We start from the raw sequence: 72,089 nt of genomic DNA on the forward strand, positions 1-72,089 counted from the left end.
CTGTCTGTAATTTATTGTAGCTTTGTTTACAGTGCAGTACAGTACGGCATAGGCACCTATCACGTGGGCGCTCGAGACACGAGATATTCTCCATTTATAAAACTTTATTTGATGTGGTTTGTATATGACGTTTTATTTTATTGACAATTATCAAGAGCGCGTTATGTCAGAACGCATTTAATCCGCTTCACTCAGATGTCAGGTGGATTCCCTTCACTGAGAGTGAACTTTCCGTTTTTATTTGACTACAACTGGATGCTCTCCCCATGATAAAATCATGGTACTTTTTTGTAAGCGCTAAATTATAAATGATGCTCATTTACAAATCAGAAGTAATGTTAGTGCATCTTGCGGTCAAGTGCACGTTATGAAACGGAGCCCGCGCGACCGTCGACTTCAAAGGATTAAGCTAATGCATTATTTCATTATTTGCACATCCACCCTGACCAGTTTACCTTAGCGGGTCAGACATCTTGACTCTCCGTTGAAAAAGATGGTCAGAAACTGCGGGTGGAGGAAGGAGATCACGCTGGATTTTGTGATTCCATCGATAGCAGACTCTTGTTACTGATTGGCCATACGACTTGTCAATCATCCCCACTTTCTATGTGGTGGATGAGCTCAGTGCTATGATTGGACATATTTTTCTTTTTTCTGTTGCTTCTTTTGAGTACTTCGCGCGGCAAAGGGCGTCATCAGGTTTTTGCATAGTTTAGAGTGACAAATCGTACCACCGTACTTTGAGGTCAAAATGAGTACCTGCTACGCAAAATGCGTACAGGTTGGCAGGTCTGCCTTTGTATCCTCAGGTCTTATGGACGTCCAGGAGAGCACTTTATCCATATATGCTGAAGATATTTTGACTTTGTTTCCAAAATGTTCCTTAAGCAGGGCTTTAGCCTTCAAGTAACCCTGTGCAGAAACCATATGTTGGCAACTTCTTACCAATTCTCTTGGTTGACCTCGGGTGTACTGCTCGAGAAAATAAAAACAGTCACCATAATCATTTAACCTTTTTTCCACAATCTCCTCGAATGATCGTATGAAGCATTGGTACTGCAAAGGATCTCCATCAAAAGATATAATATCTCTGTGAGGAAGTAATGAAATATTGCATTGCTGAACCAACATGGCAGTTATTTCATTCTGTTTCTCCATTAGACGTAGTATATTCCCTTGTTCTCCATCGGCTAATAGTGGTCTTGAAACAGATGGTGCCTGTACTTCACTGATACAATTGACTGTACTGGTGTTATAGACCTTGGTTGTAGTACAGAGTGAGGCTGAGAATTACTTTCATAATTTCTTACACCTCTTGTCAAATTGTTAACCGGCAGAGACTGTGATTCCACCTGTGTATGAACTTGAGCTAATGCAGCAACCGTCAAACTTGAGGAGATCATTTCATCAGGTTTCTTTCTGTTTTTTCTTGCTTCCAAATGTTTACTTTGCTCTGATGTTGCAGACCTGTACACATTAACTTTAGCCATAGACACAGATATTTTAGTTTGAAGTTCAATTTCCTTAAACGTTCCTCTTCTTCCTCTCCACAGCATGCTTCTGTTGCAGCATTTGCTGACTGGCTAATAAAGCCGCCATTTCAGCTTCAGCTTGAAGACGTGCAGATGATGTAGAAGATCTACTAGATTGCGAACCAGAAGAGGAGCTCTTTTTGCTTGATTTTTTGCTGTATACATTTGAGATGCTATCCGTTGGTTTGATCTCATCCATGAAATCCTCACAAGTTAATGCATCACATTCCTCACATTGATTCATAGTTTTAGAATTCACATTTGCATCAGAGGTTGCAACAGGTAATGGATCATTTAAAGGAGCTGGCGTTTGAACATCCATAGCCATTGACTGCACTCCATCCGTTGCAGAATGAGATAACAGAGGACATTCATTGCTCTGTTTAAGCACTGTGGTTGTAGTTTGAGTCAGTGAAGTTCCTTTATGTTTAAGATCACACAGCCATTGCTCCACATCTTCTATAAACCCCTTGTTGAGCCGTAAAATTGAACCATACCATTCATTTTGCTTCTGTTCTTCAACAGGAAGTAAAGGGATCACATTTCATGCAGTAAATTGACCTCATCTCTCAAAAGCTTCAGTGTTTCCAGTAAAGAACAAACCTTAGATGAATTTTCATAATTCTTCATAAGCACCTTCATTGAAGCAATCACATTTTTATTTTGTTCACTTTAGATTTACGGTCCTTTTGCAGAGATTCAACTTTAAACTCCCAAGCCTTTGCGGTGAGCGTACGCTCCCTTTTGCCCTCTGTAGACACATCAACCTCTTCTTCATCCATTTTCCTTCATCAAAACAAACTCGTAAACATATACAACTTTCAAAGCAGTCTGTTTAAACACACGCGCAAATCTCAGGGCATCATGTAACACGTATGACGAACAACACACCTTTCTGTCCACCGTTGTTTATCCAAACAAACAGATCCGTGCTCCACATCAAGCACAAGCACAACCAGCAATAACGTCTTGCATCGACCAGCAGCAAAACAGCGTAATAATAAACGTATTTACATACCGGTTCAAGTGCCGTGCGTCTCGTGTCCTGTTTGTGCTTGCAATCCACGTCGTTGCGTTCCAATGCAGCGCATGAATAAAACATCCAAGACGAAGCGCCGTTTTCTGCTGACTAATGTATGCGGCATCCAATAGCCACATAGAGGCTTTGTAGTGGGCTCGTGACTCGTTCGCTGTCGGTCATCCTGACTTCAATGAAGCACTGACAATTTAAATGCTTTTAGTTTTTATTAAAGCACAAACAACATGATAAGACCGGCATTGATACGGTCAACAGAAAGTTGGTTCCAGCTACTCAACCTCTCCAACCAATGCACAACAAAGACCCGACAAAGAGATAATAAAGAAAACGGAAGTGATCACCTGTGCCCACGTGACCGTGTATAACCAATAAGAAAAACAAAGAATTAACGCACTTACAAGCAGCATAATTTTCAGGAAGCATTGATGGATCACATGGAAACCAATGTCTTGTTCAAGACCATAGCATGAAGTTAGATCCCCTGTTCAGTTCAGGGCCAGCTGGGCTGACTTTGTAAATGACTGCTGTTCAGTTCAGTGCTGATTAAATTGGCCTTGTCACTCCTCTTAAAAAGTATTCTATATATCTGTGCTTCTATATATCTGTGCAGTTGCTGTGGTCTCCTAAAGCATTGGTAGAATTCTCTCAATAGCACTGAGACCACAAAAACAGCATAGTCTGGATTAACATATTCCTAACTGAACCAATGACCAGCCTGCTTGTATTGAACATAACCAAGATGGCAGTTTTACACAAGGACCTTTAACAACCTTGTTACTGAACAAGGTAACAAGCAGCTACATCCTTGGTCCAATTCTCAGCTAGTGCAATGTTTCAGTAAATCACAGATTTTTGAATGGCTGTTGAAACTGTCTGTGTGTTAAACCAAATGTGGGCAGATTCTACAGGCATCAACTTTATGTTTGTGCCTTGCCAGCAGCAAGTCCTCTGTGGCGGAGTGGTTAATGCCATTGTCTTCCATGCGGAAGACTCTAGGTTCCAATCCTAGTACTGCCAGTGGGGTTGAGTGACCATGTAAGTGGTCATATCTACGGTGGCCTCGAGGTGCAAAAATAAATTACAATGGAAAATTACTTATTTACAAGATTTTTAACAAATTTACAAGATTTTTTAACAAATTTACAAGATTTTTTAACAAATCTACAAGTGTTTAAACAAATCTACAACTGTTTAAACAAATCTACAACTGTTTAAACAAATCTACAACTGTTTAAACAAGTTTACAATGAGTGAACAAATTTACAAGTTTTAAATGAAATTTACAAGTTTTGTAAAAAATGTACAATTTTTTTTACAAATTTACAAAGTGTTTAAACAAATTTACAAGTTTTAAAACAAATTTAAGTTTTTTACGGAAAGGGTAGGTACAATAGCCGGAAGTAGTGGCTACAGGAAAGGCGCGTGTTTGTTAAACACACTCCTAACCGGTAGGTGGCGGTAATGCACCTTAAAGCTGTTTGCCATCCGCCCAACAAAAAACCAGAAGAAGAAGATTGTTGTCAAACACATCACACTTCTAGCCTTCCAGGTAACGTTAGAAGTTGTTAAAATGTATGACGAAGCTACAATTCGGCAGTTAATTTACTACTTCAATCGAGGCCATTCTTATAATGTCATAGTTGACATGATGGCCACATTACACGGGGTAAGGATTAGTCTGCGCGGTTTAAAATACAAGCTAAAAGAGGCTGGGATGTCTCGTCGTAAAGGGTATTCCCCAAGGAATATAGTGAGGAGTGCGATCAGACTGGAACTTCGTGGGCCTGGGCAACTTTTTGGCTATAGAACAATGTGGCAAGCGCTAAAGCAGAAGTACCAGCTGACTGTAAAACGGGGTGATGTGATGGTTCTCCTCCGTGAGCTCAATCCTGTCGGGTGCGAAAGGAGATCGCGAAGGAGGTTTGTACGACGAACATACCACTCAATGGGCCCTAATTATCTGTGGCATGCAGATGGTTATGACAAGTTGAAACCGTTTGGCTTGGCCATCTCAGGATGCATAGACGGGTTCTCCCGGAAGGTGCTGTGGCTGGTCTGTGGCCCAACAAACAACAACCCATCTGTCATCGCCGCTAATTACTTGTCATGTGTACGATCTCTTGGGCTGGTCCCAATGAGACTGCGGACGGACTGCGGAACGGAGAACGGCACCATGGCCGCAATTCAGTGCACCCTGCGTCACCAGCACACTGACCACTTCTCCGGTGCGTCCAGCCATATGTATGGCACATCCACTAGCAATCAGCGAATCGAGTCATGGTGGTCCATATTAAGAAAGTCAAGGTATGTGATATTAAATACAATCCCACTTTACTCATTGTTTATCCTTACACAAATACTATCCTATTTATTGCATGAAATAGGCATTTTACTTTTAAAAATGTGACACTACACCAATGGAAATTTACATCCCAAATTAACATACTTTTCAAGTGTATGTAAATAAATGTAAATGTATGACAATTATGTGCATTTTCCTCTGCAGGCCTATGTACATTCAGTAAAATTGCTGACCAGTTGAATGTATTCCTTTACAGATCTCAATTTTGGATGGAGTTGTTTGCAGACCTGAGAGACTTGGGACACTTCAGTGGTAGTCACGAAGACCAATGTGTCCTCAGGTATTGCTTTAATGAGGTTATTCAGAGGGATCTGGACGAATGTTTGGAACTATGGAACACTCACAGGATTCGCCCCTCTCGAATGGCTTCTTGTCCTGGAGGAGTGCCCAATGAGCTGTTTCATCTACCACACAGGTAATGTGGATGGCTTACTTCCCTATAACTCAACATTTAATTACTATGTCAAATGTACATGGATTTTAAAGATACACTTCATTTAGATTTGGCTCCAGAGACTGCGGCTTTGGGGTTGGCCCGGAAGAACTGGATGCATTCCCAGAAGCAAATCCATCTCTGACTCCATGTGGTGATGCAAACATTCAGGAGTACTTGGACTATGTAATGGAGCACTTCCAATTACAGCAGCCAGGAAACTGGGAGTCTGCATCAGAACTTTATCTACGGCTCAAAGAAATTGGACAGCTGTAATTGCACTATTTATAGTGTACAATTAAACAGATGTTTATAAAACTATTTCTTTTATTATGTTCTATGTTCTTAGAAATACATGTCATTTAAAGACATCCACATAAGATTACACTCCATTTTAACATTACAGTAAAAAGACTGCTCCTGAACAAAAATGTGTAATACAACAATGGTTGACAGACAGTGCACAGAGAACTGACAAATGCAAGTCAATGGCAGAAAACTCTAGTCAATAAAAAGCAAAATAGCCATTGATTCTAGCAGTCTAGTCAAACAGTAGACACAGTAAATGTAGACAGTAAAAGAACATGGTTTACCGTTCCTGGACAAAAATGTGTCATACAACAATGGTTGACAGACAGTGCACAGAGAACTGACAAATACAAGTCAATGGCAGAAAACTCTAGTCAATAAAAAGCAAAATAGCCATTGATTCTAGCAGTCTAGTCAAACAGTAGACACAGTAAATGTAGAGAGTAAAAGAACATGGTTTACTGTTCCTGAACGAATCATTTGGTGTAGGTAATGGTGGTGTACAGCTAATACAACCCTGATTGCTTTTAGAAGCAGCCAAAACCAGGAGAGTTCTGAATGCCAAAGTCCATATTGGACTTGAAGAGTTCAAAATTACTTAACACTGGCAATTTCAATGTGTTAGCACACGTATTTGCCATTGGATATGGTGAATCTTCAATGAATTCCAGTTTTGGCTGCGGGTTCAGTCCAGATGGGGGGAGAGAATTCAGTCCAGTGGCAAACATGAGCACCTCCTCCACTGATACAGCAGTCTGGCCTTCTATAAATGAATATAATTGTTCACAAACATCCTGGTGTTAAAAAGTTGAATTCCTTATAAAGTACTTTACTACAGTTTTTTTTCTGAATGCTTAAATGCTAACCGTGATTCTTATAGCACAATTTCTAAAACTATTACTTTGTATAGCAAAACCACTCACTGAGTTTGCAAAACTAAAAGCACAAACACAGCTTCGCACTCAGTTTGCAATTTTGTTACACAACAAAACTGTAGGAACAATCCACTGCACATCACTCTTTTTGCAGAACTGTAAACATAACTTACTGCTTTACACTCAATACAAAAACACAATTTTTACAAAGGTTTCACACCGCAAGCGCGAGCAGCGCGTGAGGAGAGCGTTTGCTGCGCGTGGCCATTGTGCTTTCACACCGGCTGCGTTTGCAGTGCATAGTGTCCAGTTTAATAACAGTATAAAAATCTCAAGTACACATTACTTTATTTTACATGCATTTATGAGCAAAACCTCTTCAAGACGCTTTTTGATGGTCAGTGTAATTTATATAACTGATTTGTTTAACTCACATTTTTTTCATGCTGTTCTGGTCCGTGTAATGATAGATGTAGACACAAAACACAATTATAGACATAAAAAGCCCATGGCACATTATTAAATCTGTTTCTCTGAAGTTTTACGATAAAATAAAACATTCACTCAGTGATTAACAGCATGAAGCAGTCGATCGTGTTTCCCTTCAACAGTTTAAGCATAAGATTTAAATTTATAGATGTATCTATTTCTCTGAAGATTATTAGGATAGATGAGGACTCATTTGCTGGACAGAGAATGACAGCGCAGTCTCCTGCGCTTCAGCAACGCCCCTGCCATGCGAGCACGCGCTGCTTATGCGTGCGGTGTGCATGCTTTAACTTGTTAACATGGGCGCCGAAAAAAACATGTGCCGCTTGCGCGCTGCTCACGCTTGCGGTGTGAAACCAGCGTTAGGCAAGGTGTGTTAACTTTTGCAAGAGAACTACAATGTCTGATTTGGGGAAATGTTTTCCTTTTTGTTTTAGTTTTGCAAAAATAGCCAATAGTTAAAAAATGTGCTAAAGCAATCATAAAAAAACTAACTTAAAATAGTGGATTTTGCACTTTTTGCAAACCTTGACAATCAAGGAGGTAGTCATTCCAAAATCCCAGGGTCTTTCCCTCTCTGACCCTCCTATTGCTCCCCAATGGACTCAAGTCTGGCCTGAAGAGATCCTCCAGCAACTCAGCAGTGAGCTGCTTTTCTACATGGCACAGGACAGGGGACAGCAGTGCTGGGTACAGCTGCAGTGCGTTGTACAATCCAAGAGCTGAGAGTCCTTCTTTAAACCTGGAGAAAACATGTAACAGACAGATTATTTCCTAATTTACGTGTCACTAATCTACAAGCAAAAAACATGTCCATTGGCTGCCAAAGACTTTTATATGTTTAATTTCATACAAGATAGATTAATACCTGTCAATCACACACATGTTACGATCAATGACAAACCATCTCAGGAAGTCGGATACAATGGTCATCTTGTCCTCAAGGGACTTCACACATCTGAAGCACCCTGCAGTCTGCAACATCGTGGTGTGCTTAAGAGTACAGTCTTGCAGATCTTCCAAGGAAGCAGCACTCTCAATCTAGAAGACAGAAAAGACCAAGAAACATTCAGTATACACACCATTTCTACAGTATCTCTTCAATCTCTTTTGATCCCATTTTTGGTTAAATCACATGATGAAGATACAGCACATGTGCTCATAAATAAATCATCCCCTACATATAGCTTTCAGTGTCTTGCAAGTTTGGAACACCTCAGTGTGAAGCGCCAAACGCTAACTGTGCACATTAACTGTGAGTGTTGAGCATCCGAAACTTTACATTTTAATGCCTTGGTTGATCACACTGAGGATACCAGACCTTGCCAGAGCCTTAACTCTTTTCCTACCTCTCTCAAAGCTTGCCCTATCTCTTCGTCGGTTATTAAATTAACTGTTGCTTTGAAAGAGGGCTGGCCTGCAAGGAAATGCACAAAATCTTCTGACAGGAAATGAGGGCCTGGACCGCCATGTACTACTGAAACTGCGATCATCTTTCCTGCCAAGAAGTACTCGTCCTCCCTGACAGCTGCGAATGAAAATCATTAATACAAATCATTCATTTTCAAAACTAAAACACAGCACCTTACATTCAAAAAAGAATGGTGGTCATTTTAAAGGGACTGTAAGTAGTATTTACTCCCATCTAGTGGTAAAATTGTATTTTGCATTCAAACGAACAGTGCTCTCTAGTGCCTCGCCTTTCCAAATGCGTGTTGCAACTACAGTAGCCGTTATGTAATCACTGATCTCCTTGTCCGTGTCAGCTGGTTCACGTGTTCTGAATGGAAACGCGTTGTGGAAACGCGTTGGTAGGCTAGTGCTTTTTGTCCCTCTCTGCTATTACAGTTTATCAATACGGCGGAACGACATGGAAGCCTCCTTGGACTTACCCGTTCAATGTTAGTAAAGAGAAGAAATTCTAAGCTTACAAAGAAAAGTCAGATCACTGGCAGAGGTCATTTGACACCAACGAGGACATATTTATGAATAAAGACATTGATTTTGATTAATAAAACACTTAAAACCCTACTTACAGTCCCTATAAGGAATACTTCACCAATTCAGAAAAGAAATACAGAAATTTCACTCCCAGGGGGAAAATCCAGGTAGATACCACAGCCAAACAAAATTATTACTAGGTTTCTAATTATTCAAAGCTTAATTCAAATCGATGAAGTATCCCTTTAAAAGAACAAATACGGTGCAAAATGACCCATAACCCTGTTGTTCAAGGTCATCACATGCAGCCCATAGGAAAAAGAATGAGAAAATTTTGGACAACAGGCCAAGTAATGGACAGGCAGCTTAAAGCAGACCCAATAGGGGATAGAAAACTGAAAGTAAGGAGCTATGGGTCATTTTGCGCCAGATTTGTCCTTTAAGACAACCAAGCATAATTCAACTGGTTGATGACCGGAGCCATTTAAAAGTAAAAGGACATATCAATTATATAAATGTGTAGTGCAAGTACAAAACCATGCATACCCTTCGCATTATAGGTAATGTAACGATGCCCTTCTGGTCCACTGAAAATCGGGCGATTTTTCAGATGACTCATTAGGAGAGTTAGAAATTCTCTTTTTGGCCCACCTGTATCCACAGAATCTTCAAACACCCCAGCATCATCAGTAAATCTGACCAACAGGTCGTATTTTTCTGAAAATGTGCTTCGCTTGAAACCTCGTAGAGCTCCATCCCACACATCTGACCGGCAAACATTAAACCTGCTGACCCTTCCATGATCAATACTTTGAGAAAGATCATAGATGATATCCGGTAATGTAATGTCGGAGTCCATCCTACAGTTACACAAAAGGGTCTTGCATTGGTAAAAACAGCAAGCAACATAATCTGATTGTGATGTGCAGTGAAAGGCTACTTTGACATGTAGTAATTCCATCTTTGTCCACTCATCAATATACAGACATGCTAGACTGCCTGTAAACCAACACTGCTGACTTCTTATAGAAGTGGGCTTAATTGACTAAGAACTTGTTAGAATGACAGTTGATAAAGGATCTTGACTTGCGCCAGAGTGATTGCTAACGTACTACATTCTATGTCTAGTATTACATACTTCATTATCTATTGTGTCACCATAAAAAACGCATCAAAATGCATTGTGTGTTTACTCTACAGAACATGTGTATACATGCGTCTCAAACCACCTCCACTTAGGGTATTTAGAACGAGCCACTTGTGATTGGATAGCCCTAGACACATTCTAGTGACACATGTAAACAGGTCTAAGTGAATGGCAGACATGTAGCTTGATTTATAATGTAGCTGAAACATAAGCTGGGTTGAGTAGGACGTGGCTATCAAATGTCTGTCTAATAATGATCATGTTGCAAATTCAATCTAAAAAATCATTACCATAAAAGTTCTATTTCTTTGCAGTTACCAACTTACATTGTCTTGCCCCCTACATCCATAGGAACAGGAGCAGGCATGTCATCCTCCTCCTCCTCCTCGGTTTGTGGTGCATACACACATGTGTATGTGCTGTAAAGGTTGAGCCAGACAAGAAGCTTTCTAACCTTAGCCAACACTGTACATAGTCAAAACCGTACTATACAGTAGTAGTAAAAGTATATTGATCATTTGGTAATATAGTTCTACATTAATATGCATACCTGTAGTACTTTAACATGGCTGGTTTAGGTGGATCCGGACAATCCTCAGAATCAGATATGACAATCTGAAAAGGAAATTGACAGAATATTTTTTGATTGTCAAACACCACAAGCAGGGTTTGAAATTCCTATACAGTTCCCATTTCAAGTTTCCATAATTTCACAACATTCAAATTTAGAAAACCTACTGGTCACCGGCATACACTTTTGTAATCAATGTAACCACTTAACACCACAACAAGTAAAACAAGCATTTGCCAAGCTATCCAAAAAAACCGGCCTTCCTAACTGATATTCTCACGTCTATCAAAAGGTTTGGGGTCGCCTCCGTGGCGGCTGGTGACTTCTTTTTTTGAGGGCGCACGATGCAAAGTTCGTCACAACATGTATGTAGCCAGTCAAGTGTGTGGTTCGTAATTTCAAAATATGTGTTCTGCGCTTTGAGAGATCCTATGTGCATCACGTGTCTTGTCAAAATAAGTGCCTGCTGCAGACGCGTCTAAAGGGTTAATGGTAAAAGAGACGCTCGCGTTTGCCAGATACTCACATAATCTCATGCGTAATCAGAGTTTACTGTTAAGTGATTGTCTTGCGTGTATTTTCATCATAAACGTTTTAACGCGTGTTGAGCAGGCACTTATTTTGACAAAACACTTGATGCACACAGGATCTCTCCACACGCAGGACACATATTTTGGAAAAGGGAACCACACACATGATACTCCGAACACTTATTTTGAATTAGCGCCCCTCGGATGAGGAGTCACAAGCCGCCACTGGGTCGCCTACTCATTTCACCACGGGCCTTCATTACATCTGACTTCATGAAATAGCAGCCTGCAATGCTTAAAAATCAAATCACATTTTTAATAATTCTCCAAACTGAATAGGAACCCAGAACAATGGACTTAAAAAGAAATGTACTTCAATACCTGCTCAGTTTTCTGTGTTTCCATTCTGAAATGAAATTCAGAGGAAGAGAAGAGTACACAAGTTATGGTAATCTATAATAACCTTTATAATATTTGCTCGATTTTTATGGTCAGACAATCATGGCTAAAATTGTTGGCACACCTCCCTCATGACTGGTTAGTTTGAAACAAAACTCACACACTTTTGAAGGTTTTTTGACGAAATAACCAAACCAGGATATTTTCAATAGCTCAACACAACAATTAATTTTCCTTTTACCACCGCAAAAGACACTTGTTGTGAAGGGTGCCAATACTTTTGACCGTGCAGTATTGACTTCCTGCGACATTTTAGTGGCATTTTGTGTTGAATTTGGGGAAATCAATTGTTGTTTTGCTGCAATGAGCTATTGAAAACATCCTGGTATGGTTATTTCATCAAAAAAACTTCAAAAAGTGTGTGAGTTTTGTTCCAAAACCAACCAATCCTGAGGGGTGCCAAGACTTTCAGCCATGACTGTAAATTTCCTGGGGCTATTACAATTATGACATCTGATAAATAACTGAAATTGAGAAATTAGAACTTACACTTCTTGCTTGATTTGGTGTTTGGGTGTACTCTCATTCAGAGGTTCACAAAGCTGAAGTGGAAGAAATACAATTGAATCCAACAAACAACAAAATTTGTCATAATATTGTAGTACAAACACTTCTGATCATGTAAAGCACAAGTATATAATCTTAACTACAGCGCCTGTTTCATATCATCTCACCACGGTGTCAGCCTCACTGAATTCCAAAGACCTCCGGGTTCTCACAATGACTTCGGAATCGGAATCTGAATCAGGATCAGCATATGCTACATTCAAGAATGTTCAAAACACATTATTATGATAATGACTAACATTATGATTATACAAATCACAGCAATGACAATTTGAAAAACATGTAAATTATGTTATATTATATTATATTACAACAATGAAGAATACATAAATATTACCAGATCCACTAACCTTCTTGGAAATGTTCATCCGGACATACAAAAAGTGTAATGCGGCAATATGGCTTGCCAATTTCTTTTTTATATTCAGCTAAAAGGAATGGCTTTTCGGTCCCAGGGACAACAACCACCTCGGAGCCATCGGGAAACAGAAGACGGTAGGGTCCATCATCCATGTCTTTGTTGAATGTTTTCAATTTCTGGACAGCCTGTTTTAGAAGGTCAGCTGCTGCTACCTCTGGCATGGTCCATAATGGGAGCATTTTCCCTCTCACAGGTTTGAGGTCGACTCCATTGCGCATCATCAATCCAACGTTTATCTAAGACAATGTAAAAATACTAATATTAATAGGCCTGCACAAGACTTTCTTCAAGCATCTTGTGTACGTAAATGTCATTATTATTTAAAATATACTGTAAGTTGAACTATTGACATGACATAGTGCTAGTAGATATAGACCATCATTTCTATAATGACATGTTTAACAATGTTATCTTTGTTGTTGTTTTTTATGTTCATATTTCATGCATTAAGGTCAACATAACTTTACCTGAACTTTTTTCTTTGTTTGTGGCAAGGCTGTTTTTTTGTGTCTCTTCTTTCAGTTCTTTCTTGTGACTTGATAGCCTTGTAGCTCATGAACTGCTTGTATGTTGCACACCTTGTGCTAGCTGTAATAAGAACATGGTCAGAGATAAACATAGATTCTTAATAGGTAACGTTACTTGTAAGTGTTATCAACAGAATATAGTGGCATTAACAATTGTTTTAGAGCTACTACTTCTAGCATAAAGGTGTTTTTTAACATACTTTGTTTCTCGCTATCTGCTATTTTCACTCATACTGATGCGAGTCTGCTGTAATTCTTTAAAAGTTACGTCAAGCTATGCGACTCAACTGTTTCCATCAACTTTATTCGCATTAACTTATGGTTTTATCGTGATAAAAGTGTAGTAACCCTGGCTTTTTTGTGTAAAAAACCATGGTTTTACTACACTAACATGGTTTAACTACGGTTTTTGAAAACCATGGTTGTCAAAATCATGCTTATTTTGTGGTTTCCATGGTTTTACTACAGTAACCATGTTTTTTTTTTTTGTTTTAACAGTAGTAAACCATGGTTAATTTTCGTAAGGGTCTAGCGAATCAAATATCTATGTGCATCAGAAATTTTATGCGCATTTCACGTGTTCCCAACCGGGATGTTTTTAATCGAATAACGTTAGTTAAAATGCGCATTAAAAAGTTGGATGGAAACACAACTTCAGTCACCTGGACTGGCTAGCAAGCCAGTTGCTATTTGTTGTTGCTAGCTAGTTTAAGAAAGTACTTACTAGTTGCTGAAGTAGTTGCTATTTCGCCATCTTCTGCGGCTGAACTTGAGGCCATTTTACCGCCGTCAGGCAAAAATGTTAAGCATTTTCCACATTTGTGACAGAAACGGCTACGGTTGATGGGGGTCCCGGTGCCGCAGTAGGGGCAGAACATGGTACAACAATGAACGCTGCTGTTAGAAAAAGAAAAAAACCGGGCATTTCCTGTAGCCACTACTTCCGGCTTCTTCTTCTTCTGAAATTTTATGGCGGTTGGCAAACCAGCTTATGGTGCACTACCGCCACCTACTAAACTGGAGTGTAGAGCACTTCCGGCTATTGTACCTACCCTTTCCGTAAAAAACGTAAATTTGTTTTAAAACTTGTAAATTTGTTCACTCATTGTATTTTTTTTTAAATTGTATATTTGTTTTAAAACTTGTAAATTTGTTCACTCATTGTAATTTTTTTTAATTGTATATTTGTTTTATAACTTGTAAATTTGTTCACTCATTGCAAATTTGTTAAAAAAACTTGTAAATTTATTCACTTATTGTAAATTTGTTTAAAACTTGTAAATGTGTTCACTTATTGTAAATTTGTTGAAAAACTTGTACATTTAAAAAAAATTGTAAATTTGTTTAAAAAATTGTAAATTTGTTAAAAAAAACTTGTAAATTTGTTTTTAATCTTGTAAATAAAATTGCACCCCGAGGCCACCGTACATATCTGCCTTTCCATTCTTCTCCAGTTCTTTTATGGTAGGCTTCTTGCATGCAATGTCTCTTTTATCTAAACAAAACAAGTAGCTTGATCCTTCCTGGAAATGTTAAAGTTTTCTTTGCAGTTGTTTTGGTCTCCTAGAACTGTGTGGTCAGCTGCTTTGCTTTTTATGCAATACCTGTGTCTTAATTCAATTGAAATCATCTACATTTTAACAACTGTTATGTTTTGTCTTTATGTAAAAGCACGTTTGGTAAGTGTTCTCCTATTGTTTTCAACAACTTATTCCTTTGACAAGTTCAGTGGAAGCTTCTAGCAGCATAATTTTTAGGAAGCATTGATGTTCACATGGAAACCAATGTCTTGTTCAAGACCATAGCATGAAGTTAGATCCCCTGTTCAGTTCAGGGCCAGCTGGGCTGACTTTGTAAATAACTGCTGTTCAGTTCTGTGCTGATTAAGTTGGCGTTGTAAATCACTTCTCTTAAAAAGTATTTAATTGTTTTTTTAAATGATGGGGGCTTATAAAGTAGTATATTAACATGCCCTTCTCTACAGGCTCTTTGCTATTAATAAGCCATAATCTAACTAATGCTCTTACAAATGTCTAGTTTGATTCCCTGTTGAGCTTCTATATATCTGTGCAGTTGCTGTGGTCTCCTAAAGCATTGGTAGAATTCTCTCAATAGCACTGAGACCACAAAAACAGCATAGTCTGGATTAACATATTCCTAACTGAACCAATGACCAGGCTGCTTGTATTGAACATAACCAATATGGCAGTTTTACACAAGGACCTTTAACAACCTTGTTACTGAACAAAGTAACAACCAGCTACATCCTTGGTCCAATTCTCAGCTAGTGCAATGTTTCAGTAAATCACAGATTTTAGAATGGCTCTTGAAACTGTCTGTGTGTTAAACAAAATTTGGGCAGATTCTACAGGCATCAACTTTATGTTTGTGCCTTGCCTAGCAGCAAGTCCTCTATGGCGCAGTGGGTAATGCCATTGTCTTCCGAGCGGAAGACTCTAGGTTCCAATCCTAGTACTGCCAGTGGGGTTGAGTGACCATGTAAGTGGTCATATCTGCCTTTCCATTCTTCTCCAGTTCTTTTATGGTAGGCTTCTTGCATGCAATTTCTCTTTTATCTAAACAAAACAAGTAGCTTGATCCTTCCTGGAAATGTTAAAGTTTTCTTTGCAGTTGTTTTGGTCTCCTAGAACTGTGTGGTCAGCTGCTTTGCTTTTTATGCAATACCTGTGTCTTAATTCAATTGAAATCATCTACATTTTAACAACTGTTTTGTTTTGTCTTCATGTAAAAGCACGTTTGGTAAGTGTTCTCCTATTGCTTTCAACAACTTATTCCTTTGACAAGTTCAGTGGAAGCTTCTAGCAGCATAATTTTCTGGAAGCATTTGATGGATCACATGGAAACCAATGTCTTGTTCAAGACCATAGCATGAAGTTAGATCCCCTGTTCAGTTCAGGGCCAGCTGGGCTGACTTTGTAAATAACTGCTGTTCAGTTCAGTGCTGATTAAATTGGCCTTGTAAATCACTCCTCTTAAAAAGTATTTAATTGATTTTTAAAATGATGGGGGCTTATAAAGTAGTATATTAACATGCCCTTCTCTACAGGCTCCTTGCTATTAAAAAGCCATAATCTAACTAATGCTCTTACAAACATCTAGTTTGATTCCCTGTTGAGCTTCTATATATCTGTGCAGTTGCTGTGGTCTCCTAAAGCATTGGTAGAATTCTCTCAATAGCACTGAGACCACAAAAACAGCATAGTCTGGATTAACATATTCCTAACTAAACCAATGACCAGCCTGCTTGTATTGAACATAACCAAGATGGCAGTTTTACACAAGGACCTTTAACAACCTTGTTACTGAACAAAGTAACAACCAGCTACATCCTTGGTCCAATTCTCAGCTAGTGCAATGTTTCAGTAAATCACAGATTTTAGAATGGCTCTTGAAACTGTCTGTGTGTTAAACCAGGGTACCCCCAGGATTGTCAAACCTAAATTCAAGGCTTTTTAAGACCTTTTTAATACCACTTCAAATGAAATTTAATACCTACATCGCACATCGGTAGAATAAATCATTTTAAATAACGTAATATACCTCAAATAATTACTATTTATAAGTGTTTGAACATTCATGACAATATGCCTCTGAAAGGCTGAGTCCAAGGCCCAAACGGCCTAACCCTTATCTTTACCCAACAATCAAAACCAACAATCAAATAGATTTAATAGATTTAAATGTCTATTTATTGTAAATTTGAAAATCCCTAAATCAGGGATGGGCAACTGGAGGGCCAGGGGCCACATGTGGCCCTCCTCTTTATCTTGTGCAGCCCGCCATGTTTAAATATGACCATTATGTCGGATAAGGTAATTTATGTTAAAACAATAGCCTTGTTTGATCCATGAAATAAGCTGCAAACCAAACAATAACACCAATTTTAAGGTATTCATTTTTATGCTGTTTAATATAGTTAAGATAATAAGAACATCTTATAACACTCATCAGTAATAATCTGAACCAGAACAATACTGACAAACAAAAAATTAACCATATTATGGCAAACACAACATCAAATTAAAATGTAATGCTATTTTGACCCTAAAAAGACAAGAGATCTGTTCACTGCACCAAACAAAAAACTGGACACAAGCTCATATATTTCTGTCAATCTTTATACAGGACCATACTAAAGTTTTCAAATGCTAACTTAGTGTGACAATGTAAATATGTAGCCTATAGCATATATTGCAAGTTGATATTATCTAATTAAACAGTAAACAAAATATATAATAGCTTTCAAATTTGCGTTATTGTTGCAGCTTATTATTGCATGAATCACACAAGACTATTGTTTAACATATAAATGACCTTCTCCGACATAATGATCATATCAAAACTATAGATTTACTAGTGACGGATTGTGGAACAGAATCCGTTCACAGGTGCGAGGACACCCGTCATTGTCCCGCCCCACATTCCCAAAGTCAACTTGATCGAGCAAGTGCGTGTTGTGCAGCTGCGAGCGCATAGAGAGAGTCGAGCGAGCGCTCATCCCAGCCTTTACTTTATCATCCCACCCTTTACTTTATCATCCCAGCCTTTTTACTTAACATTTTACTTTGCTCGCGTGACTGCATTTGTGCACTTTGAACAGAGAATGCTTTCCCGCGTGTGGATGTTCTGCGCGCTCGCTAAGATGCTTTTCCAAACATGGATAATGTTCTGTGCTCGTATCTGTGGCTCGCGCGTGGTTTTCGTGCACGCGAGTTTTGTGTCTGAATTAACAGCATATTAAATTTGAAAAATTAAGACCTCCGTGAAAAATTCAAGACTTTGAGGTGAAATTCAATACCTTTTAAGGCCTTAATATGGGAAAATGAAATTCAATGCTTTTTCAAGACTTTTAAGACTCCGCGGGTACCCTGTAAACCAAATTTGGGCAGATTCTACAGGCATCCAGTTTATATTTGTGCCTTGCCCAGCAGCAAGTCCTCTGTGGCGCAGTGGGTAATACCATTGTCTTCCGGGCGGAAGACTCTAGGTTCCAATCCTGGTAGTGCCAGTGGGGTTGAGTGACCATGTAAGTGGTCATATCTGCCTTTCCATTCTTCTCCAGTTCTTTTATGGTAGGCTTCTTGCATGCAATTTCTCTTTTATCTAAACAAAACAAGTAGCTTGATCCTTCCTGGAAATGTTAAAGTTTTCTTTGCAGTTGTTTTGGTCTCCTAGAACTGTGTGGTCAGCTGCTCTGCTTTTTATGCAATACCTGTGTCTTAATTCAATTGAAATCATCTACATTTTAACAACTGTTTTGTTTTGTCTTCATGTAAAAGCACGTTTGGTAAGTGTTCTCCTATTGTTTTCAACAACTTATTCCTTTGACAAGTTCAGTGGAAGCTTCTAGCAGCATAATTTTCAGGAAGCATTGATGGATCACATGGAAACCAATGTCTTGTTCAAGACCATAGCATGAAGTTAGATCCCCTGTTCAGTTCAGGGCCAGCTGGGCTGACTTTGTAAATAACTGCTGTTCAGTTCAGTGCTGATTAAATTGGCCTTGTAAATCACTCCTCTTAAAAAGTATTTAATTGATTTTTAAAATGATGGGGGCTTATAAAGTAGTATATTAACATGCCCTTCTCTACAGGCTCCTTGCTATTAAAAAGCCATAATCTAACTAATGCTCTTACAAACATCTAGTTTGATTCCCTGTTGAGCTTCTATATATCTGTGCAGTTGCTGTGGTCTCCTAAAGCATTGGTAGAATTCTATTAATAGCACTGAGACCACAAAAACAGCATAGTCTGGATTAACATATTCCTAACTGAACCAATGACCAGCCTGCTTGTATTGAACATAACCAAGATGGCAGTTTTACACAAGGACCTTTAACAACCTTGTTACTGAACAAAGTAACAACCAGCTACATCCTTGGTCCAATTCTCAGCTAGTGCAATGTTTCAGTAAATCACATATTTTAGAATGGCTCTTGAAACTGTCTGTGTGTTTAACCAAATTTGGGCAGATTCTACAGGCATCAACTTTATGTTTGTGCCTTGCCCAGCAGCAAGTCCTCTGTGGCGCAGTGGGTAATGCCATTGTCTTCCAAGCGGAAGACTCTAGGTTCCAATCCTAGTAGTGCCAGTGGGGTTGAGTGACCATGTAAGTGGTCATATCTGCCTTTCCATTCTTCTCCAGTTCTTTTATGGTAGGCTTCTTGCATGCAATTTCTCTTTTATCTAAACAAAACAAGTAGCTTGATCCTTCCTGGAAATGTTAAAGTTTTCTTTGCAGTTGTTTTGGTCTCCTAGAACTGTGTGGTCAGCTGCTTTGCTTTTTATGCAATACCTGTGTCTTAATTCAATTGAAATCATCCACATTTTAACAACTGTTTTGTTTTGTCTTCATGTAAAAGCACCTTTGGTAAGTGTTCTTCTATTGTTTTCAACAACTTATTCGTTTGACAAGTTCAGTGGAAGCTTCTAGTAGCATAATTTTCAGGAAGCATTGATGGATCACATGGAAGCCAATGTCTTGTTCAAGACCATAGCATGAAGTTAGATCCCCTGTTCAGTTCAGGGCCAGCTGGGCTGACTTTGTAAATAACTGCTGTTCAGTTCAGTGCTGATTAAGTTGGCCTTGTAAATCACTCCTCTTAAAAAGTATTTAATTGTTTTTTAAAATGATGGGGGCTTATAAAGAAGAATATTAACATGCCCTTCTCTACAGGCTCCTTGCTATTAATAAGCCATAATCTTACTAATGCTCTTACAAACATCTAGTTTGATTCCCTGTTGAGCTTCTATATATCTGTGCAGTTGCTGTGGTCTCCTAAAGCATTGGTAGAATTCTCTCAATAGCACTGAGACCACAAAAACAGCATAGTCTGGATTAACATATTCCTAACTGAACCATGGCCAGCCTGCTTGTATTGAACATAACCAAGATGGCAGTTTTACACAAGGACCTTTAACAACCTTGTTACTGAACAAAGTATCAACCAGCTACATCCTTGGTCCAATTCTCAGCTAGTGCAATGTTTCAGTAAATCACAGATTTTAGAATGGCTGTTGAAGCTGCTATTAGCCACAACCAGTGATGAAAATACTTAGATATGAAATTTTACTCTATTCTTCTATATTTCTCTCTCTCTCTCTCTCTCTCTCTCTCTCTCTCTCTCTCTCTCTCTCTCTCTCTCTCTCTCTCTCTCTCTCTCTCTCTCTCTCTCTCTCTCTCTCTCTCTCTCTCTCTCTCTCTGTCTCTCAGGGTAAAATAACGTCAAAAAGATTTGCATGCGCTGGATCATATTTGTGAGAGTGTACGTGACATTGTAAGCATAAAATAAATTTGCGTGCGCAAAACCAATTTTGTGTAGGTGTAAATCAAGTTGCAAGCGTAATAAAACAAGTTTTGCATCATTGTACTGTTAATCCTAAGTGTAATTCATGTCTTGTAAAACTGAAACTTCACATTTACACTAAATAAGTATGAACTGTATGCATCTGACCTCAGTTTTTCCGCGCTTACACTTTTGCCACGGTTTTTGCGCTGAAATACTGCCAAAAGCATTGCAAGTCTGCAAACAGTGGTGTGCAATGAAAAACACACGTTCATGAACGGCAAATATGAATTAATTGCGCAGAATCTGTCTCTGTTTGTAAAATAAACCAGGTGTAAATGACTTGTTGCATATGGAGGAAACCTATTTCCTGAAATAACCCTAATAACCCTGAAATAACCATAATCTATTGGTCCCTCTGCGTTTGCAGTTTTGTCACGATTCTCTCACTGATTTGAGTTTGCAAGCGCGGGTGGGAAGGCGGGTCTATGAAAGGAGGCTTCTGATGACTTATTGTTTTCTCTATTCTGATTGGTTCAATAAAACGCCAGGAGTTTTCTCAGTATCGTCCATGAGGCTGCAGGAATACTGCTACAATGACTTAAACCAGGGGTTCTCAAAGTTTACATTCAAAGGTCCAAATCTGAATTCTCATCATTTTCATAGGTCCGGAAAAACTTTATGTAAATCATTTGTTTATATAACAAATCAACACAAATAGTTTGGGAAAAACATAAGTGTATTTTGCATTTAAAGTAAAAAAAAATTTAAAACATAAACACAAGGAATATGCCAAAAGTAACGAGGTGCAAAATACAGAGCAACCTAATTAGAGAAATGGCACAGTTTGTTCTCCATCAGATGCATAAACCATGGAAAAAAAAGTGTGGTTGGTAGGCAGAGACACTGACCTAAATTAGGGGTGCGCCTGTAAATTGGTTTATTCTTGCTATGCTTCTCAATGAATTACGGTGAAATGCCACTACATCCAAAAGCCAGGGGGCGCTCTCGGGCAGAAACTTAATATGCGCTGCAGACAAAGAACCAGACACATGCAGCTCCAGGAAATGTCTTAAGGATATATTTTTATTGCTGTTCTTCAAACCTTTTCAGGTATTTTCATGATAATAAAGAATATGTATAAAGAATATGTTTGACGAGTGTTGCTTTTTCAAATGCATGTTTTAAACGACTCAAACCAACAGTGATTTCAGATTGATAAGGACTTACTGATCAAAAGCCGTAGTACATGAAGTAGCTGTGCTATCTGGGTGTGATGGCTACAGCGTCACACAAAATTTTTTAAAATAATTTGTTTTATTTTCGGACCAGGAATACTCTTAAATCTAAATAGAAAAAAAACTAAACGGATGGTTTACAAGTTTAATATGCATTTGTAACGTAGCAAATGCACACATTTAATCAATCACATAGAAATTAATGCACTTGTAATATGAAGTGGACGCGGGTCCGGATCAAGTTCCCGTCGGGTCCGGACCGGAGTCCGGACTTTGAGAACCCCTGACTTAAACTGTCATGCTTTGTTGTTCTTTCCTTTTTATTCTATTTAATTAAAGCTGCTTTGGTATGATGAACAATGGTTAAAAACGCTACATAACTAAAATTCACTTTTATATATTTTATATATATTCTTATATTTATATATATTACATTATTATATATTATATATTACAAAACACCTGCTTAAAATTCTGAATCAACACATGTCAGCCAGCTTAAAGGTTTATGTATTATAGACTAGTATGGAGTATTTGGTGCTACACTGAGTCGTTTCTTATTAATTTATGTTATAAATAGTAGGCTACTCCATTCCATGCCATATTATTATGGTCTAGGATGAAGTACATGGATGTATTCATCAGTGGCGGAGCCAGAGGGCTATTTGCGGTGGCAATTGCCACCCCAGACGAAGTCCTTGCCACCTCTGTTGCCACCCCGCTGAAAACATTACTTTGTTTGATTTTTACGAACATTTCTCAAATCTCCCAGCGGACGTGAATGCATCCTACGCAGCACGCACAAGCGTGGTGTTGCTGCTATCTTTTCATTACGCTTGTTCGACTTCATGCGGCGCCGCAAGAACCGACTGCCGGATGATGTCAAAGTTCCGCGAGAGCGATTTAAAAGCAAACTCCTCCGTATGATTTCGCGAATCACTCTCGCGGTACTTTCACGTAATGCAGCTGTCTATTCTCGCGGCGCCGCATGACGTCGAACAAGCCTATTGGTTAAGCTGACACGCAGCTCCTTTGTACTCCAAAACATAACGCGCCAACACGCACATGATCGATGAAGAGCGTTTTGCTGGTATGTACGGCTTTTATTGGTATTAAATTAAACGAAGTACTGTTTTAACGGGAAGTAAGGAAGACATTGCACTGTAGTGCTTAGCATTAATACTTCAATGAGCATTACTAGTCTTGTGAAACTGACTAATACTGTCACGCCTGCGTGAAGATGCTTAAAACAATTAAAAAACTTGTCGTTAGCAAATGTTCAGCAACAATCGGGTAGGCTTATTCATATTGTCACGTGTAATGCAGCATATTGAACTTAATAAAACGACCGTGGATATAGAACAGGGTTGTAAACAGCACGCTTTTCGGCGCCTCACGCTTTTTAAACGTCAGTTTGGGTGACTTGGGTCTGAGAGGGTTGAATTATAATTTCACAAAGTCATCTGAAGCCATTCCATAGCTTAATGTGAGGGACAGAAGTTTATTTACATAAGTACATTAAAGTTAACGGAAACTAGTTCCCTCCTCCCTTAACATAACATGTCTAGATAAGCAATTTTCCTTGTGTTGTCAAATAGGCTAGACCTCAATATACTCAGATTTTGTCGTAGTGTATTATTTTAATATTTGTATTATTAGTAACGGTGTACTTATGGTAAATAATAACAAGCAAATTGTTCAAAATTTTGGTTTCTTCATGAGGTGTGTAACTATAGGGACGATATTACCAACTTCTTTCTAAAGAAGCAAAAGTCAGGTGCAGATCAGGTCCAAACAGATCCCAGTTGTTCTATTTTTGCTGTATACTTAATATATATATAATTGTGTACATTTTGGAAAATAAACAACTTTAATTTAATCTATATACAGTGTACTTGAACACTTTGTATATTGACCCCCAAAAATAATACCTCGCCACCCCTTTGCCACCCCTGTTTTAAAAGTCTAGCTCCGCCACTGGTATTCATTAATTTTAGTTATGTAGCGTTTTTTAACAATTATTCATCATACCAAAGCTGCTTCAAATAGAATAGAAACAAAGAAAACAGAGAAAGAACGCTTAGGTTACTCACGTAACCCCGGTTCCCTGAAATAACGGGAACGAAGCATTGCGTCAGTTAGCTGACGCTATGGGGGAAACTCCTGTTTACTCCGTGACTGAAGCCTATTGGTTAACGTCTGTACAAAGTACAGACCAATGACGTTTGAACCCGCGCGCGGGAGGAACGCGTCCCTATATAAGCGCGGTTCAATCGTCAGGAGCTCATTATATTCGACTGAAGCGCGCAGCCGAATAACACTCGCTGCGTAGACGTTTGTAGCACGGCAAGAGACGCAATGCTTCGTTCCCGTTATTTCAGGGAACCGGGGTTACGTGAGTAACCTAAGCGTTCCCTTTCAATACGGTTCACTTCGCATTGCGTCAGTTAGCTGACGCTATGGGGGAACGTAATCCCATCACGCCGTGCATACACAACGTACTGAAGTGCCTTACCGGAGAGACACTGCGTGTGGCCCTATACCCGGCATATTCACAGCTTTAAAAGCAAATGTGTAAGCACCATATAAATTGTTGACGCGCACACGGTGGGGTTTTAAACGCACCGGGGGCACATAACATAGCACAAGACGGCGAGGTACCGAGCGCGCCGCGGCTGTGCGAGATAAGTAAATTCAGAGTCACGTTGGTGAGCTCGCTGAGCGCACCGTGGTGTACACATAAAACGCATGAGCGTGCATGATTGAGCCGAGAGAACCTGCGCTCGTAGGGCAGGGACGTCTAAGCTGTACAATCTGACAACGTAGACGGCGAAGACCAGCCGGCCGCGTAGCAGATATCAAATATAGATATAGATACCCCTGTAGACCAAGTTCATGAAGAAGCCAAACTCGCACCGAGTGGGCTCTATATAGGACATAGCTCATAGAGGGGCGTGAGCCGGTGCGATGGTTTCAACGATCCATCTAAATAACCACTGTTAGCAACAGACATACGTAGTGAGTGATCTGCGCAGCTCACGAACGGCCGATCTGACTATAATATGCGGCAGAACGGTTCGTAGCGTGGGATTATACAGATACCACAATAGTGTGAACCCAGGTGCACCCTCAAGCGCATCGGGATGCATATAGGTAGTATTATAGTGCACAGATCGGTGAGCTTTCCAAGCGCGCCGTAAATGTGTATTGACTATAAATTGCACGGGCACAGGTGAACACTTGAATACATCGTGAATGCATATAGATGAATCAGAGTGTTATAATGCACAGGCCGGCAAGATTCTCGAGCGCGCCGTCATGTGTTCTGATAATAAATTGTGCGCACACGGGTGAACTCTTCAGTGCACCGTGAATGCGTATAGATAAATCAGTGCACAGAACGCGCCGTGAATGTGTACAGATATGATTGATGAACGTAACGGTGGGCACCCAACGCACCGTGAACGTACACAGATGAACAACAATGTATGTGTCACAAAGCATAACACAGCTGTGTATACAGGTGAGCTTTCCCAAGCGCATCTTATTGTATACCAAAATGTTATAGCGTGTACATGTGAGCTTCTCTAAGCGCACGGTGGACGCATATAATTAAAAACCATATCGTGCATACAGGTGAGCTAATGGGCGCACCTTTAATGCAACAAACCTCAGTAGTGCGCGAAGCAGGGATGTCGAAGCTGTAAACTGACAACGTGGACGGCGGGGACCAGCCGGCCGTGTCACAATTGTCAATGAGAAACCTCTAAGACCATGCCCATGCTCTAAGACAAGTGAGCATAATTGTCACGGGAGGTGATAACGTCAACGATCCATAAATAGCCTGTATTGACAGGTGCTCCAGTGAGTGATCTGTGACGCAGATGAACAGCTGATCGTCTGATGTACGTCAGACGTATGTGTCATACAGGACCTTGGACAGTTCCAGAGCGCTGTGCCTCGGGCACCGTCCGCATCTGAGAAATGACAGGCTTATGAATAAAGTGAATGGCCAGCCGTAAAAGCATGGTTCGCTGTTACCGCCGCCGTCCGCATCTGAGAGATGACAGGCTTGTGAATTAAATGAATGGTCGGTCGTAAAAGCGTGGTTCGCTGTTATCACGGCCACATAGATATAGGTAGGGGAGAGAGCCGCCGTGCCTCTGTAGTGAGGAGAAAAGTGTTCCACCGGCGATTCGCGGGGGGTTTTGACTTTCAAATGTCACTAGACAGAATGGATCAGACTTTGCATAAGGACGCCTCGTGAAAGGGGTCCTAGCAGCTTGTGTCAATGTGTCATAAGGCACGTAATGTAGGTCGTGTCCCACGGCCCACGGATGCCATCTCCGCACGCCCATCGTAATGGGTTAATATTGGTAGTTAAGCATGAGATGCGTATCACTCTGATTGAACATAGCTTATAAAGCGATGCAATGAGTTTATAAAGGAGATGACTCGTCAGCTTGTTCAGGGGGCGAGATCTCAGTCTGGTTCGGTAAATAATGAAACCACCGTAGATTGCCCGACCGCATTATCACAATAACACGGTCGAGAGTGCTGCAGTGCTAAATCATCCTCTTAATGTACCGTATTCACAGTACAAGGTGATTTATATGAGACAAACGGCGTTCCACGCGCCGAAGGCTGATTGCCGTCGTAAAGCGTGTTCAACCCACAGCAAATGCTGGGCTAGCTCGTAATGACAGCACTTCATGCAGCCGTGTGTAACTTAAGCAAGCTTCCCGGCCGTCAGCTCGGGGCGGGACCTTTGCTTAGTCAAACTGAAGTGGACTTATGAACAGAATGCCACGATATTCAGCTTTCTGAGGCTCGTTAGAGGGGTACGTGTGCCCGTCTTAAACGAGATGCCGCGCGCGTCTGACTGTGCGCGCGCTTTAAGCTTTGAAACTTATTGTGGCGGGTAGCAAGCTCACTTGAGGTTGATATTACCCTTAATATCTCCGAGTATTGGAGCGGAGGTGTGAGCGTCTTCGGATCCGCTAATATAAATCAGCTATATGGCCGAAAAACGTCATAAACCGCTTGGCTGTAAGCCTTTGAGTGGCCGTCCGGAGAGGGCGCGATTCAAACGCTTGGAGCCATGCAAAAGTCTGAGGCTGTCCTTCCTCTAGGAAGAGAGAATAACAGCCGTAAGACCGTGCTCGTTTGCGCCATCAGCATCGTAGCGGAGAAACTGAGGTGGGCTGCGAGCGAATTTGGCAGAAAGGTGTTAGAGACACCGTACAGTCGTGGGGTGTCAATACACAGTATATGGCCAAACCGGGGTTTTTTCGGCTAGCGTCGATAGAATTATGGACAGCGGGCCGTGTGTGCGTATTACTGATTGCTTGTCAGTAACGCGATAAAGTGTTTAGAGACACTGTACAACCGTGGGTGTCAATACACAGTATAGTAAGCACGGAAATTACTCTTTTTAGAGGAATTAAATACCGTTCGCCACTATAGTGAGGTCGCATAGCCGACAGTATTACACAGTATGTTTGGATAAACAGCACACAGAAAACATTTCAGGGCAGTCCAGCCGAGGCGCGACATAACCCCTTTTCTCCCAGACAGTTTCGTTCTCTGTTGATGCAGCTGTGCTGCGGAGACCAGAGCTCAGCCGTTCAGGTGCACAAGCCTCAGTAGTGACGGTGACCGAACGGCTCACGGAGCAGGGTAGTATGTCTAGGTGGTTTAATGTCAGACTGAACCCATCGCAGAGAGGAAGTCTGCCGTGAGGCCCGCGGTTTTGCCGTTTATTAAAAGGGCAGAAAAACCGGGTATATATATAAGAATGTACCAATATTCAGCGCACTGATATAGGACGGGACTGAATAAAGGGAGGTATTCGGGCCTCAGTATATTATAAACAAATTCGTTCTGCCTCTGATTCCGTCTAAACCAGAGAGAAATTACCAGGCAGACAAAGAATGAGCTATCTGAAGTGAGATCGGCTCAGGCCAGTAAAGCTCTATAATAAGTGTTTTAGCGCTCCAATAGAGGCGTGTCCGCCTTATCGAGCAGACGAATGAGATCGTGCCGCTCCAGGAGGGGAGGGGCATGAAGCTCTCTTATAATGAGTGTTCTTGGTGCTCCAATAGCGGCGAATCGGCCCTATCGAGCAGACGAATGAGATCGCGCCGCTCCAGGAGGGGAGGGGCATGAAGCTCTGTAATCGTTGAACACTGGACAGCTGCATTTAGAGGCAGCGAGCCGTAATACCGCATGCTAGCTAAGCCGTTAAGAGACCTCACCACTGTGGGGAAAGGACCGAGGGACTCCGCGAGCGTGGAGCACGAGTGGCTGTGCTATGACAGAGACAGGGGCAGACCGCCCGTGTTTGCTTGTCGTATGCATCTATCCAGGTCTACGGTTCCCCGCTTGTTCATCTCAACAAGAGAGGAACGGCAGAGGGGAGCAGCAACACAGACAGAACAGCCATGCGTCGTGACGGTATCACCCGATGCACTCGGGTGATTAATATATGTGCCAGAGATCTCGCCACTGAATGTAAGAGGAGCGAAGGGACTCTGTAAGCATGAACGGTTGCGGTGTGACAGAACACAGGGGGGGTTAGTCCGTGTGTGCTTGTCTATGCATCCATCTAGTCTCATGGCTCGCCGTGTGTTCATCCCGGCGAGAGAGGAACAGCAGGGGGAGCACGAAACATGGATAAGACAACCAAAGCATAAGCGCGGTCCCGGCGTGGGAGGTGCCAGACCGGTAACGCGCTCGGAGGAAATTCATAGCAGAGAGGCTCACCGAGCCGCTGTGCTGGACGCTATTACAACAGCGTCTGCTCTTTTAGCTTATAGCTTTATATTAAAAATATTGATCTTACCGGGCGGCCGCAGGGGAGACCTCGTCAGGTGTGTCCGCTGCACAGGGCTCGTACCACGGCAAGCGAAGGCTATCTTCGGTTCTCGGCCGGAAAGCGGCAGGGGAAGACGCTAGACCTGGACTCTGCTATCTTCGGTTCTCAGCCGGAAAACGGCAGGGGAAGACGCTAGGCCTGGACTCCGCTGCAGGGCTTTTGTCAACGGCGAGGTAAGGCTTCTTCTTTTTCTTCGGAGCAGCGAGAGGTTCGCGCTGAAGGAGAAAATAATGAGCTCCTGACGATTGAACCGCGCTTATATAGGGACGCGTTCCTCCCGCGCGCGGGTTCAAACGTCATTGGTCTGTACTTTGTACAGACGTTAACCAATAGGCTTCAGTCACGGAGTAAACAGGAGTTTCCCCCATAGCGTCAGCTAACTGACGCAATGCGAAGTGAACCGTATTGAAAGGGAACAACAAAGCATGCCAGTTTTTTAGTATAAACTAGAATGGAGTATTTGGTGCTACATTGAGTCATTCTTATTAAGTAATGTTATAAATAGTAGGCTACTCCATTCCATGCAATATTATTATGGTCTAGGATGGAGTACGTGGATGTTTTCATTAATTTTAGTTATGAAGCGTTTTAACCAATTATTCATCATACCAAAGCTGCTTCAAATAAAATAGAAACAAAGAAAACAGAGGAAGAACAACAAAGCATGGCAGTTTTTTTTAGTATAGATTAGTATGGAGTATTTGGTGCTACATTGAGTCATTCTTATTAAGTAAGGTTATAAATAGTAGGCTACTCCATTCCATGCAATATTATTATGGTCTAGGATGGAGTACGTGGATGTATTCATTATTTTTAGTAGAACAGTGTAGCATATAATTCCAAATTCAAACTATATTCTAGTTAACGTATTTCCTAAACAAGTTACTGTAAGATACTATCACAGAAAAATCAAACAGAAGTAACAAAATCGCTACAGTTATGAATGAAGCCATATTAATGTGAGCAGTTTTACTTTTATGTATAAACAAAAGTTCTAAGTAAAAACTAGCAGCAGTCCCCTAGTAAGCAAGACTAAGCAAGGGTTGAGAAGAAAACGGGCTTTATATTGAACCAATCAGAATAGAGAAAACAATGAGTCATCAGGTGCCTCATTTCATAGCCCTGCCGTCCCACCTGCGCTTGCAAACTCAAATCAGTGAGAGAATCGTGACAAAACTGCAAGCGCAGAGGGACCAGTAGGTGTCGGGTTACTTCAGGAAATAGTTTTTCTCCATATACAACAAGTCATTTACAACTGGTTTATTTTACACACAGAGACAGATTCTGCGCAATTAATTCATATTTGCCGTTCATGAAAATGTGTTTTTCATTGCACACCACTGTTTGCAGACTTGCAATGCTTTTGGCAGTATTTCAGCGCAAAAAAACGTGCCAAAAGTGTGAGCGCGGAAAAACTGAGGTCAGATGCATACAGTTCATACTTAATTAATGCTAATATGAAGTTTCAGTTTTACAAGACATGAATTACACTTACGATTAACAGTACAATGATGGAAAACTTGTTTTCTTACGCTTGCAACTTGATTTACACCTTCACAAAATTGGTTTTGCGCACGCAAATTTATTTTATGCTTGCAATGTCATGTACACTCTCACAAATATGATCCTGCGCATGCAAATCTTTTTGACGTTATTTTACCCTCATAATGGTTGCTTTAGCGAGGAGCTTTTGACTGCCTTTTCCGGTAAGTGAGCGCTGTGTTCTGTATCACAATGTGGGGCTTATTCAAAAGGGCTGGATGATTAAAGGGTGGGTTTTTGGTAATGTGTAGTCCCTGTATTCCAGCGTATCCGTGGGTGATCCGAATGCTGTGCATCTTGGCCGTGGCTCTATACCGAAGCCTATCTAAAACTTTATGTCTATTAGTTTGTGGTAAGTCGATGTGAGTGTATTAGTGGGGAATTTTAATTGTAATCTGGGATCGGGAATAATACGGGTTGTGTTTATTCATATTTTGTAGGATTCTCCCTCTCACTTTGGCTGATTATTGTTCCTGCCGTAGATTCATTTTCTACTGCAACTGTGTGTTACATAAACCCTGCTAAATCGCGCCGTATTACGCTGGGAACTGTTGCTGCTGTCTGGTTTCTGTGAAGTGTTCAGTTACATTGCAACGTCTTTCTGAGCGGAGAATAGCTCCCCCTACTCAAGCTGGCGCTGAGCGTCTGGACTCGTTCTATGGGATTTCGGTCCCACCTGTAGATTTACTGTTGCCTAACTGTTGTTTTTAGTTTTTGTTTTGTCTGAATAATTGTATGTCGATTTTGCCTTCGTTATTAGTTAGTTAATTTGCATTTCTTTATTTTGTTTCTTTTTGAAATATTTGTGTAATGGAGTGTGTTGTGACTTTTGGGATTTATTTTGTGTTTGTCTGAGTAATATTATTTTTGATATTTATTTTGTGTTTAATTTTCTTTCAGTAGCTGAGGTCCCCACGGGTGAAGGATCTGGTGGTGGTGGTTGTACTATCCTGACGTTTGCCGTGTTACACCTTTTTGGAGTGTATGATTTGTAATCTAAGTTCACGGTGTGGTGTGTGTGTGTGTGTGTGTGTGTGTGTGTGTGTGTGTGTGTGTGTGTGTGTGTGAAGTGTGCTCTTTGACACGTACGCCGGTGATCACTCCTGTGGGTTACCTCAGCCCTGCATGTTGTGTTTGTTTTGATTACTCCCTCATCCAGCTGCCAGTCACTGCACATTTTGCAGTGAGAATATTGAGTGTTGTAAAACCTATGGTGTTCTGTAGTGATGCTATCTGTTTTGTCTCTATATTGAAGTGTTGGAGAAAAGTGATTGGAGTCGAAACGTACTCCTTTTAAAACTAATTGTTCTATTTTATTATTATTGATTAATAAATTTTGTATTTTTGATACTCATGTTCTCTGCCTGCCTTTATTTATATATGAGAAGTGAACCTGTGTGACGTAGTGGTCCTTTTTGTTTCCTGTGTAGTTCCCAGGTGGCGTAGTCGAATTCCCCTGCAAGTAGGTGGACTTGCGTTGTTAATTCTAGATTGTCATTTTGTCATTATGCCACATGGACAAAAAGTACTGGTAGGTTTGAATTTTGCTCTAGCATTGTACACATTTACATATGTTTGGTCTGCATGGGCATTTTTATAGAAACATTTGAGTCTTAATGTCCGGAAAAATTTGAAAAGTTCAATCTTTGTGACAAAAGGGTCTGTAGCTTTAGCTGGAACAAAACTTAAACCCTTGTTAAGCAAACTTACTTCTTGTGGATGTAATTCTTGACCTGTGAGATTGAATATCAGATTATCTTTGGACGAGTTCCTCTCTTCTGAACTGATTGTGTTTCCCCTTACCCCCACGCCTCCCCCGTCGAGTGGTCTTCTTCGAAGTTGGTATTGACGTGACATCCTTGGGTGGTTTTCTGTGTCGCTTGTGTGATCAGATAAAAAATCCACATCACTGTCTCCACTGGATGCAGAAGTGAATGGAATCTCATCTTCAAACCTAACCTTAAGGAAGGGTCTGGTGAAGGTGCGGGTAAGGTTGAGCCAGGGATAGACTTTATGGTCTTTGTAGTCCAAAGTGTCTCTGCGAAATTTGCGTATCTTCTTCTGTTGTATGTCTTGTTTAAATTCTGCCAAGGAGGTGTTAAGCAATTCCATTTGTATATTGAAAGTGACTTCACTATGAGACACAATGATGGAAGCTTTAGATTCCTCAATGTCCACTCTCACCTTTGTGAGTTCCTTCTGCGTGAATTCAATCACAAGAAGAGTGAGGTCCAATGATGCCTTGTTCATGATTTCACACCATTTCTTACAAAACTCAGGATCTCCTCCTCCAATTGTGGGTGCCTTTTGGATTTTCAATCTCTGGGAATTCTGCTTACTCTCCAGTATTCACTTAGAGTTGAACCGTGTAAAGTATGCCGGATCTTTTTCTCTAAGAGGTGTTTATAATGCTTCATGGAGTTTTGTATGGTCTCAGCGTACAGAACATTAGTGTCAGCTCTAGGAAAAAGGATATCTTCAGGATTAAAGGTGAAAGTTGTTGCTTTGGATTCTGTAATTAAGTTGATCTCAGCAAAAGATGAAATCTTCAGTAATGGATGGAGCAGCAAACAGATAAAAAGTATAGTATAGGAAAAAATTGTTGCGCTCTCAATGTTTCTTCAGGTGCGTAGAACCAAGAAGGATATGTAGAATGAGGTAGAAAAAATGGCTGACCGCACACTGAATCCAAAAAGACTCTAAAGGTCTAGAAAGTACAAAATTAATTTATTAAAGTGCATAGTGCAAAAATGTGAATTAAAAACAGAGAAACCTGAGCAAACGTTTCAGCAGCTTGCTATCCTCGGTGCTCAATGTACAACAAACAGGCACCCTCTTAGAAAGACAAACACTTAGAGGCCATCAGCTGAGTCCAATTATCACAATCATCAATTAGCACAAATGGCAATCGATAGTCACAGAGAAAACTAACATAAACTAAATAAACATCCATACAAAAATAATGTTACAGAAATAATGTTACAAAAAAGTGTTACAAAAATAAATAAATAAATCACAGAAAACAAGAAAGTTAGTCATGTTATCATTTAAAAAAAAAAAAAATCAGAACTGAGTTCATTGTGTGTGTTTCATGTTTGTGTGTCTGGGGCGCACCCCTAATGAGTGCTTATGTAGGTCAGTAAAAAGGGTAAAAACATGTGACCTGAGGCCAGGGCTGGACAGGGACAAATACTTCTAGAACGTGTTACTTATAAATGCAATGTATACAAAAGAGATATCCCGCACACTAATAACTTGCAAAATATTAAAATAATTTATTGCGAAGTTTCGATCGTAAGATCTTCTTCAGGCATATGAACATGATAGTGGTATCACAAAGTATTTAAAAATTCATAGACCAATCACATCAGACATTACCCAGATAGCACACGTACGTCTCAGATACGTATCTGCGAGGTAATCACTCAGATTTCCATTCCGTCTGGAAAACGTATTATAAAGGTCGTTTGCCCATATGAATTACGTATCTGAGACGTACGAGCCCAGCCGTTTTGAAGACGCTTTTAAGATATTTTCAAGACGCTTGATATTTAGAATGATGATTAGCAGATGTTTCTAAGATATTTCCAAGATGTTTCTTAGATCTTTAAAAGATCTTTATAAGAGCTTTAATCGAGCTCTTTCTAAGATGTTTCTGAGAGCTTTAAAAGACGATTAAAAGATCATTAAAAATAAATTGCTCTAAACTACATCTTCTACACAGTTATACACATTATTACAATATATCATTGACAACAATTAAAACAGTATTTTCAATAAAACAGGCAGTTGATTGCGTAAAATTTATTAAAATTAGACAAAGGAAAACATTCATAAGATGCATATTTACACGAGTGTATGCAAAAAAGCAACGTTTTTCTATAACATACAAAGAAACACAATATCTTTAAATTAATCAAATGCTTCCTCGGGCAAAGAACATCTTTTCCCGATTTTCCGCGTCTCCTTCAGTGGTAGACGGACGGATTCTTCATCTGCAGCAGCTGCATTCTAAAAGAAACCATTACAAAAATAAGGAAAAATGAATTTTACAAACTATGTCATATGTTTTCTTTGTTTCCTCAATATAACTCTGATTAGAATGTCAAACAAAGATAAAATCATCCGTATTAATAGTCAATATCGTGTATATTATTAATATGAGCCTCTTTGCGTTAAATTCGTGCTACACCACACCATGCACTTATATCGACGTCGCAATGCAAAAGAAGAAGGGCAAGAAAGAAACCTGTCCTGGTCTGGCGATTTAAGGGGACATTTGTTTAAGGTATGTAGTAATAATACATTTTAATAATGCTGGGTGTGGGATCAGTTAACTAGAAATTTCGTTGATAATTAGCAATGTATGTACAGTAACTAGCTAGTTCACGTTAGATATTTTATTCACGTGTCTGTGGTTATTTTAGGTTTTTGATAGTTAATTTCACTGATAGTTTGAGCCCGTGTAAATTTCTTAAAAAGCTGTAATTATTATTTTATTTAACATTATTATGTTTGCTGTCAAGACTGATATTTATTTTTATATATTTATTGACGTTGATATGTAAACTTAACCTACTCAGTTGTACTTGACTAATGCAATATTGACAGGTCCACCTGTTTAAGTATATTGTAAAACATTTGAACATAACAACATTTGGACATAACATACACACATTGTTTCCGCCTGCATCAATTTAGTTGTATAGCTGCATTGCTGGTTAACACCTCTGGGCAGATTCTCCATGTTCTTCTTTTATGTGTAGCTGCTCACCTTAAACAGATACAGTACATTGAAGTAATGTTTAAAACAAATTAAGCCCTATAATATTGTTTATGTTTACAATAATTGGTAAAAAGTTTGACGGATAAAATGGTTCTTACCATTCTCTATATAAGCCCCTCTGTTAACTTTTGTTCGAGCCTGTCTAGATCTTTTATCAGTCTAGAAAGATTTTGGAGAAAAGACATCATCCTCTTCTATAATCTCCATCTGTAATTGGACTAACAACTGGACCAGTCAATGCAGGTGACTCCAAGATTGTCTCGCTTACAGCTGCAATATCAAAAAAATAATTGAATTGAGGCTTTTTATATACATTTAGTATTTTTTATTAAAATTCATAATGAGCATATGTATACATTGATTTAAAACAGTACTCAAGACTGTAGATTTACTGTGAGGTTTTGAATGTTGGACAGATTATCAGACCTGCATCTGCCTCAGACATGTTGATGTTTAGCTAATGACAATTTTAAATACTTTTATTTTTTTTATTTTTTAGGCAACTTACTCTCCATTCGACCTTGCAGGTCACACCATGGTCTCAAGAGGGAAAATGAGTGCTCTATGGATTGAACAGAAAAAGGTAGTATTAAACCAGCCCAGTCTCACGAAATTTCGTTATATAGCTACCCAGTCTCACAAAGTTTCGTGATATAGTCACGTATTTTTTTGATTCTTTTTTCGTGCTATTATCACGAAATTTCGTGTTTTTTCGTGATCGTATAACGAATTCCTGTTTTCGTGTGATTATCACGTATTGGTTACTCAACTGCTTTTTCCTATTTTTAAACCATTGTCGCTTCGGTTTAGGGTTAGATTTGGTGCTTGCATTAGAATGTCACTTTATATATTGGTTTATACTATTTTTTCTGATTTATTTTTTTATATGTCGCCTGGCGTTGGGGTTAGAGTTGGGTTTGGTTAGGGATGTCATTTTATGTAAATCTAACCCTAAACCGAAGCGACAATGGTAAGAAAATAGGACAAAACAGTTGAGTAACCAATACGTGATAATCACACGAAAACAGGAATTCGTTATACGATCACGAAAAAACACGAAATTTCGTGATAATAGCACGAAAAAAGAATCAAAAAAATACGTGACTATATACAGCCCAGTCTCACGAAATTTCGTTATATAGTCACGTATTTTTTTGATTCTTTTTTCGTGCTATTATCACGAAATTTCGTGTTTTTTCGTGATCGTATAACGAATTCCTGTTTTCGTGTGATTATCACGTATTGGTTACTCAACTGTTTTGTCCTATTTTCTTACCATTGTCGCTTCGGTTTAGGGTTAGATTTACATAAAATGACATCCCTAACCAAACCCAACTCTAACCCCAACGCCAGGCGACATATAAAAAAATAAATCAGAAAAAATAGTATAAACCAATATATAAAGTGACATTCTAATGCAAGCACCAAATCTAACCCTAAACCGAAGCGACAATGGTTTAAAAATAGGAAAAAGCAGTTGAGTAACCAATACGTGATAATCACACGAAAACAGGAATTCGTTATACGATCACGAAAAAACACGAAATTTCGTGATAATAGCACGAAAAAAGAATCAAAAAAATACGTGACTATATCACGAAACTTTGTGAGACTGGGTAGATTAAACAGTGTTATGTTGTATTTAAATGCCATGAACAATGCGTTTATGTTTTCTTCCTAATTATGTCAACAAATGCTCTCTTACCTTGCATGGTACTTTAGGTGAATCAAAACTCCAACCATCTGTATGAGGGTCTGGATAGATAAAGGATGCCCACTGGAGCTGGAAATGATGGATCAGGTCATTTTCATTTGTCACATTTACAAAGAAGCACACTCTAAGGATTGCGTTACCCTGTCTGTGGCAAATACACTAGACAAAAGTATTGGGAGGCCTCATTCTAATAAACATGTTTATTTATTCCAGTATGTCCAATCAAAACAAATAAAAATGCTATACCATATAATACCACTACAAATAATTTTGATTTTTGTTGCAACAGTTTTGTAAGTGCCTTTTTCTGTTCCGAAATGACTACAGCTTCTTGTACAAGTCATTGATAGGTTTAGGTGATGAGTTTTTGGCTAAAAACCTTTGAGTCATATCAAAGGTGTTAGCTGAGTTAAGGTCTGGGGTTTATTCAGACCAGTCAAAGTTCTTCCACACCAGACTGAATCACTAATTTTCTGTTTGAACCTTACTTTGTTTGTAGGGTCATTCTTAAGTTGGTATTGAAAAGGGCCCTGCCAAAACTCTTGCTATAAATTTAGCATCAAACGGTTTTTCTAGAATATCATATGCTGTAGCATTAAGATTTGTGCTCATGGAAATAAGTAAAGTATTTAAACCTGTTTATTAGAAGGAGGTGTCACAATAGTTATGTCTATATAGTTTATGTTTAACAAGCCAAAATAACTAGGGCTGCTTCTTTTTAAGAACTTTTGGGTATTTTTAAATCAGCCAGAGGAATAACAGTCCTTAAATGTGTAATGTACTGCCATAATTTTGTAATGATCAAACGTGAGGTCAGATTCTTGTTAACCTACTGTGTTCTTTCTTGATGGTTAGCCGAGTGTCCCAGGACAGAAAATCTGTTTCGTATGGATCAGAGTCAGACATTAACATCTAATATGTAATATCTAGTGATATGTTTTCTTAGATAATGCTGTGAACAAATGCTCTTTTACCTTGAATATTAGGTGGATCCACACTTGAACCATCTGTATGATGATCTGCACCCACTGGATCTGTAAATGGTGGTGCAGGTAACTTTCACAAGTAAACAAACTCAAATCCTATTCAGACCATTCATGATTCCAGCAATAACCAAGTTTTTTCGTAACAATAAGACTGCATTTACAATGCAAATCTTAATGCACAGATCATATTTTTTTGACTATATTCATTTTTTGTTCTGATCTTTTTATATTTACATAAGACACTATTCATATCTGATATCGGTGTTACAATAATTAGCAAAACTACAGTTAATATGAGTGTCATGATTTGCACTTGAGTTTTGTATCGACTTAAGCCAGGGTCACTGCCAATTTAGGCATGTTTTAATTATGACACTTAAACAATTGTATATGTACTTCGATAAAGGTTTTTGCAATCATGGAAACACAAGTGAATCGCAGACAGCATTCTTCTTTTACGAATGTAAAATGGCTGGAGTAGTGATGTCACTAGCTAAATTAATTTTCATTTGACCTCCCCCACAGAAAGACACAGCACATCATTATATCGTTGGCTCCGCCCACTGGTGTTCAGTCTAAAGTAGTAGTTGTTGACAATCATAAAGTTGTAATAACAGTAAGATTGTGATGTCAGACAAACATTGTGCTGTTGCTGGCTGTGGGAAATTAGTGTCTTTGTAAGGGTCGCAAATAATTTGAAAATATTTATGTTTCTAAATATGCCCCCCTACCATGAACTAAACTGGACTGTTGCAGAGACCAAGTGTAGTAGGGTACACTACTATGCAGGTGACATTCTTTTGTTTATTGAAGCTATGACAAATAATTTGTCTGTTTAGTTAATGTTTTATACAGTGTAACTGTACCTAAACATTGTTCCTTGAGGTCCTCTGCTATTTACATTTTGTATGTCTTCCTTATTTAACACACCTTATTCAAATCATCAGCTCATTAGTAGAGATCTTCATGAACTGAACTGAGGCTGTGTCCAAATTTTCACACTTGTTGTCTTTGCACTAGACTACTTACATTACGGGTTTTTTTTGTATTTGGCCTAAGTATTCTAGTGGGTGTGAAGATCCCAAGCGTGCATGTAGAATTATTCATCCGATGGGACACACTTAGCATGGGTAAAAATTTCAATCCAGGTAGTGCCAGCAATTTGCACCAAAACGTATTTGTGTTTTATTTACTACTTTTAATTTATATTTAACATTTTTAAGTTTTTCTGTAAATAAAATGAACACTCTGAAATGAACATTTGCTTATATCAAACTTTTAGATGCAGAATTCTTTGCTCCTGTAAAAAAGCTCTTTGTTTTGAGTATGTAGCTTTATTAAAGTGTATTATTTATTCAGTAGTCCCTGAATAATGTTGCAGATGTTTCACAAAATGCATAACAATAATGCAGTGAACACCATAGAAATGTTAACATACAATTAAAAGTCTCATGCTTTACATCCAGAACATGATGCACGATAGGATGCACAAAGTGATATTTGGACGCAGCCTCAGTCTGTCAAATCAAAGAGACATACAGAATGCACAGAGCAGTGGGACTCCATGAACAGAGTTGAGAACCACTGCTGTAACTCATTATGCTTACCTGACTCATGCAGAATTCTGGCCTGGTGTTTGGTCCCCCTTTCTCTGGCTTGTGTCTCCATCATCATTACACTCTTGTCAGTGTAAAAGTATCGTCGTCTGCGTACCAGGACTTTGTTACTCAGCTGTCCCTTCTTCTTCAAGCTACATTTTTGTCAAGCTGCAACAAGTTGGAATACATAATTATTAACGTTTAATGATTTTGATGTATGAAATATGTAACAAAAGCAAAAAATGTATAGACATTCTATTAAGAAATTACCTTTTTGTTGTTTGTTTACTGACCTTTCAACCATATTGCATTTATAATTGATCATCATACCTTTGGTCTACTGTTAACAGGCTACTGTAGAAAACAAAGTCAAACAAAAAAGAGAGAAAAAATTATAAATGCTGAATGTGTCTCATCTTAAATACATTGTTGTTGTTTTTGTTTCATTGATTTTGGATGTTTTGATGATTTAAGGAAAATTTACGTAGCATATAGAGGGGTTGCAAGTTTACAAACATTGCAGGGTGCGCGCGCAACCAAGGGGCAGAAAGACCGATTGGTGAGCTGATCTGCTACTGCAACAACCTTAATTATTGAAGCGTTCTTTAATGTTTGTACATAAATAAGACTTGATTTTAGTTGTATCTGTTTTTCTGTCTTTATTTTTGCAGTGTTACTGTGATACATGTATGAATTATAATTTTATAATTATAATGCTAGTAACGTAATAGTCGCATCTACTGGTATGTTAACATCAGGCACCCAGCACTGACTCTGTTGGTACTATTTTCCACGCAAAAATTCCTTGGCATTTTGACTTACAGACACCGCTACTAGCATACAACACAATGCACGTCTCTTCTTTCTGCCCCTCGGTTGCGCGCGCAACCAGTTAGTGACGTCGCCGTGCAACCCGTCTATATATATTGATGTTTTAAATCAGAGTTTGTTAATGACACTTAATCATTAACAAACATTTAAAAAGCTTTATTACAATACTAATTGATAATATATATGTAATAATCTTGTTTTGTAACACCCTAAATCACTGAGCGCACAAACGCTACCCCTGTTACAAGCATGAGTGATTGACTTCAGGCACACATGCGCAGACATTGAAGTACCGCGAGAGTGATTCAAAAGCCCACGAAACAGTGTAATCACGCGGTACTGTGATGTCATACTGGTTAAGGCTAAGCCACGTGAAGCCGGACACAAGGGCTTTGGGCTGGAGTAGCCTGTGGCTTTTAAGGCTTCGTGTCTCATCGCGTTAAACGATCGCAGAACGATTTATTTCTCTTTTTCACCTCGATCTTTGGCCTCGTGTGATTTACCAAAACCAACATGTGAAGTTACAACGCTGACGAAGGAGTTTCATCAGTAGAGGTAAGTAACCAACATGTTATGCATGTAGTGGATCTAAAGATTGATTGTCGTATATGATCATTCTTTTTTTTGGTTTGTTTGTTTGTAACGTTTATCAATGCAAGCCAAAATCGAGCTGCAAATCCTGAAGGCAAGGCACGTTGAACATGTAACCGTTTTCTCAGCGGTGGTGGGGTAAAAATTTGCTAAGTTAGCCTAGACCAGCCCCTGTTTAACTTAAAGTTACTTGAGTTATAAAATGTATCAATCTTCCCGTCCGACTTGCTTGGAGTAAGTTAACGTTATGTAAACGACCGGTATTCACAAGAAGCCTTAAAGTTTTATAGCGAAGTGGTTTGATAATTAAGTTAATATATTTTTTCAGTTGTATTAGCTATAAAGTTATTTATATCTGTGAATTAATTCGTATTTTATCAGTTTCTAACAATACATGACAAAAGGCTAGCGTAACGTTAATAACGTACGTTAAGTTACTTACCAACACGAACAAACTGAGTCTGACAGACAAATTAACTTAAAGCCAACAATAATAAAAAAAAACATATTATAAATTAACATAAACGTTATGTTTACGAATTATATTATTTACATGTTAATAATGATGTTAAATGCGAAGAAAATGTTGAAGTGTGCCTGAGGAAAAACGGTCATATCATGAAAATGGCGCTCACGTGACGTACGAATGGCCTCGCGACCACTGTCTATGCTCGCGCTTGCGCGACAGAAGGGTTAACTTCCTGCTCCAACCTGCAACCATTTGAATGCAGGGATAATAACAAATAACCAAAGTTTAATCATATTGCTGGATTTTTTTATAATGCTTAATAAATGATGCGTGTAAATTTACACATATTACGTCACTGACATTGTTTTTTATTGCGTTTATTTCTTTTATATTAATTGAAAATGAAAACCTTATTTAATTAACCTAAAATTTGTTTGTGTTTAACACTGATTTATGTTGTTTTTCTGTTTAATATTAGTGTGTCCTGGAAAACGTGTGCTCGGAAACATGCAGAATACAGTATTTACAGAGCCGACCTTGAGGCACCCACTGATGGATAATCTGTTTACCTAAAAACAGGTAATGTATAAACATTGCAAATATAATGAATTCACAAGTATATAATTTCACAAATATTAAATATTATTAACAATTATTATTAATAATGTACATATTAAATTATATTATACATGTTCAGTTGTTCTGTTAAGTTATTTGAAGGATATGCATGGTAGATCAATTAGATTATCTTTCTCACTAGCTATAAGCAGCATGCTATAGAAATGTTCCACTTAAAGGTGTAGCGGAGGATTTTCTCGAATTTTAGAAAAGAAACGCCGTCTCCGCTTTTTAAAAAAAATGCAATTGCGCAACACTCCAGATTGACAACTAGGAGGACCAATAGTCTTGATGATCCACCCGGAAAACCTAAATTCTCCGCAATACCTTTAATGTTTAATGCTCTTTTACCTTGATTGTTAGGGTGGTGTTCATACAAAGCAACTTATTGCTCATCTGCTTGAGAGAAAGTTACTGCTGGGGCTCTCCTGCTAAGGTTGTCTTAATTCTAAAAAGAAATTAAGTCATTTAGGCTTAGGTCATAGCAAGTTTTGAATGAATGACTTCACAATCTGTTTTAATAATGTTTATTTACAATGTATTTTATTCCACTTACCTGAATCGTGCAGAGGCTTGATGTTTAGTCCACCTGTTGTCTTCTCCAACCTCTGAGTGAAGCCACCACGAGTGGTCGTGTTAACCAATTTTTTTAATTTTAGTGCACAGTGAGTGTGTCTACATAGTAGGGCTGGGCGATATGACCCAAAAAATTACCGAGAAAATGTTTTCCATATCAGTCGATATCGATAATTATCATGATAAATAACAAATCTTTACTCCTGTCAAATTTAAAGGCAGATTTTTGCTCCTGAATGAAAATTGTAAAAACCAGACAGTTAATAATGGTTTTAAACTACTTTTTATTCAGAACATGACAAATACAAAAACTAAAATCTTGTTTTAATGCATCTGTATTAAATGTAAATCTATTTGTTATGAAATCAACACATTTCTGACAGCAGACTACTGTCCCTTTAAGACCCAAGACAGACTGCTTTAAGTTTCAATATACTGAGTAACATCTGTTTATGTTCACTTAAACAAGAAAGAAAACTTAGTTCAGTGATCATGCGTGTGTTATACATATACGAGCTATACACGCTGATAAATGGATGTCAAGAGTGTCACGTTGCTGTGGGAGCGCACATACGCAAACACTATATTCACTGCAGTGGTGGATCTGCTGCTTTTCATCAGTTTCCTAATTTTGTGAATGTCCTGTAAATATACTTTTAAAGCTGGGCGGACGTGTGCGTGCGCAAGGCGGACGCTGAATGAAAGTAAAGTATACGGCACGCACCTGTGTCTGCTGTGTTTGACGAACCCTGTTTGCGCGTCCAACATTACACACAAGAAAATGTTTCCGCGCATTTGGATTCCGTGATTCCGTCCGCGTTATCCGCATCGCGAAAATCATAGGTCTCTACTAATAAATGAATAACTTATCTATAACTTAGCCTCATCTTCCACTCCTTCAAGTCTGACTGTCACTGTGATTGTAAACCAAGAGCGCGTGCCGCATCCGGAAGTGCTCGCGCAACATTACGCACAGTGCTTAAACATTATCGATCACTTATCGAACTGTCCTTATCGTTTTATCGAAAAAGTTTATATCGGTAAAATTATCGTTATCGAATTATCGCCCAGCCCTACTACATAGTCTAAACGCTTAATAAACTGATAACGTGTAAGGTCATTTAAATGCATAAAATGGTTTTCTTTTATAGGGTAAAGCCCATAAATGGCAAAAACTGATTGGCACAGGTAGTTTTTTGCTCTTAAACCAGATTTTAAAGTCTTTTTTGCCGTTTCGTATGTGCGTATGTCTCCACCTGTGATAGATAAACTTCACAAATAAAAGTAAATTAAAACGCTTGAAACATGTTAATGTAATAAGCTGATTTTTATAATATCATAATAAGATAATTGTCCTCTTATTATGTGCATGTAAACATACTCAATGTCTTTGTTTATCCTTTGTCTCAAGTCACACTGAGTGTGAGAAGTCATTTGTCCAGTGCTGTCGTGAAATCTATTGATAACTGCAATTCCTTCAGTCTAACATGATGGTTGAATTACACACAGATAAACTCCCACTTTATAGACCACAAGATTTGAGTTCAGGCAGATTAAGATAGTTGATTGAGTTTAGTTGTTATTGTTTGGCTGTTGGCTCATATTATTATTGATTTTGACAATTTTCTTACAGCCCTTGTCTGTCAAAATAATGCAACCTCTGGTTGTAAAGCACATTTTAAACTGATCTTCTTCATTCTGTCACTAGCCCACCACAATCCATGTTTACCAGCTGTGAAAGTGCAGGCCAAAAATATTCCTTCACCTGTGGGCCTCTACCCACATGTAGATAAGGTAATGAATTATTTGATTACTGTCGCTGTTTCTGTCACTGGGGCAAAATAACTGCCCTAGAGAACATGAAGAATAGCCAAAACTGTGGTATTGCGCTAGCCCTAAAAATTTGAGAATCTTGATGTTTCTAACACATGGTACAACCGCTTAGTAGGCATGGGCCAGTATAAGATTCTGGCGGTATGATTACCTTTAGCAAAAATACCACGGTTTCACAGTGTTGCGGTATTCCCATTGCTACACTAATTTTTTTTATTTTTAAATGGCAGGTAAAAATAAAGCCTTTAAATTATATTATATATAATATTTTCGAAATGTATATTACATGTAAACATCAAATCAATCACATGACTTAATGAATTTTGTATAAATACAGTTCATACCTTGGAGACGGTTTCACAGACCATTTTAGTGGTTTTGTAACCTTGACTGTTTAAAACCACGGTGTACCTTAAAACTGGTAACCAGCCCATGCCTACCGCGTAGTATCTATTATTAAGGTGGTTGACAGGTCTGTTTGCATGTTATTGCATTGGTAATAATTTATTGTTTATAGTCCAATATTGATTGTGAGAATTATTTAAATTTCCTTAAAAATGTTCTAACATCTTTTCCTTTCTTTTCTTAATGCAGCATTTCAGGAGAAACCTGTCTGTGATCTGCTAAGATGCACAGATTCAACTCTGGCCCATTGTCATCCCAACACCTCATCTGCCATCAGTTTCGTTTAGTGTCGGTTTATTGCAAAAGTTCTTATAAACTTTAAATGAGACTTTGTGTTAAGCAGGGGTTTCCAAACTTTTCATTCCACAACATATTAAGCCCAGGATACACAGCAGGATTTTTGCAATCCAATAAGACCTTATCACACTGTGTGACAAGGATTGTTTAAACTTCAGCAGTAGACTGTCGATGAAGACACCTATTGCATCTGAAGCTGCGACATCTGTCATCAACATGCGCTAGTGGTAAACAAATACAGGTATGCAGGTCGTAGAAGCAAACACATTGTTGATGTGCGTTGATCATGCTGAACTTCTTACACTGTCATAAAACTATCGTAGGTGTCTTTGGTCCCAGGACTGGGAAAACAGACGTCTTTAAACCTCTCACACTGTATGAGATAGGACCACCAATTAAGAGCCACGATCACAGAAATCTCCACAATTGTTTCACGATTGGTAATCTTTCATCTGGGACAGCCAAAAATCGTGCCGTGTATTATGGGCTTTAGACAGGTATAATCTTATAGTATATCAAAACCATTGCTAATAATTAATTGGACAAACCATTACTACAATGCAACACTCACTATCTTACGGTGCGACCCACAAGTGGGTCTTCACCCACAGTTTAAAAACCCTGAGTATGAGAAAGAGTATGTTGTATTGTAATTAAAGTCACATCTAAGTGTTATGGAACAGTTTGTCATTATATTCACAGTATTACATGGTTCTTTCAGCAGTTACTACGTTACAGTGCTCTTAAAGTGTCCTGATCAGCTTTGGGTCTTGTGAAGTAATGTAATGAGAACGTGATCAATAGCTTTGCAGTATTTTGTTACACTGTGGCTGTAATCATATTAACACATAGGTTAAACATTTTATTCAAATTTGGTAAACAAACTAGTCAATATAATTCATGCTGTGATGCTGGATTAAACCTGGTCAAATGATTGTGTATTGTGTTTTCAATTTTTTATGAGGTTTCTTCATCTATATAAACATTCTCAATATCACCTTTGGTTTGCTCAGAGTTTGTTCAGATGATTTTTAAAACTAAATGTTGTGAAAATGCAAGGTGTGTTACACAATTTCAATGGATGGCGTGGGGTCAAAAACTATCAAAAGTTTCAACCTTAGATATATAACTGTTGACAAACACACTTAATGTGAGTCACACCCAGTAATTATAATAAGCAGGAATTGCAGTAAGCAGGGTCACCTTAAGATAATCAGCTTGTTGGCAATTGTTTTATTTAATTAAATGTATAACTTTTTTCATTTCAGACTGATAAAACAGTCAGAGGGGCAGTGGCTGTTGGCAATGATGTTCTTGTGTGTTTTGTATTTGTTAATATTTTGTAGTCAGAAAGAGTATGAGATCACCTTTTCTTGTGCATGGTGCTTTATCTACGGTAAGTGCCTTTTTAACGTTTTGGATTAAACGCAAAATGTCTACATTGTTTTTTATTATACGTGATATGGGCTTTTATTAATTATATTTAATTATATTTTTTGCTTCAAAATTAATGCCAACCCTTAAAAACATGTTGACTATATTTTTAAAACAATTAAACAAGACATTTATTTAAATAATGAAATGAGTTGGAGGTCTTTGCTGATTCGTCTGCGTTTGATCGGATTCAAGACCAAACGGAGATGCATGCAGGCAGGTAGGATTTAGAATTTTTTAAGATCTTAAATACGTCTTGTAGAGATATGGAAGACGTATTATTCAAAGACGATCGTCAGCAGATGTAAAGATCTTTACAAGACGTATCTGAGACGTACGTGTGCTATCTGGGTAGTCACCGACTAATCACAGTATCAATGACCAATCAAATTTGTCTACAATTTTTTCCATCACATCAACAACCTCAATATCATACACAAATCAGAAACAGTCTATGACAAGAGAAAAGAGAAAAACACCACAAACCGTACATACTGCATGAAGAATTAGAATAAGCATAATGCAAAACTCCATCAACAATTTTAAAAACACAATTTTTTTCCTCAAGATTATAACATCACATTGAAAAGGGCTTCATCATTTAAACCAAGAGGCGATAATGTTTGTAAAGTAAAAATACAAAATAATTCACGTCTCTGTAGGAGCATGTCAATCTCTCCGCCTCTCGGTGGCATAGTCACTTTTTCTATCCCACAAAAACTTAGAGAAGAGACATGTGTGCCGTAACCGGATAGTTATTGTTTTTTCTTCGAATAGAGCTCTTGTGTTCACTAATTCTTTTTTTCAATTGGCGCATAGTTTTACCAACATAGCCTAAACCACTCGGACAACGAATTAAATACACCACATGTGTAGAGGCACAAGTTATCACAGAATTAATGTGAAATTTTTTTCCGGTTCTAGGGTGACAGAAGAATGACATTTTTTTGTGTTATTGCACTGGGCACAATTACCACACCGGTAATTTCCATTTTGTAATGGACTAATAGTTCTCTGTGAAAGACTGTGTGTGCAACTATGAAAACGGGCATGTACTAGATGATCTTTTAAATTTTTAGCTCGTTTGGACACTATCAGTGGAGGGTTAAGGAAAATTGAACTAAGCTCAGGATCAGATGACAAAAGATGCCAATGTTTTTTGAAAATAGATCGAATTAAATACGATTTGTCGGAATGAGTCGTAATGAAAGTAAACAAATGTTTTTTAACCTTTTTTGTCCTCTTCTTTAATAATTGAGCTCGTGTATTATGAAGAGTAGTATCAAAGTGTCACAAGGTGACGTTTCGTGGGGACGGAACAGAAAATAGGAGAGATGGGTTCCGCCCGACGACGAGTTTTGCCCGGAAGGAAGCGAGAACACCGGAACTTCCGGGTTTCCCCCGAAGACAAATCAGCCCGTATTAGACACAGGTGGGGATAATAACCGTAGCGATCGCTGATAGGACATTGAAGAGGAGGAGCTGGATATATAAAGAGCTCTGAAAACACAAACGGTGTGCTTCTCTGTTGTACCCGTGGTGGTGTGTTATTGTGCTGTGTTTGGCTGCGCTATAGGCTGGTGTGCGACGAAACCTTTCCCTTTGGGAAAAGAAGTGGAAGACTATAGACCGTTTCAGCAGTAACAACATAAACAAGCCGCTGTCGCGGTCCGCACCTAACTTCCGGTAAACTCCGCTAATAATAAATAACAACAAATTCTTTAAACATAGTTTATTTATATAACAAGCAAACAAAACAACACATAGATTACCTAGGAAACCAAAAAATTTGTTATTTTCGACGAGGCATTTGTTCAAGAGATCAGTTTAGCAACTAGTCAGACCATTAAAAAACTAAACCGGAAGTAAGGTTCGGATCCAGACGTGTATCGCGTGCGTCCGATGAAACCATCTATAGATCGTTCCAGCTAAGAGGAATTCATAGTGAAGGTGACTGGGTGAAAAAGGAGGTCGATGGATTACGCGACTAGGTAAAGGAGGATAACCAGTACGGATTCGCTGATGTGCTGACATGTGAGTAACGTTGGAGTATCATATAAACATTGAGGAGGAGGAACTGTTAGGCGTGTGTTGTGAGTGTCATAATATAGCTTCGGCCCCACCGGAGAAAGAAGTGTGGGTGAGCTGATGGTTGCATAGTGAAGACGGTTAAGGGATCCACCGATAAACATTAACCCCTTTTCTCTTTGTGCTGGAAACCACGCCCGACGAGCCGCATGGGAAACCTGGGACTAAGCAGGCCATAATCCTTAGTTCACGAAGTGTGTGTGTGCGATGCTGTGGGTGAGTCTTGACCTTTATTTTATGTATGTACACTGAAGCTTGCAGTGCAGTGCAGTGCTGTGCTTTTTGGAGATAGAGACTGTCTTAGCCCAGAGACTCCGTGTGAGAGCAACAACACGTCGAGTACAGATCAGTGCAAGTGAGGGGAAACAATTACCAGTAGCTCCAGTGTGACCAGTCGAACCATCGCCGACCTGAAAGAGGGCGGTGGTGAAACACATTGTGTATCTGAGTGAGTAACCTACGAGTATTTACTGTTTGGGCCGAAGGCCATTGTTGTGGGCAGTTTGTCATATTAACCACCTGTGTGCGGAGCCTCTTCAGAAAGTTCGCCCCTGCTCAGCATCCCTGGGACCAGCAAGGAGAGGGAGAGCTAGGGAAGCGTTCGGCCCCGCATGCCCTGTCTGCCGTGGTCCTCACACCTGTGAAGAGATACGAAAAGCCCCAGTCTGAGTATCACGTATGCCTATGAAGTATAACTTACCTCTGCTTTCAGCACGCCTGTGAAGAGACACGAACAGCCCCAGTCTGAGTATCACGTATGCCTATGAAGTATAACTTACCTCTGCTTTCAGCACGCCCGTGAAGAGACACGAACAGCCCCAGTCTGCGTATGTTACAGCCACTGCCATAACATAAAGAGGGATGACACGAAGGCTCATTTAAATTAGGGGAATTTATTAAAACAAAATCTCAAAAATAATAACAATGTAGGAGAAATTAGTCAGGAACAAAAATTGGGGAAACACACAAAAGAGCAAATCCGTGTCCGGACGGCTGCTCAACCTCCGCCGCCGGAATGTGAGATCTGAGGTCGTTATATAGCACTTCTGATGGCCCACAGGTGTAATCAATCTGGTTAAACAGAAACAAAAAACACGTTCCTGCCCCCTAGAGGGCAGACAACTACATGCATACACATTACATGTAACACCTTCATCCCCAAAAGTAACCCATCACCAAGAAAATGCTTCTGCTTCCAAACCAAGTTTAACAAACAAAAACAAACAAAAAAAACACCTTACCCACAGGTCTATGATCCCATCCGGGACAGTGCATCAGCCACCACGTTGTCTCGGCCTCTGACATGTTTATTGTCGAGGTCATATGGCTGCAGATATAAACTCCAGCGCATAAGACGCTGATTAAAATTGCGCATAGTATTCAAAAAGGTAAGTGGATTATGGTCACAATACACGACGATTGATTGGCAGCTGGACAAATACACCTCAAAGTGTTGAATCGCTAATACCAACGCCAAAGCCTCCTTTTCAATAGTAAAATACTTCCGCTGCGCAAAGTTAAACTTTTTAGAGAAGTAACAGACTGGGTGTTCCACGTCGTCAGCACCCCTCTGCTGGAGGACAGCTCCCGCACCAACATCGCTAGCATCCACCACAACGCTGAACTTATGTGAATGGTCAGGTGCTGCCAACACTGGAGATGAAATCAACAAAGATTTAACATTTTCAAACGCACTCTGGCATGCATCAGACCACTCAAACCGAACTTTAGGACTCAGCAAATCAGTTAGCGAAGAAACCACAGTTGCAAAATTTCTGCAAAACGATCGGTAATAACCGACCATTCCCAGGAAGCATCTCAATTGCTTACGGTCTGTCGGAGGTGGAAAATCACAGATAGCCGCAACCTTTGCTATCACCGGGCGTACTTGACCCCTGCCAATCACTTTTCCCAAGTACACAATGGTGGCTTTACCAAATTCACATTTACTCAAGTTAACTGTGAGCTTTGCGTCAGCCAACCGATGAAAAACTTGGCAAAGTAAAATCATGTGTTCATCCCACGAGGGACTATATAAGACCAAATCGTCTAAATAGGCTTCACATCCCGATATACCAGTCAAAACAATATTGACCAGCCGCTGAAAGGTACTTGGTGCATTTTTCATGCCGAAGGCCATAACCCTGTAGTTCAAAAAGGCATCTGGAGTAACAAATGCCGAAATTTCCTTAGCACGTTCCGTTAACGGCACCTGCCAGTATCCTTTCAACAGGTCAAGTTTCGAAACGTAAACAGCAGAACCGACGCGATCGACGCAGTCATCTACCCTAGGTAAAGGATAACAGTCAGTTTTCGTGACAGCATTTACACGTCGGTAGTCAGTGCAAAATCGAAAAGTACCGTCCGATTTATTCACCAGCAAACATGGCGAGCTCCATGAACTGGAGCTAGGCTCAGCGATGTTATTTTCCAGCATATACACTTCCTTTTGTAAATGCATTCTTTTAGACGGATTAACACGATATGGATGCTGTTTTATAGGTGGAGTAAAACCCACATCGATATCATGTTCAACAAGTGTCGTCTGACCGGGAATGTCTTTAAACAGCACTGAGAACGTATTCACTAATTCCATGACATCAGCTTTTTCAGCTGGAGACAAATGCGGTAACTGACTAGATAATGTTAAGAGCATCTCTGAATTTTTCAATCTACCCTCAACTATACACCTAGAAGGTCCTTCGTCTGCTTCATCCACCTGTTCAGATGCAAAGAGCCCAACCACAGAAATGTTAGACTCTGAAACACCAGGTAAATCACTTTTTGGAGTTTCAACGTTATCATTTCTGTCATGATAGGCCTTAATCATGTTTACATGACAGACTCTCGATTTTTGTCGACGGTCCGGAGTAAGGATGACATAATCTCGATCTGACAACTTCTTTTTAATAACATAAGGGCCAGTATAACGAGCTTGCAGTGACCCACCGGGCACCGGTAAAAAAAACAAAACTTTGTCACCCGCACTGAAACTCCGCTCTCTGGCTTTCTTGTCAAACCAGGTTTTCATCTTCTCCTGCGCCTTACCAATGTTTTGCTTGGCTAATTCACGAACCTGATGTAAACGTGTATAGAATTGTGAAACATACTCTGGAAGCGTGCTGCTTTTTGAATCTGAGAGCCATTTCTCCTTTAACACCGTTAAAGGACCACGCGGGTTGTGGCCAAAAACCAGTTCTGCGGGACTAAACCCCAGTGATTCTTGTACGACTTCGCGCGAAGCAAAAAGCAACCAAGGAATTCCTTCCTCCCAATCCCTCTTAAGCTCAAAACAGTAAGATCGCAACATAGACTTTAACGTCTGGTGAAATCTCTCCAGTGCACCCTGACTCTCAGGATGATAAGCAGTGGAGAGATTATGCTTGATACCAAGCCGCTTAAGCACTTGTGAAAACGTACGAGACGTAAAGTTCGTTCCCTGATCACTTTGTATTAGTTTCGGTAAACCAAAAACTGAAAAAAACTTAATGAGTGCCTTAGTGATGGCTCTCGTAGTGATGGAGCGCAAAGGGACTGCTTCAGGAAAACGCGTAGTCGCGCACATAATAGTTAACAGGTATTTATACCCCGACTTTGAACGTGGAAAAGGTCCAACGCAGTCAATTATTACATGCTCAAATAGGCTCCGAAACCATAGGAATGGGAAAAAGCGGTGCAGGTGGAATAATTTGATTAGGCTTTCCCACCATTTGGCAAACATGACAAGTCCGACAAAAATGTGAAACGTCTTTTTTAAGACCGGGCCAATAAAAATTTCTCAAAATCCGGTCATACGTTTTCAGGACACCTAGATGGCCAGCCAGACCGTTATGTGCAACCTTTAAAATCATGTCACGATAACCTACTGGAACTACAATTTGAGTGACAATATTCCAGTCATCAGGAGATTTAGGACACACCCATTTTCTCAACAAGATCTCATTTTTGAGAAAATATGCTTGGGGCGCACTCATGTGCTCCTGCTCCGGTTGAACTAATTCAAACAACGGGGCAAGAGTTAAATCTGATTTTTGCGCCGCTATTAATTTATCGGGACACAGGGATAAATCAACACGATCTTCACCAGCAGTCTTTTCAGCACTCGCAGGATTCAAACTCGTTTTTTCCTGCAAAGAAACGGATAGCAGTTTAGTTAGATCAGGATTTGCAATAAACGTGTCAGATAAATCCACTTCTGCTGACGCGGAACAATCAACAGACTTTGCTATAGAACGAGTAACTGCACACGCAGTGAAAACATCAGGATACTTAAGCGCACAATCATCGGTGCTAGCAACGAGCGGTACAGAGACGACTTCGGGTGGTACACTAACACAGCTCCACACACTACTTCCAGCCAAATCATTCCCTAATATGAATGTTACATCGGGAACTGGAAGAGATGAGCGAACATCCACTACCACATCACCCGTCACCAGTTCAGACTGCAAATGGATTTTATGTAACGGAACCTCCATTACTCCCATTTCAATACCTCGCACTAAAGCAGCACTACCCGTGGCAGTATCTTCAGACAACGGCAACACGTCATTCAGGATAAATGAAAGACTGGCACCCGTATCCCGAAGAATACGAACGGACACAGGCTTAGCCAAGCTGGGAATTAACACTGTCCCATTATGCAGAAAAGGTCCATAACCAGTTTTATTAAGACGAGCATTGCAATCAGACTCGGACGTTATGTAGTCATTTTTCGGAGAGGAATCAACTGAAATCAAACCAACAGATTCAGTAAGCCTATTTGATTTCTTTTTAAGAATTGGGCAGTTTGCAATTAAATGACCAGAGGTCTTACAATAAAAACAAACCCTATCACCAGTCACAACTGTAGGCTTACTATTGAAAGATTTACGAGGCGACATAACGGGTGGATCAAGAGGAGCTTTATCTCGCGGTTTCTCCTTGAATGTGACTTTGTGTGTTAAAACAAAGTCATCGGCCAAAGTAGCGGCCTTGTAAAGCGTATCTGCTTTTTGCTCATTTATATAAGTAGCGAGAGCTGAAGGTACACAACTTTTAAATTCTTCCATAAGAATTAATTGTCTAACCTGCTCTCTACTCTCGGCTTTCTGAGATGCGGACCACCGATCAAACAAGATTTCCTTTTCACGCGCAAACTCCACATAGGTCTGATTTGTAAGTTTCGTGTAATGTCTAAAACGCTGTCTATACGCCTCCGGAACTAACTCGTAGGCTTTTAATATAGCAGCTTTAACGATCTTATAATCAGTAGAATCTTCCATAGACAGTGAAGCATATACCTCCTGCGCCTTACCGGTGATTGCACATTGCAAGAGCAACGACCAGACATTTTCAGGCCACTTTAAGGAAGTTGCAACCCTCTCAAAATGACAGAAGTATTTTTCAACATCCTTTTCGCAAAACGGAGGAACCATCCTCCTGTTTCGACCGACATCAAAATCATCAGAGGTACTGCGAGCTGCCTTAGAATTAAACTCCAATTCCATCCGTTTAATAGCAAACTGATGTTCAAGTTCACGCTTTCGCAGCTCTAATCTAGTGTTTTCTAAGGCCAATTCCTTTTCCTTAATTGCCAGCTCTCTTAATCGAATACTATTTTCAGTTACAGAAGGCTCACTCACTTCCTCCGCAACACTAGCATTTACCAACGACATTTGTAAAATGCCCAAATCAACCAAACCTGCCCGAAGAAATCTCTGCAAATTTTCTTTCAAAGTTTTATATCTAGGAGCAACCTCAATTTTATAAAACTCCGCAATTTGCAATAACTGCTCTTTTGTACAAGATAACAGCAGTTCATCAGATGGAGACTCCCGAAATACATCGACTACGGAAGGCATTACAACCCTCTTACTCACAAAACAACGAAATAATGGCTTCAAAATTAAACCATTAAATTGTTTACACAAACCCCTAAAGTTTTCCTGACTAACTAAACGAACAAACTATATTTGGTCGCTATACGAAATTCACAAATTGTGAGAATTACGAACGAAATTTCCGTGTGAAATAACCAAAAGCGATCCCCAACACACACGTATTTACCCTATTTACATTAAGCTAAATTCCCTAGTCTTCAGTGGCGTTAGGGGCTCGAGGCGGCTTTAAACGCTGAAATCATGAACACCTGTGCACTGATCCCATTAACAAGATCAGCTGCAGGTGAACTGAAGCGTACCCCCACTCCGAATAACCACTAAAAATAACAAAGGCAAAATAACAAAGTGGCAGGTCCAAAACCTACCCGACGACTAAAATAATAGGGCAAATACTTACATGGGATCTCAGTAGTCATTCACAACCGGAAAACAAAAATTAACGAAGACACGGCTACACTTTTCCTCCCACACTGAACAATCGAATAATATAGGTTTGACGAGCCCCCAATTATGTTACAGCCACTGCCATAACATAAAGAGGGATGACACGAAGGCTCATTTAAATTAGGGGAATTTATTAAAACAATATCAAAAATAATAACAATGTAGGAGAAATTAGTCAGGAACAAAAATTGGGGAAACACACAAAAGAGCAAATCCGTGTCCGGACGGCTGCTCAACCTCCGCGCCGGAATGTGAGATCTGAGGTCGTTATATAGCACTTCTGATGGCCCACAGGTGTAATCAATCTGGTTAAACAGAAACAAAAAACACGTTCCTGCCCCCTAGAGGGCAGACAACTACATGCATACACATTACATGTAACAGCGTATCACGTATGCATATGAAATGTAACTTCTCTCTGCTTTCAGCACGCCTGTGAAGAGACACGAAAAGCCCTAGTCTGAGTATCACGTGTGCCTATGAAGTATAACTTCTCTCTGCTTTCAGCACGCTTGTGAAGAGACACGAAAAGCCCTAGTCTGAGTATCATGTATGCCTATGAAGTATAACTTACCTCTGCTTTCAGCACGCCCGTGAAGAGACACGAACAGCACCAGTCTGTGTATCACGTATGCATACGAAGTATAACTTACCTCTGCTTTCAGCACGCCCGTGAAGAAACACGAACAGGCCCAGTCTGTGTATCACGTATGCATTTGAAGTGTAACTTATCTCTGCTTTCAGCACACCTGTGAAGAGACACGAAAAGCCCCAGTCTGAGTATCACGTATGCCTATGAAGTATAACTTACCTCTGCTTTCAGCACGCCTGTGAAGATACACGGAAAGCCTCAGTCTGAGCGTCACGTAAGCCTACGAAGTATAACTTACCTCTGCTTCCAGTACGCCTGTGAAGAGACACGGAAAGCCCTAGTCTGTGTGTCCCGTATGCCTTCAAAGTATAACTTACCTTTGTTTCAGCACGCCTGTGGAGAGAAACGAAAACAGGAAAGCCTCAGTCTGAGCGTCACGTAAGCCTATGAAGTATAACTTACCTTTGTTTCAGCACGCCTGTGGAGAGAAATGAAAACACCACCGTCTGTGTAACACTTATGTCTATGAAGTATAACTTACCTCTGCTTTCAGCATACCTGTGAGGAGAAACGGAGAGCTCCAGTCTGTGTGCCACGTCGGCCTATGAAGTATAACCTACCTCTGCTTTCAGTACGTCTGTTAGGAGGAGTAAAGAGCCCCAGTGTACGACGAATTTACCCTTGCGGTGCCTACTTACCTCTATCTGCAGTACGACTCCGAAGAAGGACGTGAGATCCTGGAACGCAGTTCCTCGACCCCTGCTCCAACACGACCTGGAAGGGAACCCTAAGGGCGAGAAAGGACAACACCACCTTAGACACGATCTCCACGAGTTTAGCTGGCAAGTAGCTGAGAAACATTGAACCTAATCCTCATTGTATTTCCTTGTTCTGCCTCCAGGAGAAGCGGAGGGCGCCACGGATAGCAGAGAGCCCCTAGACAGGAGTCCCACCCTCTGCTTCCTGCAGAGTTCAGTTCTTCCCCCCTTACTTTTAAATATTTAAATAAAGATTTGTTTTAAACTTAGTATACTCTGTCTGTCTGGTCATTGGGGTGGCTTTGGGAACCTCCTCGAGGTGGAAACTAGGAAGGGGCGTGACCCTTTAGCTATCTCGGGTCCGCTCCGACCTGTGTGACAAAAGCCTTCATCAATCCATTCTGTAGGATATCCTCTTTCTAGGAATTTCATTTTCATTGTTGTTAACTTCTCAATAAAATCTGAATCAGAGTGACAAATCCTTCTTAATCTACAGAACTGACTCTTCGGCAAACCCTTCTTTAACGAGGTAGGGTGAAAGCTAGTTGCGAGTAGTAATGTGTTGCGATCGGTTTCTTTAGTGAACAAAGTCATGATTAGACGGCCCTCATTCTTTTGTACCCACATATCAAGGAAATGTACTTTCAAATCACTCACTTCCAATGTAAATTCCAAATCCTTAACAAATCTGTTAAGGACAGACACAAACTCATTAACATCATTATGATTACCCAAAAAAATACAAAAAATGTCATCAATGTATCTGTACCATTTTATGAACCGCGAACAAAAATGATTTTTTTCCGCATTAAATACAAAACATTGTTCAAAGAAACCAATAAACAAATTGGTATAGTTAGGGGCAAAAATAGAGCCCATCGCTGTTCCACTGATCTGGAGGAAAAAATCCATATCAAAGTGGAAATAATTGTATCTCAAAACATATGATGCCATCTCGATCAAAAATTCTGTCGGGGGAATAATGTCACCCCGTGTGGAGAGAAAATGTTTCAAGGCATTGAGTCCTCCCTCGTGTGAAATGTTCGTATACAAACTGGTAATGTCCAAATTTAATAATAAAGACATATGCGACAGATGGCCAGTCCACCCCTGCCTGAGGCTGAGCTCTAATTGGCTGGTTTCGGATCCACCGTGGGGCGCAGGACTGTGCGCCCCGACCCCTCCCACTTATGTTGTAAGCGAATCAATATAGTTTTTTATGTCTTTGAGCTTATGTGATTGGATCATTCTCAAAATCGCATAACCGCCGTGTTGCAGATTAGTGTGTTAGCTACAGTAGGCTAGTGATCAGTGAAAGCAAGTGAAATATTTTGAGATAAAGGAATATATGATTTTATCCTTATAAAATCACCCTTTACAAGGTATTTAAATGATGAATTAATAAAGGATTAAGAAGCTTGTACCAGATCGACCAACAGAGTCAAATAATGCATTCTGTGTGCTGCACTACTTCTCATGGCTAGCTGAATATCATGTAAGTCGTGAGTTTTATTTTTTTCCCTGTTTGCTGTTTTAAAGTCTGAATGCGTAATAGACTGCAGGAAATTTCGTGGCGTATTTGAGCTGCCATTGTGTGGATAATGAGAGTGAGAGCTCATATATAATCCGGTATATTCCGTTGCTTGGTCAACTTTGTTTTTAGAGTTTTGTTGTTATAGAGTTTTAAAAAGCACTCACGAGAAAACCACTGTGTTTAAGAGCTAACACAAGCCAGACCGCTGGTAGGCACTATCCACGGGTGTAACCACAGTAGCAGCATGACAGTCAAAGAAAAAGCAGCTTGGCAAGTTAACCCACAAACGAAGAAGAAACAGCAACTTGTTGTGTATGATTTGAGAAGACCAGCAATGATTGAAGTAAATAAACAGCGACTTTTGTTGCAGTTTGAGTTAAATCACACGTCGGTTGCTATTTAAATCGCAATAGTATTTTGTAATTTTATTTGTTCATATTTGCCTGTTCAGCACAAAGTTTGTGTGTTTTATCGCCTCAGCTGTCTGTCACTGCGAGGAAAAAAATATGAATTAATCTGCTTCATGTTAAACATGTAAAGTGATGCACGGCCTTTGTTCATCTGCTCTCTTCTCAAAAAATAAACACATGAACTTGAGTGCTCATCTTGTAAGTTTGTGATTAGAAATGAACATGTAAACGAAAACAATCATTATCATTAAAACATGAAATGTCGGAAAATTGACTATGACGGGATTTTCAGATGAAATTGGTTTAACGCAAACTCTGGTTTGTTTGTGTGTGCGTGCGTGCGTGGGTGCGTGCATGTGCGTGCGTGAATGATAACCATTAATAACTTCATTACTGATAATAAACCCACATTATACTCAGAGTTACACATTCGTAGTAAATTTATGTCATGATTTAGTTGACTTTAACAGCAACATTTTCAGCATTTAAGCTAAACAGTTATGATGATATGATGATATTCATCACCTGATAAATGGCTATTTACAGACCTGCATTACTACAGTAAAAGTTTAATTTTAAGTTTGTAAGCACCCCACAAATTTTTTTTATCACCAGCCGCCCACTGGTGCCAAGTACTGTGTACTGTAATCTGAGATGCTTGTTATGAGTGAGTCACTGCATCCGGTCAGAGTGAAAATTTCCCAGCTCAAATAAGGCTGGCACAGTACAATCTGTTTGCTGTAAGATCCCTTTGTCTGAAGTTCTGTAATTTGAATCAAATCTATATAAGAGAACACAATTCCTCATTTATGTAAGATCAAAGCAAATGTCAGTTTACGAGTTTGAATGCTATCCACTGAGAGTGATAAAGTTCAATTAGATATGTAATAGTTTATTATATGTCAAAATAAAATATGTTAAAATATATTCAAACTGATACACTTTTCACTGTGCAAAATCTTTGTGAATCTGAACAGACATGTAGCTGTTGAGTCAATACATTCCATTATGTCCTAAGCGACTGGAATTCTGTTCAACACTGCCCAAGCATGCTACAACAGCACACACGTCTATGTTTACGGTAGATCATAATGCGTCTCTGTAAAATTCTGCACCATTCATCATAATACTCCACTTTCAAAGTATTGTTGTGAATATACATGTACAGATGTAAAAAAGTTTGAGTTCTCTCAATGATTTTTTTTAACATTTAGCCAACCGATTAAGCAATGCTGAATTTTATTTTGCTAACCAACACTGTACAAAGTACAAGTTGGATTAACTTAAAAAGTACTTTAATTGGTAACACCTAAAAATACATTGTTTAAATTTATATGTTTACGTTAAAAACACTTTAAGATGAAAAATTATAGCTGAAAAAAAGTGTTATCAATTGAAGTAGTTTTGATCCAACTTTTCACTTTTTAAAGTGAAGTTGACAAGTTCACGCAACTTAAAATGAAAAATTTTTTATTTAACTTCATCTTACTGGATAACATGTGTCCTTGAACTAAGAGACCAAAACATTGATCAATTACCTGTTTAAACATGAATAGTTTGTGTTGAATGCAGGTTGGGCACCAGCACATCAAAACATTCAATCATCAAATATAATTTATTGAAAAACAACTCTAAATATAACAGATACACCATATACAACGTCTACACACCCCTGTTAAAATTGCATGTTTTTTGTGATGTAAAAAAAATTTAACCAAGAGGAAACATGTTGTTTCACTTTTATTGTAAAATTCCAACCTATATATTAAAGTGAATAACAACAAGAATCATTTTGTGGTGAAAAAATGCCAAGTAAAAATTGTACAATAACCAGTTTGCATAAGTGTACACCCCTAAACTAATACTTATTTGAAGCACCTTTAGATCACAGCATGGTAATGAGGAAGAGTCAATCAGTTTCGTCTTGACTTGCAATATTTTGCAAATTTTCCTTGCAAAAGCATTAGAACTGTCAAATTGGTTGGGTGTCTTCTGTGCACAGCCCTCGTCAGATCACACCATAGATTTTCGATGGAATTTAGATCTGGACTCTGACTGGGCCATTCCAAAACATTGATCTTGTTTTAATGAAGCCATTAAATGAGGTGTGTTTCATGTCGTTGTCATGCTAACAGGTAAAATTCATCTTCATCTTAAGTGGTTTGGCAGAAGCCTTATGGTTTTGGGCCAAAATTGACTGGTATTTGAAGTTCCCTGTCGAGAACGTTCTCTCGACATTGCGTCAGTTAGCTGACGCTATGGGATTGATCCTTCAATCACGATAACCCTGAAGCCTTATTGCACAACGCCAGTGCAGTTGAAACTCGCGCTGGCCAATGACGCTCAAGACGGCAAAAGAGGGCGTGGCCTTCTCACTATAAACGCCGCGCTTCCCCTCCCCGTCGCTCTCCGGTTCAGTTCGTCGCCGAGAGCCTGCGTCCTGAACCGGGAGCTGCCGAGTCTGTCTCCTTTGGGGTCCCCGCAGAGGAGGATGAGATGTCACTGACGGCGTCTGACGGAGATTGGGACCAATCTCCGCCTGCCGCGTCGGAGGCTGACGCCCACCCCCCCTCCTTTCACGAAGAGCTGGTGCGCATTCTCTCTAAGGCCGTGCAGGATTTAGAGATCGAGTGGAGTTCCCCACAAGAACCCCAAAGGAGCAAGCTCGATTCGTGGTACTTTGACTCGGGCCGCCGCGCCGCCGCTCCGAGGAAAAGTGCCCCTTTCCTCCCAGACCTGCACGATGAGGTCACCAAAGCGTGGGCGACCCCCCAGGGCGTCCGCGCTCGCGCCGGCGGGTCTGAGCTGTTTTCTAAAGTTGACGGGGCGGAGGCTCGTGGATACCTGCATATCCCCCCTGTCGAGGAAGCCGTGGCGGCCCATCTCTGCCCGTCGTCCTCCTCCTTGGGTGGTGAGGCTTCACTACCCTCTAAGGCGTGCCGCATGACGGCGCACCTGGCTGATAAAGCCTACGCTGCGTCAGGGGAGGCTCTGTCGTCGCTACACACCATGGCGGTCCTCCAGATTTTCCAGGCGCGGGCTCTAAAGGCGCTGGATGAGGGCAGCACGGACCTGAGTACCTTCAGGGATCTGAGGGCGGCAACGGACTTCGCGCTGAAAGCCACCAAAAAGTCGGCGCAGGCTATCGGACGCAGCATGGGCTTCATGGTGGTGATGCAGCGCCAGCTGTGGTTAAATCTCACAGATCTCAAGGAGGCCGACAGGAAGACGCTGCTTAACGCTCCCGTTTCCCCATCTGGCCTGTTCGGTGACGCCGTGGGTACCATCACGGAGCGATTCTCGGAGGCGGTGAAGAGTTCTAAAGCCATGAGTCACTTTCTTCCTCGCCGCCCTATGTCTCATGCGCCGGCGGGACCGCCGCCGCCAAGACACCGCTCCGAGTCTGCGCCACGCCGGCCGGCAGCGCAACCCCCCGCGGCGACGCCCCCGACAGTGAGACCTGAACCGGTGGTGCGTCACAAGAGCCCCTGGCACGAATCCACCAGGAAGCGTCGCAAGAAACCGGGTCCAGGGGGACCGCAGTCCGGAGCAAAGCCGCGTTCCTGACGTGAGTGGTGTGAGAGAGAGAACGCCGAGCGGCGAGCCCGCCGCCAAGAGAACGAAAGTCTCGTCAAGCGTCCCCCTGGCTGTTGCGGGCGACGCAGAGACTGTCTCTTTAAAAGTTTTTGTGTTGAATGCAATAAAAAATGTTACTTTTTCACAAAAAGAGCGTTTTCCTCCTTATCTGGTTTCGGGTCGCTCGCCCCAGGGCAGCTCCCACCCTCATATAGACACGCACAGCGCACCCTCCCTGCTTTCGAACCCCCCCGCGACGCGCGGGTCGCATAGAAAGCGGGGACGGGAAGGGTTAATGCACGGTCTCAGCGAGCCGCACAAAAGCCCGTTGTCTATCGCGGCGTCAGCCGCCCCCCGGCCGTCCTCTCTTGTGCCCGTAACACACACGCTGCACAGAGCGGAGAGGTCTTCATTAGTCCCGCTGGGTCACTCGCCCCCGAGCAGCGATCCGACGAGCAACGCGCAGCCCCCCAGAACCGAGCTACCCGTCACGCACGAGACGCTTGGCGGCAACGAGCGGTCAGGTCATCCTGTCATTCAACCGCTATCACTGCGCTTAGATGCATGGCGTGCCATTCCCAACATATCGGAATGGATGCTGAACATTATTCAGAAAGGATATTCTCTACAGTTTCGACGCAGACCTCCCCGTTTCAACGGCGTGATACCGTCAACGGTCCGGGCTCAGGACGAGTCGATTTTGTATCAGGAAATCTGCAATCTCCTCGCCAAACAAGCGATAGAGTCAGTTCCGATGCAAGAGAGAGAGAGCGGTTTTTACAGCCGGTACTTTGTCGTCCCGAAAAAAGACGGCGGTCTCAGACCGATCTTGGATTTGAGACAAATCAACAAAGCATTACACAAACGTGCTTTCAAAATGACTACACTGAAACAGATCCTCGCCCACATTCGGCCCGGGGACTGGTTTATTTCAGTGGACCTAAAGGATGCTTATTTTCACATTCAGATCGCTCCGCACCACAGGCGCTTTCTGAGATTTGCATTCAAGGATGCTGCATACCAGTTCACGGTCCTCCCGTTCGGTCTGGCGCTCGCCCCGCGCACATTCACGAAATGTATAGACGCGGCGCTGTCCCCGCTGAGAGCGAGCGGCATTCGCATCCTGAATTATTTGGACGATTGGCTGATTTTAGCACAATCCAGAGAGGTGCTCATCAGCCACAGGGACGCAGTACTTTCGCATTTAGACAGCCTCGGTCTACGTGTGAATTTGCAGAAGAGCGCTCTATCTCCAACGCAGGAGATCGCGTTTCTAGGCGTGCGTCTCGACTCAGTCTCAATGAAGGCTTTCTTATCAGAGGAGCGCAAACGGGATCTGACGTCTGCTCTGAATGTATTCAGCCACGGAGGCACTGTGCCACTGAAACGGTTTCAGAGACTTTTAGGCTTGATGGCGGCAGCCTCACCGGTTTGCCCACTCGGTCTGCTGTATATGCGCCCGTTGCAGCTATGGTTACGATCCAGAGTGCCCAACAGGGCGTGGATATCGGGACGAGCGCGCATTACAGTTACGAACGGATGTATGCGAGCGCTGAGACCCTGGTTCGATCCCAACCTGTTCAGCGGGGGTGCCCCACTCGGGCTGGTTACGAGACGGAAAGTAGTCACAACGGACGCGTCGTTAACGGGCTGGGGAGCCCTGTGCGATGGCGTCCCGGCTTCAGGCTCCTGGCCGGAGTCGGAGCGGTTATGGCATATAAACCGTCTAGAGCTCAAAGCCGTCTTTTTAGCACTGCAGAGCTTTGCGACGCTGATCGGGGGCCATCATGTTCTTGTCCGGACGGACAACACTACGGTGGTTTCGTACATAAATCGCCAGGGAGGAGTGCGCTCCAGGCCGCTGTTCAGACAGGCAGAAGCGATACTGTTGTGGGCGGATCGTCATCTCCTTTCAATAAAAGCGACGCATGTACCGGGCAGCATGAACTGCGGAGCGGATATGCTGTCGAGGAACGGCATTCCCCAAGGGGAATGGAGATTGAACCCCCTATCTATCGAGCTGATCTGGAGTCAGTTCGGGAAAGCAGAAGTGGATCTGTTTGCGTCCGAGGAAAACACACACTGCCCGCTGTTCTTCTCGTTGACGAGCTCTCCTCTGGGCGGAGAAGCGCTGTCGTTGCCGTGGCCGAGAGCCAGCAAATATGCGTTTCCCCCCATAAAACTGCTGCCGTCAGTTTTACACAAGATCAGAGAGGAAAAAGCAACAGTGACACTAATCGCCCCGTACTGGCCGAACCAGCCGTGGTTTCCCGAGCTGTTGGAACTGTCAACGGCTCCCCCGTGGCCGATCCCGTTGAGACGAGACCTGCTCTCTCAGGCGAACGGATCAATCTGGCACCCCAGCCCCGAGAAGTGGAAACTTCACGCGTGGAGGGTGTGTGGGAACCGCTGACAGACGCGGCGCTGCCGCAGAGTGTGCTCGATACGCTGATGCAGTCGCGTGCCCCCGCTACAAGACGGTTATATGCCCTTAAGTGGTCGGTATTCGCTGCGTGGTGCAAAGAAAAAGAGTTTGACCCGGTGAACTGCTCCGTGTCAGCTATTCTATCCTTTCTACAGCACAGAATGGATACGGGAAGCATGCCCTCCACCCTTAAAGTGTATGTTGCTGCTATCGCAGCTTTTCATGCTAATATTGGGGGGCGCTCGGTGGGCAAACACGAGCTCATAACGAAGTTTTTACGGGGTGCACGGCGCCTCAGACCTTCTCGCCCTCCCACCGTACCGTCTTGGGACCTGGCCTTGGTCCTGAAAGCACTAACTCTTCCTCCGTTTGAGCCTATTCTAACGGTAGGTTTGAAGGAGCTTTCTCTAAAAACTGTGCTTCTGCTGGCTTTGGCTTCAGCTAAGCGCATAGGAGATCTGCATGCTCTCTCTGTGAACGCTGAATGCTTACAATTTGGACCAGGAGACTGTAATGTCACGTTGAAACCCAAAGCGGGTTATGTGCCTAAATCGCTATCCACGCCATTTAGAGCGCAGGTTATTTCTATCCCCGCCTTCTCCTCGGATGACGCGGCGACTACTAACGCAATCGTCCAGAGGGAGCTTTGCCCGGTAAGAGCGCTAAAAGCTTATATTGATCGCTCGGCACCGTTCCGGGCAGCGGAACAGCTGTTTGTTTGTTTTGGAGGCAGCACCAAAGGACGCCCAGTTTCCAAGCAAAGACTTTCGCACTGGGTGGTTGATGCTATTTCACTGGCATACTCTAGCCAAGGAGTGCGATGCCCTTTGAATATTAGAGCCCATTCTACGAGAGCTATTGCATCGTCATGGGCTTGGTATAAAGGCGCATCTATTCAGGATTTATGCTTGGCTGCTGGCTGGTCGTCTCAGAACACCTTTGCTAGGTTTTATAATCTGGATGTCTCCTCATTGGCCTCCCGAGTGCTTTCGGTAAACACGCCCTCCACCTCCAGTGCCTGACATACCTGATGGTTTCTATCAGGTCGTGTGTAAGGGGCGGCGCTACTGCGACGCCAACTTGAGAATACCTTAGCGCCGGACGCTGCTCGCTCGCTGAGTATTCGGTTTATTCACTACGAGAATACCACCATGTATTGGTTTTTGCGGATTATCACTTGCATTCCGGACGCCGGAAATCACCCGCTCGCTGGATGCTGAGTCATATGAATATTGCATGTGGATTATTTTCTACAAACTTCAACGCCGGACCTCGTCCGCCGTTTGGGGATGTCAACAGGTGACTGCAAGAGTGCTGTGTTCACCGCCGCTAGTCCAATGATCTAAACACTTCTACAACTTGTGCGCCGGACGCCGTCCGCTCGCTAGGTATGTTGTTAATTCTTTAGCGTTTACTTCTTACCCGCTTAATGTGGTGTTACGCTAGTACGCTACTGGCCCTGTTATGGTTTTTGGCTGGTGATTAGTACGATATGCCGCTATCGGCTGGTCATTGAGATTGTTGCATGCTGTTTGCTTCGTTATGCTTGGCCTATCTTGCCGTATGCACGGCGCGGTTCTATACAATCTCCCATAGCGTCAGCTAACTAACGCAATGTCGAGAGAACGTTCTCGACAGGGAACGTCTCGGTTACTATCGTAACCTCGGTTCCCTGAGAGAACGTGAACGAGACATTGCGTTAGCTGCCGTGCTCACGGCTTCATAGGCTGTACGCTCGTTCAGTCGTTTTTACTGAAGATATTCGCTCAGGACGGCGGCTATTATAGTGAGAAGGCCACGCCCTCTTTTGCCGTCTTGAGCGTCATTGGCCAGCGCGAGTTTCAACTGCACTGGCGTTGTGCAATAAGGCTTCAGGGTTATCGTGATTGAAGGATCAATCCCATAGCGTCAGCTAACTGACGCAATGTCTCGTTCACGTTCTCTCAGGGAACCGAGGTTACGATAGTAACCGAGACGTTTTTTATTATTACGCCCAACCTGACTAAAGCCTCCAGTTTCAGCTAAAAAAAATTAGCCAAAAAGCATAATGCTGCCACATCCATGCTTTACTGTGGTTCTCCAAGATCCATACAGTGTTAAAAGATTTTCAATGAAAAATATCATTAATAAATACTTTATTAATAGAGATATGGCTTTCAATTTCTTTCCAATGATGTTCCATTTGGCAGTGATACATCCAATAATAACAATACAGCTATACACATTAGAGCCTGTTTTTATGCACATTAAATGTTATAAATTATTTATACACTTTACTGTTATACTGAGTATTTATCAGTGGTTTGCTGGCCTGGTTTGCTCGTCTTTTATTCACACACATTATCTACACATAATGCATGTTTTTTCCTACCCAGTCTCACAAATCTGCTTTCACCATCGCTCTTGGTTTTGTACACAGTACTAAATCCCTAATTCCTTTAAAACAAGACAGATAGTGTGGGAAAGGTAAACAGAGTGTCTGGGTTTATAAATGAGTGCTTTGGAGTCTTTATTGTTTTATTACACGTCATATTCAGAGAGAAGATTGTGTGTTTATATGTATACTTTCCTTTGACATCCTTTGTGAACCTTGTGGACAGTAAGAAAAACTTAACATTATACAACATTATGATGTAGAGAAACAAATGATGTTGGATTTTTGGAGGAAACCCCTGGATAAATGAAAGGATGATGCATAGTTTGTGGATGAAAGTGAAAGTGTATGGTTCTTCCCATAATCAATATGTTTAACAGAAAGTGGCTGCAGAGACTAATGTCTTAGCAAGGGGGTGGGACTAAGACTCTCCATTTCACGGTGAGCACTGAGCATGCAAGTACATGTTTAAACCCTGGATGAAACCTCTTTGTTCGACTTATTTGCAATGAGGAGAAGGAAGACTGTGGATAACTCATATTGTGGATTATGAACAATGTCATCTCCCATTCAACTTAGGATGTTTCAGAAAAAGCTACACACAATACCAGCCACCGTGGCATATTTTATAATTCTTCTTCACTTAGTCAACAGCAAAGGTAAGGCTTAGCTAATACATTTTGGGGATTTAGTTTGGTTGTATAATTTATATCTTATATGGGAAAATAACAGTAAAATTTTGAAAACATGCTATCAGTCAATGCTATAAAACTTAAATAAATAAATGATATGACTGAATGAGGATTTGTAAAAGGAATTTGTGACTGTTTCACTGCATAAAGTGGTGTCAAAGAATCTGAGTTTATATGTTTACCCGGAAATACCGCTCCAGTGATAGCTTTTGTACCTTTTATCTAAGAGTGCTTTTACTATGTTAACTCCTCAGTACAAAGTTCAGTTTTTCTTCCTTGTAATGTTAAATAATACATTTCAAAATCTGGAACACTTTACAAATAATCTCATACCGTTGGACCTCATCTCTTAATAAGATAAACTATATGACCGAATGATAAGCAAATGTCAACAATATTTTTTTACACATGCAGGTGTTATCGACCTATATGCTCATGAATACCAGACAGTAAACTGCAATGAGAAAGCAGTTTTACAATGCAACATCAGCAACAGGTGAAAAATATTTTTGTATTACAAATATATTTAGTATTTCAATAGTAGGCTACCTTGTAAATATACTAACAAAGAATTATACCACCTTTAAAAATATTGAAAGTATATTCACTGTGCAATCATATAAACGTTATTTTAAAATATATTTAACTGTATGCTTAAAGTTATCATTGCAGCATCCTGATGTTGTAACATAAATGTCTCCATTTAGTAGAGGTTCTCTTACAGCAACGCATGTAAATTGTCTGCACTATTTAGGGATTTTAACTTTTTATTGTACTTATTACTTTTTAGTCTAAAGCAACTTTTAATCATTGATTCCTCTTTTTTTAATTGCAATTTCTTTACATTTTTACTTTTTAAATTTTTACTTACTTTATTGTAATTGTATTTGTTTGCTGCCCTGCTACCCCTGTTCTCGTGGGGTAAAAGCAAAATAATAATTTAATTGTGCCTAGGTATACATGACAATAACAATCTTGAATCTTGACTGAATAGTCTGGCTGCAAATATAACATACCTGACCTATATTTTTTGACCAGGGCAGAGCAGTTTAACCTTATGAAAACAAACTGGAAAAAACTCGAAGAAGGAAGTTTTGAATGTGATCCAACATCCAACAACACCTCTCCAGAATTTAAATGTGACTACACAAAGAAGGAATTAACATTAACTATTTTACATCCTAAACCGGCAAACATGGGCAAATACTACTGCAGTATACGAACAGATTCAGGACATGACTCAAAGACAATCATTGTGTCTATGAAAGGTAAATTCATCAGTATTTTAATAGTGTTGTCCTCCACACTATGAATGAATCATATTTTAGTAAGTTATTGATTTAAAGATTTAGGGCCAGTGTCACCAGTGTTGTTTTTTGTAAGGTATGCTTGTAAAAACTACTCAAATGTCTTAATATAACAAAGGCTGAGTCTTGGCTTAACATAAACCCTGTCCGGGAAACTGCCCCTTAGTGACACAACGTTTGTCTTATTTAAGCAAATAACTGCGTCATTAAAAGTGTTAAGTCAATTGGAAATTAACAATTTTTCCCCAAAGTAGCACATTAACTCATAGCTGTATACCAACTTGTTTAAAATACTTCATTTATGAATCATGGCTTGGTCATGGCTTCATTTGATCATTAATAGCTTTTATACCGGTATTAATTAATTGCCAAAACGTATGCAGTACTTCTGTTTGAATCATTTCACATGCTGTTTAACAACATATTGACATTTTGCTATATGACTCCATCTTACAGAGTGTTCAAAAGTAACACTGGCTATGTTTACATGCACAAAATTTTGTCAATCCGATTGAACTTAATACGATTAAAAAATACAACGAAACAGTTTACATGCACACTAAAGATTGCAATCTGATTAAAATGTTTGTTTACATGTACATTCTATAGAATCCGAACTAAACGTCTGCGCAAGCGCACAGCCAGGGTTGCCAGATTCGTGTATCAGAACCATCCAAAATGGACATTCAAAACTAGCCCAAAAGCATCCCAATGACTATTCACAGCCCAAATACAAATAACTAATGAACGAAATACTTTCATCTTTAACCAGCAGAAAAAAAAAATGTGGTAATTCAGGACAGTTTAAGTAGCTCAAATCTAAACTTGAAAAAAGCACAGGACTTGGCAACGCCTCGCTGCGGACATCATCTCTCATCGAGTTCACGCTTTATCTCTGGATTAAAGTATAAAACGGAGTTAGAGAAAGTTGTTCTTAAGAGGTTTTTAGATATAAGTGATGAAAACACACTTTTCAAAAGTCACAACGCTATTTTATTGCTTTTAAGTAGCCTAATGTTTTAAAAGTACAAATAAACGCGGCAGAATGTACATCACGTGACCCCAGTAACCTTACCTTAAAGGGATAGTTCGGCCAAAAATGATATTAAACCCATGATTTACTCACCCCCAAGCTGTCCGAGATGCATATGGCCATCGTTTTTCAGACAAACACATTTTCAGTTATTTTAGAAAATGTTTTAGATCTTTCAGTTAATTAAATGTGAAGTTACGGGGTCCACAACCTTCAAGTCCAAAAAAATTTGCATCCAACCTTCACAAAATAAATCCAAACAGCTCCAGGATGATAAATAAAGGTCTTCTTGGGGTAATCCGTGGGGTAATGCGATGCTGTTGTAGAAATATCGATTTTTAAAACTTTATAAGCCAAAATAACTACCTTCCGGTAGCGCCGCCATCTTAGACTCCTCTGTATTCAGGAGAGTATTGGCGTAGTGTACGCACTTTTCTTAGTGATGTATGACAGCAGAGTAACCTCCGTAAGCTGCGTAAAGCTTTGTTTATACACGCAAGCCTTCGCGGATCGCGCGCGTGTCTCTCGAAACGGACGAGGCGTTTATAGTTGACGCGTTTGCTGTTGCACTATTTTTTGAACCACCAGGGTTTATTGCGACGCGAGCAATAAAGTCAAAAACAAACATAAAGAAGAGGATAGAAGAAGTCGTCCGCTGGAACAACCCTGGTGCTTTTAACATCAGAGTTTGATATATAAATATGAGAACATGAATAAAACAACAATCTCTTAAATATGTCTTTATTAAACATTATCATTTCATTAACGTCTTTAACTAAACAAACAGTACAGATATCTTAAGGTTTGTATTTTATTCCTCGTTTAGTGGTTCATTCAATACAAATATAAGCCAAACATTCTGAATCATGTAAAATAATTCGTGTTTTAAACTGCAAAGTTTCCATACTTTACTTACAGAGTGTCAGATAAATATATACATTGTTTTGCTTAAATTGATCAAAGAATTACGTCACAGGCTTGCCTGCTCGGACAGAATCGCCTCGAGTTCCGTCATTTTCGGATGCGGAGCCTCGCTTAAAGTTACAAAAAATGCCGTGCACACCGCCGCGCGAAATGGGGTCTCGCGAACCCAACGTGCCCGTGCGGACGCGTCGAGTATAAACATAGCTTAAAGCTCTGATCTTGAATGAGGACGCGACTAAGATGGGGGAATTACCGGATGAGAGTTATTTTGGTTTATAAAGTTTTAAATGTGGATATTTCTACAACAAAACTGTGGATTACCCTCAGAAGGACTTTGTTTATCATCGTGGAGCCGTTTGGATTTATTTTGTGAAGGATGGATGCACACTTTTTGGACTTGAAGGTCGTGGACCCCATAACTTCACATTTGATTAACTGAAAGATCTAAAACATTTTCTAAAATAACTGAAAATGTCATCTTCTGAAAAATGATGGACATATGCATCTCGGACGGCTTCGGGGTGAGTAAATCATGGGTTTAATATAATTTTTGGCCGAACTATCCCTTTAATAATGCGTGATGCCACTGCCTTGCTATTGCGTGTTTCTGTGATGAGAAACATGTGATATAAGAGCTAATATAAGACGTGAACTTGGAACACAAATGTTCTGCGCATGTGCACAATGTATTTTTGCATCCGATTGAGAAAATACTACGATTCATGTGTTTACATGCGTACTTTTCTCATGCGGATTGGATCACAGATCGGAGTACACTACCCCCTTCAATACAATCCATCCGATCATCCTCAATCGTATTAAGGTGTTTACATGAAGACTTTTCAATAACTTCTTAACTTCTGCTGTAAATCTGGTGAATAATGTAAGTTACCATTGTGAAGATTAGTGTTTCATTTAAATGGGCACTTCGGTCTTAAAGTTTAGTGTTAGTCTTCTTTTGTTCATTGTTCCATATCTGAGCAGAGGAAGATGAGGTCGTACATTTTTGCTATGCTAATTATTATCAAGGCATAGCGTGATTCAATGATCTCATACAAATAAAAATCACTGAATGAAAATTTCTAATTTTATCTTGTGTCAACCCCGTGATGCTCCTATGAAATCCAATAGACCATTTTGGAGTAGACGACACAGTTACGTCACTGCAAGCTGCGCACGCAATGTAGTTGCAGAGAAACAGTGGAAATGAATTAGGCACGAGTGAAACAAGCAAGATAACTCACTAGAAAATGTCCTGTTGTGCTGTTGAGTCTCAGAATAGGAATGCCAAAAAAGATGGCTTTCATTTTTATGCCATCGTTGAAGACACCATTTGAAGATAAACGTAGGTGTTTATGTTTGCAATAAGCCCTTAAACGGACAGACTGGAGCGATTAAATCATCTGGAAATCTTAATTAGAATAGAAATTAAGTAGAAAAGATGTCCGGTGTTCTGTCGAAGTCTGTTCCCCCTAATGTGTTCCTTACAGAGTTTTTATCACGTTGCATATATAATTTATTCAGAATATGTGTATTTTATACTAAAAAAGCAATAATATCACCATTTTCGTTTTCTATTCTTTTTATTTCTTTATATCTTAGCTTTTGTCTTCTTCCTGTTTGTTCTAAAATTTTTATGTTTACATACTTAATAAATATATAAATATAGCACACACATGATGTAAAGTGTTATTAATATATAAATAGGCCTTTTTAATTTATGTGTAAACCTAATACTTTTATAATA

General features: G+C 40.3%; 1 protein-coding gene and 4 long non-coding RNA genes across 13 annotated transcripts in view; 3 read left to right on the forward strand and 2 right to left on the reverse strand.

The window, feature by feature from the left end:
• Positions 1-5,706: 5,706 nt before the first annotated feature.
• Positions 5,707-32,415, reverse strand: LOC135735373 (uncharacterized). The gene is made up of 12 exons (XM_073814132.1): positions 31,876-32,415; positions 12,605-12,911; positions 12,362-12,447; positions 12,177-12,229; positions 11,610-11,634; positions 10,678-10,742; positions 10,454-10,546; positions 9,527-9,840; positions 8,389-8,567; positions 7,908-8,080; positions 7,567-7,781; positions 5,707-6,438 (listed from the first exon to the last, which is right to left on the reverse strand). The coding sequence occupies exons 1-12, from the start codon at positions 32,413-32,415 to the stop codon at positions 6,203-6,205; spliced, it is 2,286 nt and encodes a 761-aa protein (XP_073670233.1). The 3' UTR covers positions 5,707-6,202.
• A 1,539-nt stretch (positions 32,416-33,954) lies between these two features.
• Positions 33,955-42,433, reverse strand: LOC135750363 (uncharacterized). 9 transcript variants are annotated; one of them, XR_012336395.1, is made up of 9 exons: positions 42,110-42,418; positions 39,259-39,603; positions 37,640-37,699; positions 37,499-37,543; positions 36,657-36,734; positions 35,460-35,513; positions 35,050-35,221; positions 34,842-34,939; positions 33,955-34,176 (listed from the first exon to the last, which is right to left on the reverse strand). It is a non-coding gene; the product is annotated as an uncharacterized lncRNA (long non-coding RNA). The 9 variants fall into 9 exon arrangements; XR_012336396.1 differs by having other exon boundaries at positions 34,838-34,939; XR_012336399.1 differs by having other exon boundaries at positions 33,955-35,221; positions 42,110-42,206; positions 42,315-42,433.
• On the forward strand, positions 35,072-39,010 carry LOC135750360 (uncharacterized). The gene is made up of 5 exons (XR_010532694.2): positions 35,072-35,194; positions 35,451-35,534; positions 36,674-36,752; positions 37,652-37,717; positions 38,177-39,010. It is a non-coding gene; the product is annotated as an uncharacterized lncRNA (long non-coding RNA).
• LOC135750359 (uncharacterized) lies at positions 40,178-45,804 on the forward strand. Its single transcript, XR_010532693.2, has 4 exons — positions 40,178-40,635; positions 41,619-41,719; positions 44,043-44,128; positions 44,762-45,804. It is a non-coding gene; the product is annotated as an uncharacterized lncRNA (long non-coding RNA).
• A 20,892-nt stretch (positions 45,805-66,696) lies between these two features.
• Positions 66,697-72,089, forward strand: part of LOC135750399 (uncharacterized) — an 8,168-nt gene continuing 2,775 nt past the window's right edge. The window contains exons 1-3 of the long non-coding RNA XR_010532724.2: positions 66,697-67,045; positions 67,493-67,574; positions 68,117-68,346. This is a non-coding gene — a long non-coding RNA (uncharacterized lncRNA). The remainder of the gene's footprint in view (positions 67,046-67,492; positions 67,575-68,116; positions 68,347-72,089) is intronic.

The sequence above is a fragment of the Paramisgurnus dabryanus genome, chromosome 3, assembly GCF_030506205.2.
Source record: "Paramisgurnus dabryanus chromosome 3, PD_genome_1.1, whole genome shotgun sequence".
NCBI lineage: Eukaryota > Metazoa > Chordata > Actinopteri > Cypriniformes > Cobitidae > Paramisgurnus > Paramisgurnus dabryanus.

Excerpts from the sequence above, each read along its gene's own strand:
- LOC135735373 (XM_073814132.1), bottom strand. The coding sequence starts at position 32,415 with ATGAACAAGGCATCATTGGACCTCACTCTTCTTGTGATTGAATTCACG. Across the intron at positions 10,743-11,609 it reads AAACACAGAAAACTGAGCAG|ATTGTCATATCTGATTCTGA; the intron begins GTATTGAAGTAC and ends TTTCCTTTTCAG. Across the intron at positions 8,568-9,526 it reads CATTACCTATAATGCGAAGG|CTGTCAGGGAGGACGAGTAC; the intron begins GTATGCATGGTT and ends TTTCATTCGCAG.